General features: G+C 44.2%; 2 protein-coding genes across 2 annotated transcripts; both read right to left on the minus strand.

Moving 5' to 3' along the window:
• Window positions 1-4202: 4202 nt before the first annotated feature.
• LOC311136181 (dolichyl-diphosphooligosaccharide--protein glycosyltransferase subunit STT3A) lies at window positions 4203-17575 on the minus strand. The gene is made up of 17 exons (XM_084170281.1): window positions 17483-17575; window positions 16313-16432; window positions 16104-16164; window positions 15848-15969; window positions 15341-15486; window positions 15098-15188; window positions 14898-15004; window positions 14491-14655; window positions 14042-14222; window positions 12956-13111; window positions 9489-9580; window positions 6756-6911; window positions 6009-6314; window positions 5772-5874; window positions 5328-5516; window positions 4921-5036; window positions 4203-4496 (listed from the first exon to the last, which is right to left on the minus strand). Exons 2-17 carry the CDS (start codon window positions 16398-16400, stop codon window positions 4458-4460), a joined length of 2118 nt encoding a protein of 705 aa, XP_084026407.1. The 5' UTR covers window positions 16401-16432; window positions 17483-17575; the 3' UTR covers window positions 4203-4457.
• A 1069-nt stretch (window positions 17576-18644) lies between these two features.
• On the minus strand, window positions 18645-31995 carry LOC311135998 (etoposide-induced protein 2.4 homolog). Its single transcript, XM_084170048.1, has 11 exons — window positions 31916-31995; window positions 25512-25645; window positions 24700-24845; window positions 24294-24354; window positions 24084-24150; window positions 23847-23971; window positions 21743-21862; window positions 21415-21526; window positions 21194-21305; window positions 20990-21064; window positions 18645-20858 (listed from the first exon to the last, which is right to left on the minus strand). Exons 2-11 carry the CDS (start codon window positions 25551-25553, stop codon window positions 20693-20695), a joined length of 1026 nt encoding a protein of 341 aa, XP_084026174.1. The 5' UTR covers window positions 25554-25645; window positions 31916-31995; the 3' UTR covers window positions 18645-20692.
• Window positions 31996-72089: the final 40094 nt, after the last annotated feature.

Raw genomic sequence — 72089 nt, forward strand, 5'->3', positions numbered from 1 at the left:
AGTATTTGGTCAATAACAAAAGTTTCTCAATACTTTGTTATATACCCTTTGTTGGCAATGACACAGGTCAAACGTTTTATGTAAGTTCACAAGGTTTTCACACACTGTTGCTGGTATTTTGGCCCATTCCTCCATGCAGATCTCCTCTAGAGCAGTGATGTTTTGGGGCTGTCACTGGGCAACACGGACTTTCAACTCCCTCCAAAGATTTTCTATGGGGTTGAGATCTGGAGACTGGCTAGGCCACTCCAGGACCTTGAAATGCTTCTTACGAAGCCACTCCTTCGTTGCCCGGGCGGTGTGTTTGAGATCATTGTCATGCTGAAAGACCCAGCCACGTTTCATCTTCAATGCCCTTGCTGATGGAAGGAGGTTTTCACTCAAAATCTCACGATACATGGCCCCATTCATTCTTTTCTTTACACGGATCAGTCGTCCTGGTCCCTTTGCAGAAAAACAGCCCCAAAGCATGATGTTTCCACCCCCATGCTTCACAGTAGGTATGGTGTTCTTTGGATGCAACTCAGCATTCTTTGTCCTCCAAACACGACGAGTTGAGTTTTTACCAAAAAGTTCTATTTTGGTTTCATCTGACATTCTCCCAATCCTCTTCTGGATCATCCAAATGCACTCTAGCAAACTTCAGACGGGCCTGGACATGTACTGGCTTAAGCAGGGGGACACGTCTGGCACTGCAGGATTTGAGTCCCTGGCGGCGTAGTGTGTTACTGATGGTAGGCTTTGTTACTTTGGTCCCAGCTCTCTGCAGGTCATTCACTAGGTCCCCCCGTGTGGTTCTGGGATTTTTGCTCACCGTTCTTGTGATCATTTTGACCCCACGGGGTGAGATCTTGCGTGGAGCCCCAGATCGAGGGAGATTATCAGTGGTCTTGTATGTCTTCGATTTCTTCAAACCAAGCTGCTTACCTATTGCAGATTCAGTCTTCCCAGCCTGGTGCAGGTCTACAATTTTGTTTCTGGTGTCCTTTGACAGCTCTTTGGTCTTGGCCATAGTGGAGTTTGGAGTGTGACTGTTTGAGGTTGTGGACAGGTGTCTTTTATACTGATAACAAGTTCAAACAGGTGCCATTAATACAGGTAACGAGTGGAGGACAGAGGAGCCTCTTAAAGAAGAAGTTACAGGTCTGTGAGAGCCAGAAATCTTGCTTGTTTGTAGGTGACCAAATACTTATTTTCCACCATAATTTGCAAATAAATTCATAGAAAATCCTACAATGTGATTTTCTGAAGAAAAAAAATCTCAATTTGTCTGTCATAGTTGACGTGTACCTATGATGAAAATTACAGGCCTCTCATATTTTTAAGTGGGAGAACTTGCACAATTGGTGACTGACTAAATACTTTTTTCCCCCACTGTATGCGTTTGGAAAATTCTGATGTTTTTTTTTTGTTGGGGGGGTGGGGTGTGTGTACCACATCAAGTGTCATTATTGAAAGATCATGTCATCTAACTTCTCTCTTTCAATTATACTTGCTATTTCTTTTCCATACTTTTTATAATGATTCATGAAGTCAACATGTGGTTTGACAAAGTGTTCAAGAGACTGCATATGTAACAGGGTTGGTTATGTTTTCACTTGACACTGCAATATGTATTCATATTGGTTGGTTGAAGTTAGATATCATTAAGGTGTTATGACATTGGTCATGCTTGCAGATAGGGGGACATTGCAAACGTAAATTCTTCCCAGTCTGATATTGATATGCAAGCGACGAATTACAAATCTACAGCCATCAACATACTGTTGTCCTGCACATGTAATGTGCTTCCTTGTGTCTATCGTTAGCTTAAACACAAATCAACTGGGATCGCTGGCTGGACAGTGCTTTTGTTAAAAACATAACCCAAGAGAGTTACGAAGTCCGATCACATCTGTTACACTGGTGCCAAGACCAGTCTTCTTGTCTTCGCTGGACAGCTGTTACACATACACAGATAGAACAATGAGCCAGATGTTTCACCAGATGTATAGATCTGAAGCATCCGGGTGGAATTCCCACTCACCACCAAATATGGTGATGAGAGGAAGCCCAGTGGCCGGCAGTGGGAGAAGATGGAGCGAGATTTTGGCTGACTGGAGTATCTGTTCATAGAACCACTTTAAGCCGTACACTCCACAGAGCTGGGTTTTACGGAAAAGTGGCCAGAAAAAAGCCATTGCTTTAAAAAAATAAATAAGCAGACACGTTTGGTGTTTGCCAAAAGGCATGTGGGAGACTCCCCAAACATATGGAAGAAGGTACTCTGGTCAGATTAGACAAAAATTTAGCTTTTTGGCCATCAAGGAAAACACTATGTCTGGCGCAAACCCAACACCTCTCATCACCCCGAGAACACCATCCCCACAGTGAAGCATGGTGGTGGCAGCATCATGCTGTGGGGATGTTTTTCCATTGGCAGGGACTGGGAAACTGGTCAGAATTGAAGGAATGATGGATGGTCCTAAATACAGGAAAATTCTTGAGGGAAACCGGTTTCAGTCTTCCAGAGATTTGAGACTGGGACAGAGGTTCACCTTCCAGCAGGACAATGACCCTAAGCATACTGCTAAAGCAACACTCGAGTGGTTTATGGGGAAATATTTAAATGTCTTGGAATGGCCTAATCAAAGCCCAGACCTCAATCCAATTGAGAATCTGTGGTATGACTTAAAGATTGCTGTACACCAGCGGAACCCATCCAACTTGAAGGAGACGGAGCAGTTTTGCCTTGAAGAATGGGCAAAAATCCCAGTGGCTAGATGTGCCAAGCTTATAGAGACATACCCCAAGAGACTTGGAGCTGTAATTGCTGCAAAAGGTGGCTCTACAAAGTATTGACTTGGGGGGGGGGGGGGGGGGGGGGGTGAATAGTTATGCACGCTCAAGTATTCTGTTTTCTTGTCTTATTTCTTGTTTCACAATGAAAAATATTTTGCATCTTCAAAGTGGTAGGCATGTTGTGTAAATCAAATTATACAACACCTCGAATAATCCATTTTAATTCCAGGTTGTAAGGCAACAAAATAGGAAAAATGGGGTGAATACTTTCACAAGCCACTGTACATGATAGAAAGCACCAGTAGGCTCTCGCTAGCTTGTGCTTTGCTCTGCCCACCTCCTTGCTTTTTCTGCCCAATTTGATTCATTTGCTCCCATTGGAAATGACAGGCTGTGGTCTATCTTGGGTTAGTTATAAAAATATTTGCTTCATATGTGCAACTTGCAAGAGCAAGCAGAGGAAAAATGTGATGCTCATGACTAGAGCCTAATACATTTCCCGATCTAGCAAAATTAGATTAGAAATTAGATGGCTTTTTTTATACCTTCCATGCATATTCAGATTTTTTATTATTATTTGTTTACAAATAGTGCCTTACAAGACAACAGACCGGTCTTGAACATCTTCTGTTACTTAAGCCTTGTTCACACTGCAGGCCTTAATGCTCAAATCAGTTTTGTTTTTGCTCGTGCTTACCATCACTCAGAAGTTATCTAGCAAGCTAAGGTGCCAACAATGCCTGCCATGGAAGTTTCCCAGTTGCTTTGAATGTTAAAAATCATAGTTTAAGAATACCTAAAGCCTCAAAAGATAAGATGATCCACCTTTCAAAACAAGTCATTTTTGGCTAGCCACAGCAGTCAACTAGCTAGCTAGGCATCTGTTAAGCTTTCTAGCACAGTCACTAATTTGTTTGTAAACAATTAACAAGCTAGTTAGCTACCGCATGTTCTTGTCAAACTTTCAACAGAGTAGCTAGCAAGCAACAAGATATGCCAAATAAACAGTCTATGCTAAATAACCATCTGTGGCTTGAAATATCCGATTTCATGTGCTTTTTGGCTGATCAGACTGCAGGAAAAATAACAGATTAGAATCGGATATGCATTTTGTTTTTGTCACTTCAAACTGCAAATGTGAACAAGGCTTTTGAACCTTGAGAAATGAGTGTAGGTGTCCCATTTAGAAAAACCTTTGTGTTCCTTTTCTGTGAAATGTGACCACAATTACCACTGCCTATATAGTACTTTTTTTCCCCACAGTTCAAATCATACCATCGTCTTGGTATTCAGTAATCAAAAATTATTCTGAGTTGAAAAGGTTGCCAAATATTGACTCCTATAAAGCTCTTGGGAAAAACGAATCTGCCAAAGATTGCATGGTATTGTACAAAGCAAAAACAGAAAGACAGACAACATGCCACTGTCACATTTATGCCTCTTTAATTGACCACATTGTAAAAATTCAAAGCTCACTGACAGACAATATTATTTTGGCCATTGATTGCAGAAATCACTTCTTGACATTTGATTGGACATTATGAAAACACACAAAAAAAAATGTCTACAAACAAAATGAAAAAGTTTAATTTCACACTCATCTGTAGACAACAGGGGAACGCTTTTCAGTGCTGTGTGCTAAAAGAGGTGCATGAACGCTGATGGGTTGGAGGGCTTTACGTCCGTGAGAGCCCTCGGTTATCCAGGTCTTTCACCTCAAAGGGGTAAACACAGGACAGTGTTAATAATGTGTTGTTTAAAAATAAGTGTACATCAGGGGGTATTCAACTCTTACCCTAAGAGGTCTGTAGCCTGCTGATTTTCTGTTCTACCTGATAATTAATTAGGTCTAAATCAGTCCCTGATTGGGGGGGACAATGAAAAAAATGCTGTGGGATTCGCTTCGAGGTCCAGACTGGAGTTTGAGGGGTTTACATGTAATGGCAGGTAGCCTATCGGTTAGTGTTGGGCCAGTAACCGAAAGATATCTGGTTCGAATACCCAAGCCGACAAGGTGAAAACAACACATTCACCTAGAGACATTTTATATAAATAACTTGCCTGGTACTCTACAGGCGTGACTGAATAAATACAGAGGAGAGTAAGACAGTAGTCACAGAAAGAAAGGGGGTTGTTTACCTTGTATATCCTGACCAGCCAGTGCTCTGTAGTGTAGGCCTCCTCCAGCACGTCCAGCTCAAAGTCCTTGTTGCCGATCTCAGCGTTTCTCACTCTGTCATAGCCAGGGGGGCGCTCTGGAACAAGGGTTAGAACATCAGGACAAGGGCCAAGATGATGAAGAGGAATATCATATTTTGACACCCACAGTCCTCTGTGGAAACTTGTTATGAGGTATAATACCACTCTGATACTTCAGGAAATCATTGAAAATCAGGAGAAATAGGATATTATTTTCAAGGGATAGAGGAAGATGTCAGACAAGCAGGAATTCCTGATTAATTAGGAAAAATCCCACCCCTTACTGTATACTAGATGGTTTCAGAGTAGACCTGCCATATGGATTATAATCATGCAGGGTTACTCACTGGCCTCTGTGTAGACCTGGCCGAAGCGGTAGTAGCACATCTTGTACATGAGGCAGTTGAGCAGGACGGGGGAGCCCTCACGGTCCACACGGAACTCTCCAGTGGGGGTGTAGTAGTCGTGCTCCTTGATGTGCTTCCCTGTGTCTGTGCTGCCCCCTATACGCACCATCCACAGGAACTTGTTAATGTCTGCACAGAGGACAGAGGAGTGTTAGCAGACCTAAAGCATGAGTAACATTCTCAAGTTTATTTACGGACATGCAAAAAGTGCTCCATCTAATGTATGTATTAGGCATTGACAACTCTAATGATCATGAGTTAAATAACTTAATCTGAAATATATATGTTAAGAAGCTGTAGTAATAAGAAGATGTAATAATTCAACAAAGTGATTATCCATAGAGTGATGGGCATTGATAGTTTCCACTGGCTTTGTAGACATACCGTCTGAGGAGTATCCCGTCAGTCCACCAAAGATGACCAGGACGTAGCTGACATCCAGCTCCCGCATGATCTCATAGGCCTTCTCCTCGGTGGACGCCATGGCCTAACGGTCAACAGAAACAGTTTAATTGAAGTTCAGCAGTTACTGGTACCAACCAGCAATTAACAGATGATAGAATCTTCCCACTTATCAGTCCCATGTCAAGTCATCAATACAAAAATAAATTAGCACCTCACCTGGCCCACTCTGGAGATGTGCGTGTTGTTCCACGTGTTGTTGTCCACTAGAATTGTTCGATTGGCCATGGCTGTTATCTGATAGCCATAATCCCACCATGACATCACTTTAGCATCCTCTGGGGTGTTGTGGCGGAGCCAGTAGTAGGCCTCTCTGAAGTCGTCAAATATGATGCGGCTGCCGTCTCCACCGCGGGCTGACAGGACGATGGAGGGGGAGGAGTAGGCCTCGCTGGTCACCCAGGTGGAGTGAAAGGTGTAGGTGATGAGGAAGAAGGTCATGACAAGAATCATCCCACTGGCCACCTGGTGGACAAAATGGTACAGGATATTAGTGGAACGAATAATAGAAAGACTTTCAGATCTACACAAATGCCTAGGGGTTAGGGGTTGTTACTGGACCGGGCCTAGATCTCACTAGATCACTGCACCCTTATTAAATGTGTCCCCTGACTTCATCAGTTGGAATGACACCCAGTATCAATGGATACATTCTCAGCGCTGCATTTCAGTGTTATGAACAAACATTTATTGTACAGTGCCATCTGGGGGCCAATTCTTTCACACACGCTGCTGGTACTCTTTATTATCAATGCATAGTCAAATACCCCTACCTACATGTACATATTACCTCGACTACCCCATATCCCTGCACATTGACTTGGTACCGGTACCCCTTGTAGATAGCCTCGTTATTATATTTGGCGCATGTGACAAATAAAATGTGAAGTATCCTTCCTCTCTTACCTCGTTCTTGATGGGGTAGGTGGCGTCCTGCTGCTTCTTGCTCTTCTTGTCTGGTCGGCTGATGTCCAGGTTCTTCATGTAAGTTGTGAGGACCTGGGACACACCAATGCCTGACAGGATGCACATGACTGGGGCCAGGACCAGCATCAGACGCACCTGAGGAGAGAAGCAGCCGGATCAGTTAAACACACCCACTCCGTAGTCTCTTTCTGGGAGCTCATCTGCTTGCACAAAAGGCAATAGGGTAACACTAATCTCGCATTGCAATTGATATCTATAGGCTACATTGAGGTTTTTCTTACATTATTTTAGGCTATCTGGCATTAGTGTGTAAACTTTAGGGCCTAACTGTACACGCACCCAATAGCTTACACGCCAATCGCCAAATGCTTTTGGGAACAGGCAGAAAAAGTTAACGTCGATCCACGGAGGCAAAAAAGACAATGTTGGAGTTCAATTCAATAAGAAACTGCGAAATGGAGAGTTGAAAATAAAGAGAAGGGAGGGCCAGAAAAGTAATGTTTGGGAAAATATTTGTTGAAGTGGTAAAATAGGATGATAGCAGTATCTGTACTTTACTAATTATATTTGACAACTTTTACTTCACTACATTCCTAAAGATAATAATGTACTTTTTATTCCATACATTTACCCTGACACCCAAAAGTTACATGTCGAATGCGTCGGAGGACAGAAAAACGGTCCAATTCACGCACTTATCAAGAGAACATCCCTGGTCATCCCTACTGCCTCTGATCTGGCGGATTTATGAAACACAAATGCTTCGTTTGTAAATTGTCTGAGTGTTGGAGTGTGCCCCTGGCTATCCGTAATTATTTTAAATTTTAAATCATGCCGTCTGGTTTGCTTAATATAAGGAATTTTTAAATTATTTATGTAATTGTTAAAATATACTTAAGTATATTTAAAGCCAAATACTTTTACTCAAGTAGTATTTTCCTGGGTGACTCACTTTTACTTGAGTCATTTTCTGTTAAGGTAGCTTTATGTATGACAAATTGGGTATGTTTTCCAAGTACAGATCCTAAAAAACCCAGACTTAAGTAGTACCTTAAAGTATTTTTACTTAAGTACTTTACACCACTGGGTACCAGTCTTTTTACCTAATCCACTCCCTGTACTCCATGTCGTGCCAAAGAAAAATCACCACCTGCTGGAGAAGACAGATTTTGGGCCCAGTTATCCCTCTCGCGTCGCCTCTTCCTCTCTGGTGTGACTCACAAATTTCAGTTAATTACTATAGCTCCCGCCTTGGGCCAATCGGTGTAATTTTGTAAATCCGGATCTCTATGGCAAGACATTTCATTCACCCAAGTTTAATCAAAATCAGGCCAGTGCTGTCTGTGATATCGCGCGTGACGAACGAACTGAGAACGATCCACAGTCCCCTCCCAGATTTCATCGTGGGGGACAACTGAGAATATTTTGCTTCCAGAGCAGAGGAGGGCCAGCCCACCGAACCCAATATGCAAAAGGTGTTACAAAGCAGTGCAAGGGAGGTTTAGTGGCAAAACGACAAACAATTTTACAAATGACATTTTGCATTGTAATGTTATTCTACTAGCAACTAAAATCTAATTATTTTTGAGTGGCAATGACATTAACATACAGTATATTCAGCATGACATTCATGTGAAATGCACTCATCATTTAACTATGACAGCAATATATTTAGACTACTTCATGTTTGTCTGGGCTTGCTAGCAGTAGCCACTAGCCAGCCAGCAGCCCTGGGCGTAGCAATGCACCCTGGGAGTTGAAATGCACTCGGAATCGTAGTATGCTGTATAAAATCCATTGTGTGTAAACTTAACAAAATGAGTTTCAAAGTGTTTGTCGTTTTGGAACTAAACTATTCAAATAATACATACAATTATTTAGCTGTATTGAAATCATAGGTCAAATTAATGTAAACCCTGATATGTATCAAATTACATTTAAAAACAGTTTAGATGCAATTGTAAAATTATTTTGTATGCTGTGTCTCATATGGTTTTCCATAAGGACATTTAAGATATTCTTCTGTTCTCACAAGTGGCGCAGTGGTCTAAGGCACTGCGGCGCAGTGGTCTAAGGCTGTGCCACTAGAGATCCTGGTTCGAATCCAGGCTCTGCCGTAGCCGGCCGCGACCGGGAGAATGGCCCACAGGGATGTAGCTCAGTTGTTAAAGCATGGCGTTTGCAACGCCAGGGTTGTGGGTTCGATTCCCACAGGGGGCCAGTATTTAAAAAATAAAAATAATAATGTATGCACTCACTAACTGTAAGTCGCTCTAGATAAGAGCGTCTGCTAAATGACTAAAATGTAAATGTTACTTAATATGGTGTTTTATTTTTAAAAGAAATTGAATATAAGATATTCTATTTCTAACAGTTATCAACATATTGTTCAACGTTGAAAAATAAAAAGGCCAGTGATTATTCTGTGACTTTAGCTAATACACTTTATTTTTCTTGCTGTGGACTTACAGTTAGTGAGTGCATACATTATTATTTTTATTTATTCGTTTCGGCATCGAGTATAATTTTGGTTGAGTATTTTGATACTAAACCTGGTATCGTATTGAATTCTGGTATCATGACAACACTAGACCTCTGACAGTTAGGTACCATGTGCAATTACTACTCACAACAGCAGAAAGATTGGAATATTTGACACCATACATTTAAAATATTCCTCTCATTCAAGAGCTAATCTGCTAGCTGACTTACCATGACAGCTGAGAAGTACATGCTGGTGACTCCATACATGATGATGAAGATCCTTGCATCAGACAGGTTGTTGAAGCAGTAATACAGACCCACTGTCAGGAGGAAGCAAAGCAGGTTCATTAAAGCAGCAGTGCAATGTTTTTCTTCACAAGTGATTTTTGTACCTTTGTCCCAAAGGTATTCTGATCAATCCATTAATCTAAACATAATTTCACCAGCAAGATTGACGAATATTCAAGGCTGATTGAGAATAATCTACAGTGAGGGAAAAAAGTATTTGATCCCCTGCTGATTTTGTACATTTGCCCACTGACAAATAAATGATCAGTCTATAATTTTAATGGTACGTTTATTTGAACAGTGAGAGACAGAATAACAACAAAAAAATCCAGAAAAACGCATGTCAAAAATGTTATAAATTGATTTGCATTTTAATGAGGGAAATAAGTATTTGACCCCCTTCTCAATCAGAAAGATTTCTGGCTCCCAGGTGTCTTTTATACAGGTAACAAGCTGAGATTAGGAGCACACTCTTAAAGGGAGTGCTCCTAATCTCAGTTTGTTACCTGTATAAAAGACACCTGTCCACAGAAGCAATCAATCAATCAGATTCCAAACTCTCCACCATGGCCAAGACCAAAGAGCTCTCCAAGGATGTCAGGGACAAGATTGTAGACCTACACAAGGCTGGAATGGGCTACAAGACCATCGCCAAGCAGCTTGGTGAGAAGGTGACAACAGTTGGTGCGATTACTCGCAAAAGGAAGAAACACAAAATAACTGTCAATCTCCCTCGGCCTGGGGCTCCATGCAAGATCTCACCTTGTGGAGTTGCAATGATCATGAGAACAGTGAGGAATCAGCCCAGAACTACACGGGAGGATCTTGTCAATGATCTCAAAGCAGCTGGGACCATAGTCACCAAGAAAACAATTGGTAACACCCTACGCCGTGAAGGACTGAAATCCTGCAGCGCCCGCAAGGTCCCCATGCTCAAGAAAGCACATATACAGGGCCGTCTGAAGTTTGCCAATGAACATCTGAATGATTCAGAGGAGAACTGGGTGAAAGTGTTGTGGTCAGATGAGACCAAAATCGAGCTCTTTAGCATCAACTCAACTCGCCGTGTTTGGACGAGGAGGAATGCTGCCTATGACCCCAAGAACACCATCAAACATGGAGGTGGAAACATTATGCTTTGGGGGTGTTTTTCTGCTAAGGGGACAGGACAACATCACCGCATCAAAGGGACGATGGACAGGGCCATGTACCGTCAAATGGGTGAGAACCTCCTTCCCTCAGCCAGGGCATTGAAAATGGGTCGTGGATGGGTATTCCAGCATGACAATGACCCAAAACACACGGCCAAGGCAACAAAGGAGTGGCTCAAGAAGAAGCACATTAAGGTCCTGGAGTGGCCTAGCCAGTCTCCAGGACCTTAATCCCATAGAAAATCTGTGGAGGGACCTGAAGGTTCGAGTTGCCAAACGTCAGGCTCGAAACCTTAATGACTTGGAGAAGATCTGCAAAGAGGAGTGGGACAAAATCCCTCCTGAGATGTGTGCAAACCTGGTGGCCATCTACAAGAAACGTCTGACATCTGTGATAGCCAACAAGGGTTTTGCCACCAAGTATTAAGTCATGTTTTGCAGAGGGGTCAAATACTTATTTCCCTCATTGAAATGCAAATCAATTCATAACATTTTTGACATGCGTTTTTCTGGATGTTTTTGTTGTTATTCTGTCTCTCACTGTTCAAATAAACCTACCATTAAAATTATAGACTGATCATGTCTTTGTCAGTGGGCAAACGTACAAAATCAGCAGGGGATCAAATACAGTGGGGGAAAAAAAGTATTTAGTCAGCCACCAATTGTGCAAGTTCTCCCACTTAAAAAGATGAGAGAGGCCTGTAATTTTCATCATAGGTACACGTCAACTATGACAGACAAATTGAGATTTTTTTCCCCAGAAAATCACATTGTAGGATTTTTTATGAATTTATTTGCAAATTATGGTGGAAAATAAGTATTTGGTCACCTACAAACAAGCAAGATTTCTGGCTCTCACAGACCTGTAACTTCTTCTTTAAGAGGCTCCTCTGTCCTCCACTCGTTACCTGTATTAATGGCACCTGTTTGAACTTGTTATCAGTATAAAAGACACCTGTCCACAACCTCAAACAGTCACACTCCAAACTCCACTATGGCCAAGACCAAAGAGCTGTCAAAGGACACCAAAAACAAAATTGTAGACCTGCACCAGGCTGGGAAGACTGAATCTGCAATAGGTAAGCAGCTTGGTTTGAAGAAATCAACTGTGGGAGCAATTATTAGGAAATGGAAGACATACAAGACCACTGATAATCTCCCTCGATCTGGGGCTCCACGCAAGATCTCACCCCGTGGGGTCAAAATGATCACAAGAACGGTGAGCAAAAATCTCAGAATCACACGGGGGGACCTAGTGAATGACCTGCAGAGAGCTGGGACCAAAGTAACAAAGCCTACCATCAGTAACACACTACGCCGCCAGGGACTCAAATCCTGCAGTGCTAGACGTGTCCCCCTGCTTAAGCCAGTACATGTCCAGGCCCGTCTGAAGTTTGCTAGAGTGCATTTGGATGATCCAGAAGAGGATTGGGAGAATGTCATATGGTCAGATGAAACCAAAATAGAACTTTTTGGTAAAAACTCAACTCGTCGTGTTTGGAGGACAAAGAATGCTGAGTTGCATCCAAAGAACACCATACCTACTGTGAAGCATGGGGGTGGAAACATCATGCTTTGGGGCTGTTTTTCTGCAAAGGGACCAGGACGACTGATCCGTGTAAAGGAAAGAATGAATGGGGCCATGTATCGTGAGATGTTGAGTGAAAACCTCCTTCCATCAGCAAGGGCATTGAAGATGAAACGTGGCTGGGTCTTTCAGCATGACAATGATCCCCAACACACCGCCCGGGCAATGAAGGAGTGGCTTCGTAAGAAGCATTTCAAGGTCCTGGAGTGGCCTAGCCAGTCTCCAGATCTCAACCCCATAGAAAATCTTTGGAGGGAGTTGAAAGTCTGTGTTGCCCAGCGACAGCCCCAAAACATCACTGCTCTAGAGGAGATCTGCATGGAGGAATGGGCCAAAATACCAGCAACAGTGTGTGAAAACCTTGTGAAGACTTACAGAAAACTTTTGACCTGTGTCATTGCCAACAAAGGGTATATAACAAAGTATTGAGAAACTTTTGTTTTTTGACCAAATACTTATTTTCCACCATAATTTGCAAATAAATTCATTAAAAATCCTACAATGATTTTCTGGATTTTTTTCTTCTCATTTTGTCTGTCATAGTTGACATGTACCTATGATGAAAATTACAGGCCTCTCTCATCTTTTTAAGTGGGAGAACTTGCACAATTGGTGGCTGACTAAATACTTTTTTTCCCCACTGTACTTTTTTCTCTCACTGTATGTACCTGGGAACATGAAGACGAGCAGCTGCAGGTCAAAGTAGTAGGAGGACCAGGTGGTGGGCTGGTGCTCAGACACAGAGGCGATGATGGGGATGTTGTTCTTGGCGTAAGATGGGTCCAGCAGCGAGTAGAAACGACCCGTCCAGGGGGAGATCTTCCCTGAGAAACGCAACAATCACAACAAAGTCATGTCGAATAAAAAGGCACTACCAAACCACTTACTGTAGGTCTGATACTTAACGGGTATACTGTTTTGCATTTTCTTAAATCATATCGATATGTTCCTAAAAAAAAGGCATTTTAAAAATCAGGAGAATCTCAAATGTATAGGGCAAATGTGTTGACAGAGAAATGTAACGAGCTTTGAACGACCATACAGGCAGTGGTGTAAAGTACTTAAGTAAAAATACTTAAAAGTACTAAAGTAGTTTTTTGGGGTATCTGTACTTTACTACATTCCTAAAGAAAATAATGTTACTTTTTACTCCATACATTTTCCCTGACACCCAAAAGTACTCGGAAAATGGTCCAATTCACACACTTATCAAGAGAACATCCCTGGTCATCCCTACTGCCTCTGATCTGGCGGACACACTAAACACAAATGCTTAGTTTGTCAATTATGTTGGAGTGTTGGAGCGTGCCCCTGGCTAGCCGTCAATAAAAAAAAATAAAAAAATGGTGCCGTCTGGTTTGCTTAATATAAGGAATTTGAAATGGTTTATACTTTTACTTTTGATACTTAAGTACATTTGAGCAATTCAATTTACTTTTGATACTTAAGTATATTTAAAACCAAATACTTTTACTCAACTAGTATTTTACTGGGTGACTTTCACTTTTACTTGAGTCATTTTCTATTAAGGTATCTTTACTTTCACTCAAGTATGACAATTGAGTACTTTTTCCACCACTGCATACAGGCCTGTAAATAGAAGCCTACATTACTGAGTAGAGTAGAGGCATCGCCCAGGCCTGTCCGAGTGGCAGACCTGAATTAAAATACAGCAGTATTGGTTTTCGTTCAAATACTTGAACTGTACTTGATTGAGTGTATTTTCATGAGTGGATCCTTGGCGAGCCTCTTACCAGTTAGCATGAGCACGGTGCCCACAGAGAGCAGTACGAAGCCCACCAGGGATAAGATGCTCTTGAATAGGACCTCAAACTGCTGGGCGTTTAGCTTGCTGCGCAGGTAGTCCACAAAGGCATGAATCTGACACAGGCCAAACACCCCGAATGCTGCCATGTGCTCAGACGACTGCACTGGCTTCAATGGCCATGAGAGGGAGACAAGCAGGTGAATGAACTGTGTGTGTGTTCCCAATATCTCTCCACCAGCAAAAATGACTGATCATACAATATATAATGGCTTAATCATTGTAAATAATCATATTGGGCCAACATATTCATGGACCCATGCGGTCTTCACAAGATAACATGCAATGGACATGCAGTCTAACAACTGACTGCTCCAGTCGGAGCAACATCTGGGCAGCTGCTGTGTCTATGCGAAGGAAGGGAGAAGGGTTTTTTACCTGGAAGCCGACGAAAGAGATCTGCATGGAGAGGATGGTTCCCAGGCAGTAGACGGTGCAATAGGCCACGTAAATACGGTGGGAGAAGCGGCCGGTGAGCATGAGGACCAGCACGTGGAGGGGGATGAGGTTGATCAGGAACACATAGCCACCCCAGGAGGACACCTACAGACACAAAGACAAAGGGTGTGTCCAGTTGGTTTAACGTTTTTGCTACGTATTATAACGATGCAAACCGTTTTATATTTTTTCTTCATCTTGAACGCAGCCAAGGAAAGCCTCCTTCAGATGAGCACCATGAGAGGAGCGTCACAACCTTTAGCAGGGACTAAGTTACTGTAACATTCAGTTTCTAAGTACTCTCGATTGTTAAAGTTCCTCATCATTTATTTATTCGTTAGTCTCACCATGTAGAAGTAGGCCAGGGCACACATGGAGGACCAGTAGATGGAGCCTGTATTGACTGCCTTGATCCACATGTAGTACGTCAGCAGCATGCAAAAGATGGCAATACCTGGACAGAAAAACAATACATTATATTAAAGACCACAACAAGGGCCAAGTCCTTTAGAGGGGCATGTCCATGGGGATGAGGCTATTTCTGTACCTTCATTGTCATAGGAGCCTGCGACAGAACGGGAAATGTAGCCAGGTACCACCGCTATCATGGCAGCAGCCAAGAGCCCAGCTCCTGCATCCTACAAGAAGTAGACAGTAGATATGAAAGCCATGGAAACAAGTACATTTCAGAGCTCTTGAGCATTTTCACGTTGTAGGCTACCTCCCTGTTTCCCACAATTTCTTTATGTTTTCTACCTCCTGAACAGGACCCAGGTGTGCTGCAACCTACCTTGAGCTCCTTGGTGAAGTGGTAGGTGACTATGGCAGTGAATGAGGAGAAGAGGGGAGCCAGGAAGACACAGACATTACGGATGTCGATGGTGATGTGGAAGAAGTTCAGGACGTGGTACAGGGCAGCAGAGGTGATCATCAGGCCTGGGGGAACAGGGCAGGACACAAATAGTGAACACAGGACAAGTCCACACCTGCCAACCTGCCTACTGCAATGAGGTACGGAAAATGGCCTGGAGGAACAGGACAGAAAGAGTTAACAAAGGGCAAGTACTGTAGCTACTAGCAGTGTCAGCTTGCTGTTGCCAAAGAATGTGTGGGATAGGCCAAAACAATCACAGAAAGGATCTATATGACAGAGGAGGAAAAAAAAGGGTGACAGAAGGACTTGATTACCCAAAGCCACCTAAACACAGGACATTTTTTTTTTTTTTAGAGAGAACATTTTAATGTCTAGATAATCACCCTATAATGTAAAGTACAGTCTTGTGTTGAACATTCCTACCTGGGTAAATAGTGCCACCGATGATCCTCCCCAGAGGGTACCATGCCCTGTCATCAAACCAGTTATGAAAGTTGTAGAACCCCTCTTCTACCAAGAAGCGGGTTGTTCGGTAGTTAAAGTACCTGAGGATGAAGCAGAAAAGCATGCAAATCATGCACCATTTCTGGTTTTAAACACCATTTTGCTAAAAAAAACAAAAAAAAACACCATGAATCTGAGGATTAAGGAACCATCATACAACAGGTAGTGGACTTACGGATCAAACTCATGGATGACACTCTCGAACCTCAACACAGAGAAAAGCCTGGTGGAAAACGCTGACGAGAAAGGGGGAGAAAGAACAAGTCTAAACCATGTCTACTCGTTGTACCATCAAAGTCAAGCGACAATGGCCCTCATAGTAATAATAGTATGGAATACAAGTGTAGAGTAACGGAAAGGGATGTAAAGTGTATGTGTTCTTACAGAGGATTGCAGCCATAGACAGGATGAGCAGCTTCAGCAGCGTGTCCTGTTTTTCATAGGACAGCCGCAGGAAGCCCAACTTTGTCATCTTCGCACAGGGAGTGATAACTTGGTTTATCTCTGTTGGGAAGATAATCTACATTAGCAGTGTAGGTACGAGGCAGCAAGCTCCATTCCAAACTTCCAGACTTGCATTGCTTGTGCATGAATCAGAGCAGCACAAAAATGAGACTCCCAACCAGTCAGTTTTTACTAGCTTGGCCATGAGGCAAATCTATTCCATAAAAGTTATTTTCATAGTATTTCAGGGTTTAAAACATGGAGCTTCAGTCTACAAAAACTAAACCCCAATTATGTTGGAAAACTAACTTGAACAATGTTAAACACGTCACACGATCTATTAACCAGTTATCTTACACCAACATTATTTGCCTAATGAAATCACTGACTGGGTTTAAAAGACGTGCCCCAGTCTGTTCCAACCAGGGGTGTAAGCATTAGTCCAAGCATTGCAACTAAAACGAGAGTTTATATTGGACAATTCAGGTATGTCCCTCCCCGTTTGCTTCCGTTTAAGAGACGTTTTGCAACAGAATCGGCGTAATGAGTACGCTCCAGATAAGGACATGAGCACTGCCAGGTTGATGTGGCGAAGAATCAAACCAGGAAATGGATGCAACTCCGTGTAGACTGCAAACGTTCCTGATCATTCATACAGTTCTTTCCAACACATCATTGGTTCTTTCTCTGCCTTGACCAACTCACGACCTACCAAATATTAAGACATTCGTGTTGTATGTAGAAATGACCAAGAAATAGCAACACAAGTGACAAATCTGGCACCCAGCCTTTGCTAGCTAGTTAATGTAGCTTAATTTGTTAGCAAATAGTCTGCATGTATGTATTGATCTAGTTAAACGCAATATGTAGTAATCTGATGGGTTTTCCGTTCCTGTAATAGACAGAGCAGATTCCATTCAAGGAGGGCTGAGCCTTCTTTTTACATGCTAACTTTAGCTGTATGAATGAACAGAAGATCTGCTTTCACTTATTCTCAAAGTTACATCTTGTGATTCATTTCAGAATATTCATACAAACAGAGCCATAGCGCAGTTCAATTATCTTTCTCGTTGAATAGCTAGCTACCTATGTTGAGTAAGCGGCACTTACCACTCCGTTCCTGTTACACATATACTCACAACCGTGTGTTCCCGCCCAACCACACTATGCAACGTGTTTATTGGCCTTGCACCGGCCCTTAGTAAACTCTCATTCCTGATTCGTTTATCAGCTATCTTTCATACAGGCCGCGCAGTCGCTCTTCATTCCAGTGACGTGTCCTTACTGCTGAGAATAAAAGAAGAACTTGCATTAATGTGCAGTGATTTTTATTTCTTGTTTCTGTTTACTTTTTTACTTTAATGTTATTTTATGTTTCTTTAGAGAAAATATACGTGTAGTGATGTCCTGTTTTTTTGTTATTGTAATTTGTAATAAAACTAAAAATGTTTAAAAAAAGAGCTTGATTAAAAAAAGGTCTGGAAGTATGAACAGCGACGCTCATAGTCGGTTTTCAACACTGATAAATATCTCTAATAATTTCCAACCAGCTATGCATTACATTATCACCCACATTGGGACATTAATAAAAGGCCAGAATATTTTGTGAATTCTCTTACATATGTTGAGATTTTTTAATTAAATATCCAGGTGGGAAAGTTAATTTCCTGTAATTCTACACGTTTTGCCATGGGGCACAGAGAAAACGTTGCAATTTTATAACACATTTCATTCAATTGTACTCATTTTACCATGGGGTGGAGATAAATGTTTGCAGTTTTATAGCTAATTTCCTGCAATTCTACACATTTTGTAATGACTTTTTACATGTTAATATGATATCTGAGTGAGAATGACTAACAAAATCAATGGGGAACCCCTGGAGGTCAGGGCCTCTTGGCATGTGCCCTGCATGCCCAGTTGGTATTTGGACATGATTACTAAGTTTAGATGGCTGGCTAGACTAACTACCAATCTAAAAATGGTTAGCTGACATGGCTAATTGAGTGACTGACATGAGAAAAACTGCTGATGCCCAAACACAATTCTAAATTGCAACTGGTGTATTCTACTATTTTTACTCTCAATAGTAATTTGAGACCCTGACTGAGTTCCTAAAAAATACAAATTAAACTTTTTTGTTTCGTTGGTTGGGGCCCCCTAAGCGACCGCTTTTGTCGCTTATGACTGGAACCGGCCCTGGGTGGGAAACATTTAGCAACAAAGCAGCTAACCATAGAATACCATTTCAGACAAAGAAAATTGGGTCAATCAAGATTACTTCCAAGTAGATGTTTTTATTTAGGCAATACTTTTAGAAAACCTAACTCACAAATATCAATCTGCATACATAAACACTATGCACTTCATACAATTATTACATACCGTTTCAAAAACGCTTCCCCCGCAACCCATGAGATAAGATGACTAGGTGAAAGCTAGATGATGGTAATCCCCATGGTGAGGATTTGGTTGAACATTAGAGCCAAGTGACATCACGTAAAACAAGAAGCCCCCACATTTTTTTTGCCACTGCTCAAGGGGGAACATAACAAGCACAGAGGGCTTCTCCCTTGTCTGTTACTTGAAGAGAAAATCTGTCAGAAGTTCAGCTCAGTGACGTCTTCCTAGTTCCTACACTACAGTGCTTGGTGTCCAATTGATTCGAAGCAGAAGTTAGTCAAACAGAGTAGTAGATAAAGCAGTTTGGCAGTGTCATCTGATCTGACCCAGCAGCAGTCATACAGCTTCACCTGTCCGTCTAATGCTGCGGTTACACAGGCAGCCCAATTCTGATATTTTTTCCACTAATTGGTCTTTTGACCAATCACATCAGCTCTTTTTCAGAGCTGGTCAAAAGACCAATTAGTGAAAAACATATCTGAATTGGGCTGCCTGTGAAACGCAGTCTATTACACCCCTATAGAAAACTGCTTCCTCAAAATAGCTAGCTTCACCACACAACAACCAGTGATTTAATATTTGGATTTGTTAAGTAAGGATGCTCTTCCTTTGTTGTGTGATGTTTAGATCAGGCCCTGTATTCACAAAGTGTCTCAGGAGTAGGAGTGCTGATCTAGCATCAGTTTGGACTAATAATATATATAAGATTGTATGGACAGATCCTAGATCAGCGACGCTTTGGCTGCGTTTACATATGCATCCCAATTCTGATATTTTTCCCACTAATTGGTATTTTGCAGCCTACGTGGATACAGTCCCAGCTCCATGCTGAAAGCGTAAAAATTAAGATCCTCTAAAAAAAGCACAAAAAATTAGTGTCCCTTTGTTTTCACCGCACAAGATTATTCCTTGGCCAGAGGAGTAGCAGTGCCGCCCTGGCTTTACAGCGAAACAGCTATTCATGAACAAGACAGCATCCTATCAGGGTGAACGGAATGTCACTTGCAACACAGAAAAATTACTCTTGTGCTTTACTTTTGAACATCGCAAACATGTCACCCCCTTCACTGAAAAAGGAGAACAGACTCATTTTATTCACACAAACTTGGATGAATGTCTAGTCACTGGCTGCGTCTCTGTGCTAATTCCTCAAACAAAGGAATACCAAGGATCATGTGACCAGTGTCTAAGGCTCCGTCTGTCATTCAGAACATATAGTAACATAACATGCAGTGCTTGACTTGGGCAGGAGCTCACCGGAGCCTTCAGCTCCTGTTTCTCTTATAAAATATTATCTCATAAGTATTGTGGAGCTCCTGCACCTAAACAGTACTGGTACCCAAAATGAATACCGGCACGGCATGTACTTCAGTCCAAGTCAAGCACTGATAACATCAGTCCTGTAAAAAATTTAACCTTTTCCTTTTCCACATCAAGTGTTTTATACAAAGCAGTCTGGGATCAGTCACTGGGTGATTAACAGATTAAACAAACAATAGGTAGCAAACATTGTAGTTGGAATTGAAAAGAGCAGAACAAAAAAACTGAAGAAAACAATGTATATGACTGCTTGTGCTGTATTTAAAGCACTCAAATGGCACATCATACATAAAAAACAATTAAAACAAATTATGAGAAAGATATATAATATTCATGTGTGTTTGAGCGTGAGGCACAGGGCAGTCAAATCTCCATATTCGTCATTCACATTAAAAACACACCTGGCAGGTGCTCCAAAAGAATATGAAGGGCTGTAGTAGAATCATTAAAATCACATAAAACCCCCCTTTAACTAAAACAAACATAATTCCTCTTCCTGTCCAGATGAGAGAGATCCTTCCACAGAAAGAATCAACTGCTCCTCCATTGGTTTACTAAGCAGTTGCTAAGCTGCTCCTTTGTCACCCCCGGTGGTCATTACTGGGAGGGTATTGGTCTCTGGCGGGCAGGCGAGGCGTGGGGAGAGGGGGGCAGCTTCTCGGTGGAGGTGGACGAAGTCAGGGACGACTGTAGGTGGACCGTCTTGTGGAACAGCTTGTTGCTAATCAGCACAACCAGAGAGAATAGGCGCAGCTGGAAGTGGCTGTGTGTGGAAAAGACACAGGGGGAGAAGAGAGTGAGTGAGCAGGGAAGAGGATTTCACTGGCTCTTTTCACACAAGTGAATCTGTTTGATCACTGGTCATTGTTAGGGCTTGCAGTGCACCAAACTCACTATAGCTTTGTTGGGGTCTTGGCCTCGTTAGCGCTGATGATGAACAGCGGGAAGAGGATGGAGAACAGACAGCCACTAAAGCAGAAAAAATATATAATTTGAATGGATCATTCAAATGATTTACGGATATCAGTAGGACTGAAAGTCTGCATATTGGAAGAGTCCTCATGCTTGGATTGAACGAGGGGACACTAGTGGCGTTACCTTATAATATATGAAGAGGGGAGGGCAGTCAACAGAGCCATGGGAAGACCAAACCCAAAGTAGTAGGGCCAGTTCCTCTCAATGTTGGACAGCCGTTGGTGCATCTCAATGCCTTGGATGAAACGGTTACAAATGGGTTGAGATTTTGTTCAGTTCCTATTACCTAAAATGAGTAGAATACTTCGAGAATAAATACATATTTGAGTACATAGGAAGCACACCATGGTTGAACCAGCGATACTCAAAGCAGTAGAGGGAGTAGAGCAGAGACATGTGAAGAAGGCTGACCATCTGTCCAATGGCATCGATGGGGAAGAGACTCACAACCATACCCTAGAGGACCACAACAAAGACAAGATGATGAGCTAATACATTGACTACTAACTTCCACCATTGGGTGTAATGAATTACAGCTCTCAGTGTTGATCCCAAAGACCCCTGTATGTTTTCATTCCAACACAACCTTTGTGAACCCTCGACAGGTCATGATTGATAGTGAGTCTTCTTTGTGAAATTGAAGACACATGGGAACGTCTATTGCAGTACTACCTGAATGAGGAAGAGAGCCTGGAGGAGGAGGTTGAAGAGCATGTCAGCGATGATCTTACTGACGCTGGGGAAAGGCTGGGCTTTCCGACCAGACACCTCAAACGCCAGGTCAGCTATGTCCTACAGCAGACAACCAGAGGGCGTGTTATCCTCCCGTTTCACTGTGTGACACATGTTAACATCTCACAAGATCCTCAGGCAATAACATTTAAAATACTGGAAGGGAATATAGACAGCATAGCAATAAGACATGGGAAATTTGTAACTACTGTGAGACAAAAGGAAAACATAGCCAAGCATTCATTCAACTGTATTAAATCCAATACTCCATCCCCTGAACATTGCTGGAAAGTTATACATATCATCAATAGAAACCGTAATTGGTTTATGATAAAAGTATATACGACTAGTGCTCTCCGGTGCCAACTGTGCAACAGTTCTCCTTGACCAGCTACAGTGGGGAAAAAAAGTATTTAGTCAGCCACCAATTGTGCAAGTTCTCCCACTTAAAAAGATGAGAGGCCTGTAATTTTAATCATAGGTACACGTCAACTATGACAGACAAAATGAAAAAAAAAAATCCAGAAAATCACATTGTAGGATTTTTAATGAATTTATTTGCAAATTATGGTGGAAAATAAGTATTTGGTCAATAACAAAAGTTTCTCAATACTTTGTTATATACCCTTTGTTGGCAATGACACAGGTCAAACGTTTTCTGTAAGTTCACAAGGTTTCCACACACTGTTGCTGGTATTTTGGCTCCTCTAGAGCAGTGATGTTTTGGGGCTGTCGCTGGGCAACACGGACATTCAACTCCCTCCAAAGATTTTCTATGGGGTTGAGATCTGGAGACTGGCTAGGCCACTCCAGGACCTTGAAATGCTTCTTACGAAGCCACTCCTTCGTTGCCCGGGCGGTGTGTTTGGGATCATTGCCATGCTGAAAGACCCAGCCACGTTTCATCTTCAATGCCCTTGCTGATGGAAGGAGGTTTTCACTCAAAATCTCACGATACATGGCCCCATTCATTCTTTCCTTTACACGGATCAGTCGTCCTGGTCCCTTTGCAGAAAAACAGCCCCAAAGCATGATGTTTCCACCCCCATGCTTCACAGTAGGTATGGTGTTCTTTGGATGCAACTCAGCATTCTTTGTCCTCCAAACACGACGAGTTGAGTTTTTACCAAAAAGTTCTATTTTGGTTTCATCTGACCATATGACATTCTCCCAATCCTCTTCTGGATCATCCAAATGCACTCTAGCAAACTTCAGACGGGCCTGGACATGTACTGGCTTAAGCAGGGGGACACGTCTAGCACTGCAGGATTTGAGTCCCTGGCGGCGTAGTGTGTTACTGATGGTAGGCTTTGTTACTTTGGTCCCAGCTCTCTGCAGGTCATTCACTAGGTCCCCCCGTGTGGTTCTGGGATTTTTGCTCACCGTTCTTGTGATCATTTTGACCCCACGGGGTGAGATCTTGCGTGGAGCCCCAGATCGAGGGAGATTATCAGTGGTCTTGTATGTCTTCCATTTCCTAATAATTGCTCCCACAGTTGATTTCTTCAAACCAAGCTGCTTACCTATTGCAGATTCAGTCTTCCCAGCCTGGTGCAGGTCTACAATTTTGTTTCTGGTGTCCTTTGACAGCTCTTTGGTATTGGCCATAGTGGAGTTTGGAGTGTGACTGTTTGAGGTTGTGGACAGGTGTCTTTTATACTGATAACAAGTTCAAAAAGGTGCCATTAATACAGGTAACGAGTGGAGGACAGAGGAGCCTCTTAAAGAAGAAGTTACAGGTCTGTGAGAGCCAGAAATCTTGCTTGTTTGTAGGTGACCAAATACTTATTTTCCACCATAATTTGCAAATAAATTCATTAAAAATCCTACAATGTGATTTTCTGGAAAAAAAATTCTCAATTTGTCTGTCATAGTTGACGTGTACCTATGATGAAAATTACAGGCCTCTCATCTTTTTAAGTGGGAGAACTTGCACAATTGGTGGCTGACTAAATACTTTTCCCCACTGTATATCCCACCCTTGTTACAACGACAACCACAAAACATCTGTCATCACCTGTGTACTAACTAACAGAGGCCTCACCTGGAACCAGATGGCGTTGACTATCTTGCTGAGCACAAACAGTGGGAGCACCCAGAGAGCACTGAACACTGAGGTCAATATGAACTCCAGCCAGGACCACACATTGCCATGGAGAGAGGGGTCACCTGGCAGGAAATGTCTCTTTGAGTGACAGGTTTTACCAGTTTTTAACAAATCACTATGAAGCATGTGATAATAGAGTGAACCCGCCCCACAGTTCCAGGCATGCATACATACCGATGATTCTTGCTGTCAGAGTCTGCAGCAGTGGAATAAACACCCGATAGAAGAGGAACAGACTGAGCTGCAAAAATAATTGGAGGAGGGATTACTAACATGAACAATGTCTTTGTATTATTACTTCTTTGCCCCGCTCAAAGAAATTCAGTATTTGCATGATATGCATTTTTCAAACAGTTTTAAAATATAGAAAAGTATGTTTCTTACCCAGAACACTCCCCCATTCCACGCACAGCACTGAAAAATCCTACTGGCTAATTTGGGTTCACTGAAAGAGAGAGTATGACAACACATTGTCACCCACCATCGTCATTAATAAGCACAAAAAGGTATAGGTCTAAGCCTACCGTGAACACTGGACAGCATACAAGGATCCATATGAAAGGTCTTTACTCATAACTCTTAATATGAACCTTTCACAACTAGAACGAGCATAATAAGTTGCCTTTTATGATGTGTATCAAGTAGCTCCTCAGGCTGAGGGAGATACCAAAACAGAATTGTGCTGGCTCTGACATTTTTTTTCTTCCATATCACCCTTTCCAGCATGGTTCAGTCCAGCTTGGCTCGGCAGTGTGAATAGGGTATTAAACTCCTACGTGCCAGTGTCTACCTCTCCTGTTTGCGTTCCTCACTCTGGGCCCGTCTCTGAGCCAGGGCGCCGCTGGCTCTCCTCTTTCGCTGCTCCTCCCTTTTCTGCTGGATGCGGGCATCCAGCTTGGAGATAGTTCCGATCCCCAAAATGGAGTCCTTAATCCCCTGTAGGACACACAGAAAATTCACACTAAGACTGGGGTAAATGCCTTATAAAAGGAAATCAACACAGCACATTATTCTAATGTTGTACGCTAGACTTGGTATGTGTATACATACATGGGTGGAAAAGTTCCTTTTAAATCATTGCAGTCAGGTAACTTGTGCTTAAATTCACTTGGTTACCTAGTAGCACAGTTTAAATAAAAAATACATTAACTATACAAAAAAAAACAAGGCTAATCTTTGCACTGCTTTTGTGGAGGGGATCACCATCTGGAAGTAAGGTGATGAGGTTCAAGGTAAACAACACAAGATAACGGTAAACATTTGGTTAAGACATTAAATGTAGGCTACTATGGTTTTACCCCAAAGCAACGTTTGCTCTAGAGCAAACAAGAAAAAACACAAAATAAAAAGTTTAAACTTTATTAAAACATTTAATTTGTCTTATGTAAAAACATACTAACTTACTAGACTAAATGTTAAAATGGGCCAAGTGGATGGCATCAACTAGAAAACATAATTCCCAATGGATCTAAACAGAGCTTGGTAGTTGGTTCACCATCTCATGGTTCAGACAGATAGCTGTACCCTCCTTTAACCCCATGTGTAGGCCTATCACTTGTGCTTGTATGTGGACAGACAGGGTTTGTTGTGTTGCTGTCTGACCGTCGCAACATTGCGGAGGAAGGCCCTGACACTGTCTGTCATCTCCAGACCAGCTGCAGATCCATCAACTGCAGAAGGAGGAGGGGCTGGGGACCTGGTCAGCTCTCATGGCAGGGAGGGGCACACCTAGCAACCTGTGACACCACACATGAAAAAAGTTAGAGCAGCAGGTTCACTTTGCTCCAAGTCTCAGATGAAAGCAGGTTCACACTGAGGAGCACACCAAGCAACCTGTGACATCATGGCAAGGAGGAGCACACCAAGCAACCCGTGACATCATCAGTCACATCACGCAGTCAAATATTTAGAGCAGGGCTCTCCAACCCTTATGCTGCGTTCAAAACAACTGGGAACTCGGAAATCTCAGACTTCAGTGCGTTCAAGACAACCTAGGAATATACAGAGATGTATGTTCCTAGAAGACAACTTGGAAAAATCGTTTTGAACGGCCATTCAACTAAAGAAACTCTGGCATCTTTCTAGAGCTCCGACTTTCCGACCTGAAAATCACTGCGGTCATGATTTGACCTATTTTTTTAAGTTCCAAGATCTCTTGAAAGTAGGGCTGACCCCAATTAGTCGACTGGTCGATTGTTTAGTCGTTAGGCTGTTCGTCAACCGAGACGGTTTTAGTCGAGCAGTAACATACATATACAATGCGGAGGGCTCTGTATAGCTCCGCATTGACATGATTAGTTGACGGTAGGTGGGGGCGGTACATCCTGTAGAAAACACAAACTCACTTCCTTGACAACAGCTCTGCACTGCTCCGTGAAGCGCAAGAAGTATGAATGCCCTGACTTCTGCTGAGGCTGTATCACCATAAATGCTGCATGGCCAATGCAGACGTTGGATTGACCATGCGCCCAGATGCAGAATGCACTCTCTCCCGCCAATTTGTGCACATTCATTGTTTTATAACTTCATTGTGTGCATTTGATTGTTAGTGAATATAAATTCCCCATTACATATATCACCAGTAGTACATTTACTGTTAATTCCTATCATTTCTAATATACACTACCGGTCAAAAGTTTTAGAACACCTACTCATTCAAGGGTTTTTCTTTATTTTACCATTTTCTACATTGTAGAATAATAGTGAAGACATCAAAACTATGAAATAACACATATGGAATCATGTAGTAACCAAAAAAGGGTTAAACAAATCAAAATATATTTTATATTTGAGATTCTTCAAATACCCACCCTTTGCCTTGATGACAGCTTTGCACACTCTTGGCATTCTCTCAACCAGCTTCATGAGGTAGTCACCTGGAATGCATTTCAATTAACAGGTGTGCCTTTTTAAAAGTTAATTTGTGGAATTTCTTTCCTTCTTAATGCGTTTGAGCCAATCAGTTGTGTTGTGACAAGGTAGGGGTGGTATACAGAAGATAGCCCTAATTGGTAAAAGACCAACTCAATATTATGGCAAGAACAGCTCAAATAAGCAAAGAGAAAGGACAGTCCATCATTACTTTAAGACCTGAAGGTCAGTCAATACGGAACATTTCAAGAACTTTGAAAGTTTCTTCAAGTGCAGTGGCAAAAAACATCAAGCGCTATGATGAAACTGGCTCTCATGAGGACCGCCACAGGAATGGACGACCCAGAGTTACCTCTGCTGCAGAGGATAAGTTAATTCGAGTTACCAGCCTCAGAAATTGCAGCCCAAATAAATGCTTCACAGAGTTCAAGTAACAGACACATCTCAACATCAACTGTTCAGAGGAGACTGCGTGAATCAGGCCTTCATGGTCGAATTGCTGCAAAGAAACCACTACTAATTGACACCAATAATAAGAAGAGACTTGCTTGGGCGAAGAAACACGAGCAATGGACATTAGACCGGTGGAAATGTGTCCTTTGGTCTGGAGTCCAAATTTGAGATTTTTGGTTCCAACCGCCGTTTCTTTGTGAGATGCGGTGTGGGTGAACGGATGATCTCCGCATGTGTATTTCCCACCGTAAAGCATGGAGGAGGAGGTGTTATGGTGTGGGGACACTGTCTGTGATTTATTTAGAATTCAAGGCATACTTAACCAGCATGGCTACCACAGCATTCTGCAGCGATACGCCATCTCATCTGGTTTGGGCTTAGTGGGACTATCATTTGTTTTTCAACAGGACAATGACCCAACACACCTCCAGGCTGTAAAAGGGCTATTTTACCAAGAAGAAGAGTGATGGAGTGCTGCATCAAATGACCTGGCCTCCACAATCCCACGACCTCAACCAAATTGAGATGGTTTGGGATGAGTCGGACCGCAGAGTGAAGGAAAAGCAGCCAACAAGTGCTCAGCATATGTGGTAACTCCTTCAAGACTGTTGGAAAAGCATTCCAGGTGAAGATGGTTGAGAGAATGCCAAGAGTGTGCAAAGCTGTCATCAAGGCAAAGGGTGGCTATTTGAAGAATCTCAAAATGTAAAATATATTTGGATTTGTTTAACACTTTTTTGGTTACTACATGATTCCATATGTATTATTTCATCATTTTGATGTCTTCACTATTATTCTACAATGTAGAAAATCGTAAAAATAAAATAAAAACCCTTGAATGAGTAGGTGTTCTAAAACTTTTGAGCGGTAGTGTGTTTGTTACTTTGGTTATGGTAATTTCTGTTAATCCATTCAATATTATTATTCCAGTCTTCAGTTATCATTGTCGGAGTGGACACATTGTTTGCAGAGTGCACAACCTATGCTACACTTGAGAGAAACAAGTTTTGGTTTATTTAATTCAATTTACGAGTTTTGTCAATTTAGTCATTGTCTTTTGATTGGAGCACTCCTGTCAATGTTGAGAAAGGACGTGCACGCATTGAAGTAGGCCTATAGACTACCTGGCCTGCGCGCAAATGTAGGCATATAAATGAGCCCATTTGAGGATCTGATAGTATTTCTGATTGGCTTAACGCACCACCTGTGGAGCTTCTCAAAGGAACGTTTCTTCACCTCAAACAGCAACCAAACAAAGTATTTTTACAATAGTTCCTCAATGTATTTGAAAAATCTTTCCAGCTCTCTCCCTTTCATTAACCACTCAGCTTGAAAGGGAAAAATGTCATGCTCTGATCCAGTGGAAACTACCAGATTACTTCTTATCAGTGCTTGACTTGGACTGAAATAGGTTCTGGTACTCATTTTGGGTGCTGGTACTGTTTATATACTGCTCAAAAAAATAAAGGGAACACTAAAATAACACATCCTAGATCTGAATGAATGAAATAATCTTATTAAATCCTTTTTTCTTTACATAGTTGAATGTGCTGACAACAAAAACACACAACAATTATCAATGGAAATCAAATGTATCAACCCATGGAGGTCTGGATTTGGAGTCACCCTCAAAATTAAAGTGGAAAACCACACTACAGGCTGATCCAACTTTGATGTAATGTCCTTAAAACAAGTCAAAATGAGGCTCAGTAGTGTGTGTGGCCTCCACGTGCCTGTATGACCTCCCTACAACGCCTGGGCATGCTCCTGATGAGGTGGCGGATGGTCTCCTGAGGGATCTCCTCCCAGACCTGGACTAAAGCATCCGCCAACTCCTGGACAGTCTGTGGTGCAACGTGGCGTTGGTGGATGGAGTGAGACATGATGTCCCAGATGTGCTCAATTGGATTCAGGTCTGGGGAACGGGCGGGCCAGTCCATAGCATCAATGCCTTCCTCTTGCAGGAACTGCTGACACACTCCAGCCACATGAGGTCTAGCATTGTCTTGCATTAGGAGGAACCCAGGGCCAACCGCATCAGCATATGGTCTCACAAGGGGTCTGAGGATCTCATCTCGGTACCTAATGGCAGTCAGGCTACCTCTGGCGAGCACATGGAGGGCTGTGCGGCCCCCCAAAGAAATGCCACCCCACACCATGACTGACCCACCGCCAAACCGGTCATGCTGGAGGATGTTGCAGGCAGCAGAACGTTCTCCACGGCGTCTCCAGACTCTGTCACGTCTGTCACGTGCTCAGTGTGAACCTGCTTTCATCTGTGAAGAGCACAGGGCGCCAGTGGCGAATTTGCCAATCTTGGTGTTCTCTGGCAAATGCCAAACGTCCTGCACGGTGTTGGGCTGTAAGCACAACCCCCACCTGTGGACGTCGGTCCCTCATACCACCCTCATGGAGTCTGTTTCTGACCGTTTGAGCAGACACATGCACATTTGTGGCCTGCTGGAGGTAATTTTGCAGGGCTCTGGCAGTGCTCCTCCTGCTCCTCCTTGCACAAAGGCGGAGGTAGCAGTCCTGCTGCTGGGTTGTTGCCCTCCTACGGCCTCCTCCACGTCTCCTGATGTACTGGCCTGTCTCCTGGTAGCGCCTCCATGCTCTGGACACTACGCTGACAGACACAGCAAACCTTCTTGCCACAGCTCGCATTGATGTGCCATCCTGGATGAGCTGCACTACCTGAGCCACTTGTGTGGGTTGTAGACTCCGTCTCATGCTAGCACTAGAGTGAAAGCACCGCCAGCATTCAAAAGTGACCAAAACATCAGCCAGGAAGCATAGGAACTGAGAAGTGGTCTGTGGTCACCACCTGCAGAACCACTTCTTTATTGGGGGTGTCTTGCTAATTGCCTATAATGTCCACATGTTGTCTATTCCATTTGCACAACAGCATGTGAAATGTATTGTCAATCAGTGTTGCTTCCTAAGTGGACAGTTTGATTTCACAGAAGTGTGATTGACTTGGAGTTACATTGTGTTGTTTAAGTGTTCCCTTTATTTTTTTGAGGAGTGTATATACACACATACAGTATCTCACAAAAGTGAGTACACCCCTCACATTTTTGTAAATATTTGAGTATATCTTTTCATGTGACAACACTGAAGAAATGACACTTTGCTACAATGTAAAGTAGTTAGTGTACAGCTTGTATAATAGTGTAAATTTGCTGTCCCTTCAAAATAACACAACACACAGCCATTAATGTCTAAACCGCTGGCAACAAAAGTGAGTACACCCCTAAGTGAAAATGTCCAAATTGGGCCCAAAGTGTCAATATTTTGTGTGGCCACCATCATTTTCCAGCACTGCCTTAACCCTCTTGGGCATGGAGTTCATGTTTGAACTCCACGTATGGTCTGAGCACTGACAGGCTGACCCCCGACCCCTTCAACCTCTGCAGCAATGCTGGCAGCACTCATATGTCTATTTCCCAAAGACAACCTCTGGATATGACGCTGAGCACGTGCACTCAACTTCTTTGGTCGACCATGGCGAGGCCTGTTCTGAGTGGAACCTGTCCTGTTAAACCACTGTATGGTCTTGGCCACCGTGCTGCAGCTCAGTTTCAGAGTCTTGGCAATCTTCTTATAGCCCAGGCCATCTTTATGTAAAGCAACATTTTTTTTTCTTCAGATCCTCAGAGAGTTCTTTGCCATGAGGTGCCATGTTGAACTTCCAGTGACCAGTATGAGGGAGTGTGACAGCGATGACACCAAATTTAACACACCTGCTCCCCATTGACACCTGAGACCTTGTAACACTAACGAGTCACATGACACCAGGGAGGGAAAATGGCTAATTGGGCCCAATTTTGACATTTTCACTTAGGGGTGCACTCACTTTTGTTGCCAGCGGTTTAGACATTAATGGCTATGTGTTGAGTTGTTTTGAGGGGACAGCAAATGTACACTGTTATACAAGCTGTACACTCGCTACTTTACATTGTAGCAAAGTGTCATTTCTTCAGTGTTGTCACATGAAAATATATACAAAAATATTTACAAATATGTGAGGGGTGTACTCACTTTTGTGAGATACTGTATATATTTTTTTGTTGTTGTTGGTATTCTTTCTTAAAACTGCATTGTTGGTTAAGGGCTTGTAAATAAGCATTCACCTGTTGTATTCGGCGCATGTGACATAACATTTGATTTGAATGTGAGTGGGTGTGTGTAGAGTCAATATACATGTGCATTTGTGTGTGACATTGTTATGTTGAATATCCAGTTACCTTATCAAGTGATGTTAGAGACACTTCTAAATTAATTGTATCTAGCTAACTAGCCATCTGTTGTTAGACAGTTATGATTGAAACGTTGTTTTGCCACAATTCTAGGAACGCTGCTGCGTCTTGAGGCAGACAACACTGAAACGTTAGCTAGTTACGAGAACACATACAACCAACTGTAGTTAACTACATACCTAGTTACTTGAAAAAAAGTTAGTACACAGACGTTCAGTAGTAACATTGGCTAGCTAGGTGTCAAACAAACATAGAATTATAGCTAGCTAGATGGTTAGCTACCCAGGCAAATCGTCCAAATGCAAACGGTGCAAGCAAGCTAACTTGCCCAACTGGCTCGTTAGCTAACAACGAATTTAGATGATTTAGCTAATTGGATCAAAGACAGGCCAGATAATCGAGAATTTAGTCACCATGACCTACCTCATACAGCTTCACAGAAATAATCTCTTCACCTCTTTTTTTCTGCAACAACAACCCAAACCCTGCCCCGTAACTTGTGTATTGCGCAAACTCCAACCTAAGGGATTGTGGGAGGTGTAGTGTGGTGTCTGGGACGGCAAAAAGTTGTGTCCTCTGCTTGCTCTTTTGGGGGTAGGCCCTCCGGAAGCACTTGTGACAACCATTGGTGTAAAGGGTTTTGTAAAGACAATTTTCCAGTGAATTATCACTCATGGATTTCATACAATTAAACACTGTAGTAGGCCAACATATACTGAACAAAAATATAAACGCAACATGTAAAGTGTTGGTCCCATGTTTCATGATTTGAAATAAAAGATCAGACATTTTCCATACGCACAAAAAGCTTTTTCTTTCAAATTCTGTCCACAAACAGTTTGGGGAAGGCCCTTTCCTGTTTCAGCATGACAATTCTCCTGTCCACAAAGCGAGGTCCATACAGACATGGTTTGTCGAGATCCGTGTGGAAGAACTTGACTGGCCTGCACAGAGCCCTGACCTCAACCCCATCGAACACCTTTGGGATGAATTGGAACGCTGACTGCGAGCCAGGCCTAATCGCCCAACATCAATGCCCGACCTCACTAATGCTCTTGTGGATGAATGGAAGCAAGTCACCGCAGCAATGTTCCAACATCTAGTGGAAAGCCTTCCCAGAAGAGTGGAGGCTGTTATAGCAGCAAAGGCGGGACCAACTCCATATTAATGCCTATGATTTTGGAATGAGATGTTCGACGAGCAGGTGTCCACATACCTTTGGTCATGTAGTGTATTTGAAATCTAGTTTGAGAGCAAAATCAGGAAAATTACACTAATTACATGCTTGTAACTCTTTTGTACTGAAGGACAGTTAGTGCCGTGTGAACATGCAGTGTTAATATTCTCCATGAACCAAAGCCTCTTTCTGCCAACTCAACCAGCTTCTCTCCTCTTACAGCCAACTCTGCACAAATACTGGTTAGAGATCAGTTACAACAATCTAACTTTAGAGGTTGACCAACTACCGACCAGTTTCAAAGTCATTGCCAATGAGAGACCAGCTACAGAGCAGTTTCAATGCCATGACTAAAGAGAGAGACCAGTTTCAGGGTTATCTCTGTGTGCTAGGTGAGTTGTACTGTACTTGAGAAATGAGACGGCGAGAGAGTAAACAGTCATTTTGAAATACCATCTTGTAATCCTTAAAAAACATAATTGTTCATTTTGATATGACTGGATAATTCACCAACAGGTTTGTGTCACTAGCCTCATTTATACCTGGTGCTAATGTCACAAGTGACACTGACTTTTATTAAACTAGAGACTACCATTCTCTTTATATTACATATCACCATGTTTTATTATTTGATATCAACGATTCCTTACATTCCCACGTGTGAAATCGAATTGAATTGCATGGACAATTTTGCTTGCTTGCTTGCATGGTATGCTGTGATTCTTCAGATTGACATGGGCTTAAGTGACATTGAGACAGCTGTTGTCAATTCCCTAGCACCTCCTCCCTCCCCAAACTAATTCCTAAACACACCCCAGAACTCGAGTTAAAAGGAACTTACCTTCAGGGCACCATTTGGACCGGGCACTTCTTGACTGACGTCCACCTCGTTGCTGCTGTGTCTCGCCGCTGGTCAACTGCTGTGGGAAAAAGACAAATCACAACACTCTCTATAGCAATACTAAAAGAAAGTGCTTGTTTCAAATGCATGAGTGTGACTCCAACTGTTCGCCAGTACATGCTCTATTTGTATGTTGTATCCCCTCATAGTTAGCCTGTAGCCCTAAATCCTAGCCCTTTTATGTTTGATTGGGCTGTAGTGATTCTGTGTTGTCATTGTGGTAAAAGCTGAATTCATAATAAAATAACCTTTACTTTGGCTTGCCTCTGTTTGCTGTGGGATCTTAGAACTCTGCTTTTGAAACTAACGTGTCCGTTGTCCTGATCTTATCCACATCCTGATTGTGCCCACATTGTTGCCGTTGCATCTACACATGGTAGTAAAATATGTCCACATTGTGACCAGATATCCTGGTCCCTCCCTGTATGAACATTATTTGACAGCTATTCTTAAAAAATGTATATGTATTTTAAGACTATTGATGCCATAAGTCAAGTGTCATCTGTCAATGATTTTAGAGGGCGAATTAATGGTTTCACTGTAGATCCAACTCCACTTGTAAGATAACCAGACACAACGCGTGTCGTACTACCTCTGGAGGTGGTCAGGAAGATCGGATCACAATGAGTATTTCAATTGTCTACACCTGTCAAATGTGGGCACAATCCAAATTTATGTTGGAACCAGGTATAAACGGGGCTAGTGTGGACGTGAGTGCTACGTTTCCAGTGTTCTGCTTTGCTCTTCAACAGGGAATGAGCATTCAACAGGGTCAACACATGGTTTTTCAGCTCCAGTTGGTATTAAATCTCTACTGAGACTAAATCCTGGGAGGACAAAACACTGCAAGGGAAGAGAAGCAGACCTAGTGATCATAAACAGCAAAGAGGAGCAGGAGAATGAAAGAAAAGAAACTAAGGGGGAGATGGGATCTGGAACTAGTGTGGTACTGTTGATGCCCACTATTTTCTTGCCAGTATATTTTTCTGCCAATATGCTAAGAATTTATCCATGGATTTGAAAATAAGATACTGGATTTGTCTGTCTGACCATTATAAGAAAATGACCATGTGGTAAGAACATTATTATACAGTGCATTCGGAAAGTATTCAATATGCACACAATACCCCATAATGACAAAGCAAAAGTTTTATAGACATTTTTGCAAAAAAAAACAAAAAAACATTTACATAAGTAGTTAGACCCTTTACTCAGTACTTTGTTGAAAAACCTTTGGCAGCAATTACTGCCTCGAGTCTTCTTGGGTATGACGCTACAAGCTTGACACGCCTGTATTTGGGGAGTTTCTCCCCATTCTTCTCTGCAGATCCTCTCAAGCTCTGTCAGGTTGGATGGGGAGCGTCGCTGCACATCTATTTTCAGGTCTCTCCAGAGATGTTCGATCGGGCTCTGGCTGGGCCACTCAAGGACATTCAGAGACTTGTCCCGAAGCCACTCCTGCGTTGTCTTGGCTGTGTGCTTAGGGTCATTGTCCTGTTGGAAGGTAAACCTTCTCCCCAGTTTGAGGTCCTGAGCGCTCTGAAGCAGGTTTTCATCAAGGATCTCTCTGTACTTTGCTCTGTAAATCTTACCCTCGATCCTGACTAGTCTCCCAGTCCCTGCCGCTGAAAAACATCCCCACAGCATGATGCTGCCACGACCATGCTTCACCGTAGGCTGGTACCAGGTTTCCTCTAGACGTGACGCTTGGCATTCAGGCCAAAGAGTTCAATCTTGGTTTCATCAGACCAGAGAACCTTGTTTCTCATGGTCAGAGTCCTAGGTGTCTGATTGGTGGAGTGCTGAGGAGATGGTTGTCCTTCTGGAAGGGTATCCCATCTCCACAGGAACTCTGGAGCTCTGTCAGAGTGACCTCAGGTTCTGGTCACCTCCCTGATCAAGGCCCTTCTCCCCCGATTGCTCAGTTTGACCGGGCGGCCAGCTCTAGGAAGAGTCTTGGTGGTTCCAAACTTCTTCCATTTAAGAATGATGGAGGCCAGTGTGTTCTTGGGGACCTTCAATGCTGCAGACATTTTTTGGTACCCTTCCCCAAATCTGTGCCTTCGACACAATCCTGTCTCTGAGCTCTACAGACAATTCCTTCGACCTCATGGCTTGGTTTTTGCTCTGACATGCACTGTCAACTGTGGGACCTTATATAGACAGGTGTGTGCCTTTCCAAATCATGTTTAATCAATTGAATTTACCACAGGTGGACTCCAATCAAGTTGTAGAAACATTTAAAGGATGATCAATGGAAACAGAATGCACCTGAGCTCAATTTTGAGTCTCATAGCAAAGGGTCTGAATACTTATGTAAATAAGGTACAGTGAGGGAAAAAAGTATTTGATCCCCTGCTGATTTTGTACGTTTGCCCACTGACAAATACATGATCAGTCTATAATTTTAATGGTAGGTTTATTTGAACAGTGAGAGACAGAATAACAACAAAAAATCCAGAACAACGCATGTCAAAAGTGTTATGAATGATTTGCATTTTAATGAGGGAAATAAGTATTTGACCCCTCTGCAAAACATGACTTAGTACTTGGTGGCAAAACCCTTGTTGGCAATCACAGAGGTCAGACATTTCTTGTAGTTGGCCACCAGGTTTGCACACATCTCAGGAGGGATTTTGTCCCACTCCTCTTTGCAGATCTTCTCCAAGTCATTAAGGTTTCGAGACTGACGTTTGGCAACTCGAACCTTCAGCTCCCTCCACAGATTTTCTATGGGATTAAGGTCTGGAGACTGGCTAGGCCACTCGAGGACCTTAATGTGCTTCTTCTTGAGCCACTCCTTTGTTGCCTTGGCCGTGTGTTTTGGGTCATTGTCATGCTGGAATACCCATCCACGACCCATTTTCAACGCCCTGGCTGAGGGAAGAAGGTTCTCACCCAAGATTTGACGGTACATGGCCCCGTCCATCGTCCCTTTGATGCGGTGAAGTTGTCCTGTCCCCTTAGCAGAAAAACACCCCCAAAGCATAATGTTTCCACTTCCATGTTCAACGGTGGGGATGGTGTTCTTGGGGTCATAGGCAGCATTCCTCCTCCAAACACGGCGAGTTGAGTTGAGTTGATGGTGGTCCCCTGTAGCTCAGATGGTAGAGCATGGCGCTTGCAACGCCAGGGTTGTAGGTTCGTTTCCCATGGGGGCCAGTATGAAAAATGTATGCACTCACTAACTGTAAGTCGCTCTGGATAAGAGCATCTGCTAAATGACTAAAATGTAAAAAAAATGCCAAAGAGCTCGATTTTGGTCTCATCTGACCACAACACTTTCACCCAGTTCTCCTCTGAATCATTCAGATGTTAATTGGCAAACTTCAGACGGGCCTGCATATGTGCTTTCTTGAGCAGGGGGACCTTGCGGGCGCTGCAGGATTTCAGTCCTTCACGGCATAGTGTGTTACCAATTGTTTTCTTGGTGACTATGGTCCCAGCTGCCTTGAGATCATTGACAAGATCCTCCCGTGTAGTTCTGGGCTGATTCCTCACCGTTCTCATGATCATTGCAACTCCACGAGGTGAGATCTTGCATGGAGCCCCAGGCCGAGGGAGATTGACAGTTCTTTTGTGTTTCTTCCATTTGCGAATAATCGCAAACTGTTGTCACCTTCTCACCAAGCTGCTTGGCGATGGTCTTGTAGCGCATTCCAGCCTTGTGTAGGTCTACAATCTTGTCCCTGACATCCTTGGAGAGCTCTTTGGTCTTGGCCATGGTGGAGAGTTTGTAATCTGATTGATTGATTGCTTCTGTGGACAGGTGTCTTTTATACAGGTAACAAGCTGAGATTAGGTGCACTCCCTTTAAGAGTGTGCTCCTAATCTCAGCCCATTACCTGTATAAAAGACACCTGGGAGCCAGAAACCTTTCTGATTGAGAGGGGGTCAAATACTTATTTCCCTCATTAAAATGCAAATCAATATATAACATTTTTGACATGCGTTTTTCTGGATTTTGTTGTTGTTATTCTGTCTCTCACTGTTCAAATAAACCTACCATTACAATTATAGACTGATCATTTCTTTGTCAGTGGGCAAACGTACATGTCAAGTGTCAATGTGCAGCGGTAGGACGGAACTGAGTAAACAACGTACTTTACTCGAAAAATAAACAACACTAATTTCCACGCAGGGAAAACACACCAGCTCACATAAGTCTCAGACACAAAACAAAGAACAAACACGCACAAAACCATGTGGGAACCAGAGGGTTAAATAGGGAAATAATATAATGTAATGGGAGCCAGGTGTACAATCAAGACAAAAAAAAGAAACGTAGATCGGTGGCAGCTAGAAAGCCGGTGACGACGACCGCCAAACGCCGCCCGAACAAGGAGAGGACCAACTTCGGCGGAAGTCGTGACAGTACCCCCCCCCCCCCTTGACGCGCAGCTCCAGCTGTGCGCCGACACTGGCCTCGGGGACGACCCGGAGGACGAGGCGCAGGACGATCCGGGTGGAGACGGTGAAATTCCTGCAGTAAGGAAGGGTCCAGGATGTCCTCCACCGGCACCCAGCATCTCTCCTCCGGACCGTACCCCTCCCACTCCACGAGGTACTTAAGGCCCCTCGCCCGAGGCCTTGAGTCCATGATGGCTCGTACAGTATACGCCGGGACCCCCTTGATGTCCAGAGGGGGCGGAGGAACCTCCCGCACCTCAGACTGCTGGAGCGGACCTGCCACCACCGGCCTGAGGAGAGACACATGGAACGAGGGGTTAATATGGTAATCATGGGGGAGCTGTAACCTATAGCATACCTTGTTCAGTCTCCTCAGGACTTTAAATGGCCCCACAAACCGCGGGCCAGGCTTCCGGCAGGGCAGGCGAAGGGGCAGGTTTCGGGTCGAGAGCCAGACCCGGTCCCCCGGTGCATACACCGGGGCCTCACTGCGGTGGCGGTCGGTGCTCGCCTTCTGTCGCCTGATGGCCCATTGCAGGCGCACATGGGCAGCATCTCATGTCTCCTCCGAGTGCCGAAACCATTCATCCACCGCAGATGCCTCGATCTGGCTCTGATGCCACGGTGCCAGGACCGGCTGATAACCTAATACACACTGAAACGGAGACATGTTAGTGGAGGAGTGGCGGAGGGAGTTTTGGGCCATCTCTGCCCAGGGGATGAAAGCCGCCCACTCCCCCGGCCCATCCTGGCAATAGGACCGCAGAAACCTACCCACATCCTGGTTAACTCTCTCCACCTGCCCATTACTCTCGGGGTAAAAACCTGAGGTCAGGCTGACCGAGACCCCCAGACGTTCCATGAACGCACTCCAGACCCTCGATGTGAACTGGGGACCCCGATCAGACACTATATCCTCAGGCACCCCGTAGTGCCGGAAGACGTGGGTAAACAGGGCCTCCGCAGTCTGTAGGGCCGTAGGGAGACCGGGCAAAGGAAGGAGACGGCAGGACTTAGAAAACAGATCCACAACGACCAGGATCGTGGTGTTACCTTGTGATGGAGGAAGATCCATCACGAAGTGCACCGATAGGTGTGACCACGGCCGTTGTGGAACGGGTAGGGGTTGTAATTTCCCTCTGGGCAGGTGTCTAGGTGCCCTGCACTGGGCGCACACCGAGCAGGAGGAAACATAAACCCTCACGTCCTTAGCTAAAGTGGGCCACTAGTACTTACCACTAAGACCGCACACTGTCAGACCGATGCCAGGATGACCAGAGGAGGGTGACGTGTGGGCCCAACAGATCAATCGATCGCGGACATCAGACGGAACGTACAGACGCCCAACTGGACACTGGGTGGGAGTGGGCTCCGTACGTAACACCCGCTCGATGTCCGCGTCAACCTCCCATACCACCGGTGCCCGCAGGCAAGAAGCCGGAAGTATGGGAGTGGGATCTGTGGACCGCTCCTCTGTGTCATACATCCGGGACAGTGCGTCTACCTTAGTGTTCTGGGAACCTGGTCTGTAGGATAGGGTGAAAACAAAACGGGTGAAAAACATGGCCCACCTTGCCTGGCGAGGGTTCAGTCTCCTCGCCGCCTGGATGTACTCCAGATTGCGGTGGTCAGTCCAAATGAGGAAAGGGTGTTTAGCCCCCTCAAGCCAATGCCTCCACGCCTTCAGAGCCCTGACAACAGCTAACAGCTCCCGGTCCCCCACATCATAGTTTCGCTCTGCCGGGCTGAGCTTCTTCGAAAAGAAAGCACAGGGGCGGAGCTTTGGTGGTGTACCCGAGCGCTGAGACAGCACAGCTCCTATCCCAGCCTTGGACGCGTCCCCCTCTACTATGAATGCCAAGGAGGGATCAGGATGAGCCAGCACGGGAGCCGAGGTAAACAGAGCCTTCAGGTGACCAAAAGCCCTGTCCGCCCCAGCTGACCACTGCAGTCGCACCGGTTCCACCTTCAGCAAGGAGGTAATGGGAGCCGCTACCTGACCAAAGCCCCGGATAAACCTCCGGTAGTAGGTGGCAAACCCTAAGAACCGCTGCACCTCCTTTACCGTGGTTGGAGTTGGCCAATTACGCACGGCTGAAATGCGGTCATTCTCCATTTCCACCCCTGACGCGGACAGGCAGTACCCTAGAAAGGAGACGGACTGTTGGAAGAACAGACATTTCTCAGCCTTGACGTACAGGTCATGCTCCAACAGTCGACCAAGCACCTTGCGCACCAGGGAGACATGCTCAGCGCGTGTAGCAGAGTATATTAGAATGTCATCTATATACACCACTACACTCTGCCCGTGCAGGTCCCTGAAAATCGCATATCGATCCTGACCTCTGACATGACCTTTGACACTGGACGGCAGTTACTGCCTTCTTGCTTGGTACATCCACTGGAATACGTTTCCATTACAATTTTTATAAAACACAAACTTGTGTTAATATATTTATTTGTATGTAGTTGGTAGTGTCATATAGTTTGATACTTGTAACAGTGAAGAACAATAAATAATTCCAAGGTAAACCGTAGACACTGCAGCCCAAAGCTCAGTGAAACAAAGGCAGTAACTAATGTGAGCGATGTCAGTTATTGCCTTTTTCCTTGGTTTCACTGTAACTTTTAGCAGTTTCTGCAAACATGACCCCCAATTTTCTCCATAACACAACACAATGGAGGCAGGATATTTTTCCACATGATAAAGCATGCTCAAAAAAATAAAGGGAACACTAAAATAACACATCCTAGATTGTGTGAATGAATGAAATAATCGTATTAAATACTTTTTTCTTTACATAGTTGAATGTGCTGACAACAAAATCACACAAAAATTATCAATGGAAATCAAATGTATCAACCCATGGAGGTCTGGATTTGGAGTCACCCTCAAAATTAAAGTGAAAAACCACACTACAGGCTGATCCAACTTTGATGTAATGTCCTTAAAACAAGTCAAAATGAGGCTCAGTAGTGTGTGTGGCCTCCACGTGCCTGTATGACCTCCCTACAACGCCTGGGCATGCTCCTGATGAGGTGGTGGATGGTCTCCTGAGGGATCTCCTCCCAGACCTGGACTAAAGCATCCGCCAACTCCTGGACAGTCTGTGGTGCTGTTGGTGGATGGAGCGAGACATGATGTCCCAGATGTGCTCAATTGGATTCAGGTCTGGGGAACGGGCGGGCCAGTCCATAGCATCAATGCCTTCCTCTTGCAGGAACTGCTGACACACTCCAGCCACATGAGGTCTAGCATTGTCTTGCATTAGGAGGAACCCAGGGCCAACCGCACCAGCATATGGTCTCACAAGGGGTCTGAGGATCTCATCTTGGTACCTAATGGCAGTCAGGCTACCTCTGGCGAGCACATGGAGGGCTGTGCGGCCCCCCAAAGAAATGCCACCCCACACCATGACTGACCCACCGCCAAACCGGTCATGCTGGAGGATGTTGCAGGCAGCAGAACGTTCTCCACGGCATCTCCAGACTCTGTCACGTCTGTCACGTGCTCAGTGTGAACCTGCTTTCATCTGTGAAGAGCACAGGGCGTCAGTGGCGAATTTGCCAATCTTGGTGTTCTCTGGCAAATGCCAAACGTCCTGCACGGTGTTGGGCTGTAAGCACAACCCCCACCTGTGGACGTCGGGCCCTCATACCACCCTCATGGAGTCTGTTTCTGACCGTTTGAGCAGACACATGCACATTTGTGGCCTGCTGGAGGTCATTTTGCAGGGTTCTGGCAGTGCTCCTCCTGCTCCTCCTTGCACAAAGGCGGAGGTAGCAGTCCTGCTGCTGGGTTGTTGCTCTCCTACGGCCTCCTCCACGTCTCCTGATGTACTGGCCTGTCTCCTGGTAGCGCCTCCATGCTCTGGACACTACGCTGACAGACACAGCAACCTTCTTGCCACAGCTCGCATTGATGTGCCATCCTGGATGAGCTGCACTACCTGAGCCACTTGTGTGGGTTGTAGACTCCGTCTCATGCTACCACTAGAGTGAAAGCACCGCCAGCATTCAAAAGTGACCAAAACATCAGCCAGGAAGCATAGGAACTGAGAAGTGGTCTGTGGTCACCACCTGCAAAAACCAGTCCTTTATTGGGGGTGTCTTGCTAATTGCCTATAATTTCCACCTGTTGTCTATTCCATTTGCACAACAGCATGTGAAATTTATTGTCAATCAGTGTTGCTTCCTAAGTGGACAGTTTGATTACACAGAAGTGTGATTGACTTGGAGTTACATTGTGTTGTTTAAGTGTTCCCTTTATTTTTTTGAGCAGTGTATTTAATGTATAAAAAATTGAAATAACTAATTTCTGACCAAATGTGCAGTTACTGCTCTTTTGCTTGGTAGGGCAATATACATAACGGGCAAAGTAGAGCCTCTATCTCTTTCCACAGAGGACAATAAAAGAAACAGCTACTAGTGTTTAACTAACACATATGTATTGCAATAAAAGGCTCAATTCCAATGGAGTAAGTTACAATAAAAACAATTGGCTATAGGACTACAAATAAATGACAATTTTAGGTACCACTAGTTTTTAAAGCCTATAATATAGAATGGTGTGGTGCCTATAATAACCACCTACAATAGACAGTTTGTTGTTGTACTCTAATTGACAGTTTCTCAACAGTTTCTTGTCCACATTGTGACAGAGGACATAACACATATATTGTGAAATATTCAAGTGTTACCAATAAGTTAACTGCGTCTATTCAACAAGCTGCAGTTAGACTCCTGACTGTTGCATGTGTCATAATACTTTAATGCCAAAGTCAACAAGCGCCAGTATTTGCATCCTAAGTCAAATCGAACAGTGTGTATTGTGTCTTTTGTGAAATTAATTCATTTTCAAAATACTGGTTTCCATTGTTTTGGGGATAAGGCTTAATAAGGTTAAATTTGTTATAGATTTGATAGATTTGGTTACAACTAATACAACATTACACACAGACCAGTTTAAGCAGTAATGTTTGATTTGGCAGGTACATGACATTGGGCATTTGGGAATCGGATAAAACATAACTGTAAACATAATAAAAAGTGGCCCATTTGAAAATTGAATTTTAGAGTGACATAAATAAACACAGCTGACCAAGTTTCTAACTATACTGACTATTGAAATTCATGAGTTGTACAGTACTAACTAAACGTACATTTTCTTTGTGTTCATAAATGTTCTTATCAATATGTTTATAATTAATCATCCAATATCATCACAGCTAAAACATGTGTAGCCTGTATACCAGTCTGATCAGCTCCAGAGTTGCCAAAAAACTACAGTAGCATTCAGGCTACCAGGTTCTTTGTTATCATTCAAGCCATTTAACCAGTTCAAGTAAATGGTCTGTAGGCCAATCACTCGCAACAGGACTGTTCTTATAATATTTAAGTTGACTGACCGGATTCAGCTACTAATAGAAAAAACTGTCAGTATCAAGTCCGTATGATCAACTAAATGAAATACACACATTTATAAATACACAACAAATGTACCTATGTCCAGCACTCTTTTCCCTTGTAAAATGTAACTAGATATTGGTATATATATATCCTTTGAAAGTGACGCCTAATTTGCATATTTTTAATTTAAATGGAATAAACAGTAATATCATAATTAATAATGTTTTTTCCCCATTTAATTTGTGTAGAGTTAAGAGAAATGTTTTAATCTTAACCGATTTCAGTCCTTAGAAGGGTGGCAGCATAGAATGTATTAGAACAGCATAGAATGTATTGGAATACATACAACGATACACTATATAGCCAAAGGTATGTGGACACTGGACACCCCTTGAAAATTAGTGGATTCGGCTATTTCAGCAACACTCGTTGCTGACAGGTGTATAAAATCGAGCACACAGCTAAGCAATCTCCATAGACAAACATTGGCAGTAGAATGACCTTACTGAAGAGCTCAGTGACTTTCAACGTGGCACCGTCATAGGATGCCACCTTTCCAACAAGTCAGTTCGTAAAATGTTTGCCCTGCTATAGTTGCCCCAGTAAACTGTAAGTGCTGTTATTGTGAAGTGGAAACGTCTAGGAGCAACAACGGCTCAGACGCGAAGTGGTAGGCCACACAAGCTCACAGAATGGGACTGTCGAATGCTGAAGCGTGTAAAGATCGTCTGTCCTCGGTTGCAACACTTCCAAACTGCGTCTGGAAGCAACGTCAGCACAAGAACTGTTCGTCAGGAGCTTCATTAAATGGGTTTCCATAGCCGAGCAGCCGAGCAGCTGCACACAAGCCTAAGATCACCATACGCAATACCAAGCGTCAGCTGGAGTGGTGTAAAGTTCGCCGCCATTGGATTCTGGAGCAGTGGAAACTCGTTCTCTGGAGTGACCATCTGGCAGTCCGACGGACGAATCTGGGTTTGGCGGATGTCAGGAGAACGCTACCTGTCCCAATGCATAGTGCCAACTGTAAAGTTTGGTGGAGGAGGAATAACGGTCTGGGGCTGTTTTTCATGGTTCGGGATAGGCCTCTTAGTTCTAGTGAAGGGAAATCTTAACGCTACAGCGTACAATGACATTCAAGATGATTCTGTGCTTCCAACTTTGTGGCAATTGTTTGGGGAAGGCCCTTTCCTATTTCAGCATGATAATGCCCCCGTGCACAAAGCAAGGTCCATACAGAAATTGTTTGTCAATATCGGTGTGGAAGAACTTGACTGGCCTGCACAGAGCCCTGACCTCAATCCCATCAAACACATTTGGGATGAATTGGAACTCTGACTGCGAGCCAGGCCTAATCGCCCAACATCAGTGCCCGACCTCACAAATGCTCTTGTAGCTGAAAGGAAGCAAGTCCCTGCAGCAATGTTCCAACATCTAGTTAAAAGCTTTCTCAGAAGAGCGGAGGCTGTTATAGCAGCAAAGGGGGGACCAACTCCATATAAATGCTCATGATTTTGGAATGAGATGTTCGACGAGCAGTTGTCCACATAGTTTTGGCCATGTAGCATATATACAATTTTATGACTAGATAAATCCCCTCTGACTGACAATAATTTTATATTGGTTTCAACTCAGTGAAAGAAAACAGGGAGGGAGAAGTAGTTAATAATATATTCTGGGGTTCATCTAATATTGATGTTACTATTGTATTTTCACTAGTGAAACAATTACAATCCTTATCAAATATATTGCAGTAGTACAATAAAAACAGCAATGAGGTTATAATGCTTCCAGTCTCAGATCAAATAGCATTCGTAAGAAGCATGAAGGATGTCTGGCTTGGGCTTGTAATGTGGAGAACTTTCTCTGCTCTGTCATTAAAACATATCTTCCTATCACCATACTTCATGTGGGGATAGTTTAAGATCCGTGAAAAGAATCCTTTGAACTTTCCTCAGGATTCCAGAAGTATACCATGATGTTAGCGTTTTACACAGTACTTCCCTTCAGATGGAATTATTGCACAGCCAAATTCATTTCAGAACTGGTCAACTTCAAGACCATGAAGAACATTACTTTTCATTCAAGTAAAAGGTGCACTATACTATGTCATGCCATGGATGGTTAGATTTAATAAGTGACATGTAGACACAGGCCAGGCACTACAAGTGGGCTATGTTTGGCATTGCCTCCTCAAATAGACTCTTGGGGGTGATTGAGTTTTGCTCAAGTTGGCAACCCTAGTTCACCTTTACTCCTGGCATGCCATGGGCCTGTACACGATTAATCCAAAAGTTCAGAAGAGAAACACGTGTGTTGATCAATTCCATTATTAACACACATCGGTAATACCAGCATTCCATAATGGCAACATTACTCAGATATAGAGATGAGGTGGGTTTAAAATGTCAATATGCTGAGTATACACAGTTATGTTGAAAGTGTTTAAGGTGCTGCTGACCTGCTAGAAACAAGCTGATGATGAATGTGACCAATTATTGAATTAATAATAAGTAACTGTTTCTAGTCTCCTTTCCCTCTCTCTCAAAGAAAGAGAAGAAATAAAAAAGTATATTGCTTCAGAAAAAAAGATTTTTCAAACTATTGTGAGACATTTCACCACTGCTTGGGTTGTTCTAGAGCATTACATAGTCAGTCATAGGTATATTATATACATACTGAGAGATGCTGTGAATCCAAGAGATAAATGATCAATGAGGAGTGGGGCTCTGGCGATATTTGCATTTTTCAAACACTGAAACAGCCTTTTCCTGCAATCTAGAGCCATAATCATTATGCTTAATTCTATGTAGTTTTCTACATACACTATATATACAAAAGTATGTGGACACCCCTTCAAATTGGTGGATTCGGCTATTTCAGCCACACCCGTTGCTGACAGGTGTATAAAATCGAGTACACAGCAATGCAATCTCCATAGACAAATATTTGGCAGTAGAATGGCCTTACTGAAGAGCTCAATACCTTTCAACGTGGCACCGTCATAGGATGCCACCCTTCCAACAAGTCAGTTTGTTACATTTCTGCCCTGCTAGAGCTGCCACGGTCAACTGTAAGTGCTGTTATTGTGAAGTGGAAACAGAACAGAACGGGACCACCGAGTGCTGAAGCGTATACACCTCGTCTGTCCTCAGTTGCAACACTCACTACCGAGTTCCAAACTGCCTCTGGAAGCAACGTCAGCACAATAACTGTTCGTCGGGACCTTCATGAAATGGGTTTCCATGGCCGAGCAGCCGCACACAAGCCTAAGATCACCACGCACAATGCCAAGCGTCGGCTGGAGTGGTGTAAAGCTCGCTGCCATTGAACTCTAGAGCTGTGGAAACGTGTTCTCTGGAGTGATGAATCACACTTCACCATCTGGCAGTCCGACGGACTAATCTGGGTTTGGCGGATGCCATGAGAAGGCTTCCTGCCCCAATGCATAGTGCCAATTGTAAAGTTTGGTGGAGGAGGAATAACGGTCTGGGGCTGTTTTTCATGGTTTGGGCTTGGCCCCTTAGTTCCAGTGAGGGGGAATCTTAACGGAGCAGTATATGATGACATTCTAGACGATTCTGTGCTTCCAACTTTGTGGAAACAGTGTGGGGAAGGCCCTTTCCTGTTTCAGCATGACAATTCCCCGTCCACAAAGCGAGGTCCATATAGAAATGGTTTGTCGAGACCTGTGTGGAAGAACTTGACTGGCTTGCACAGAGCCCTGACCTCAACCCCATCGAACACCTTTAGGATGAATTGGAACTCTGACTGTGAGCCAGGCCTAATCGCCCAACATCAGTGCCCAACCTCACTAATGCTCTTGTGGATGAATGGAAGCAAGTCTCCGCAGCAATGTTCCAACATCTAGTGGAAAGCCTTCCCAGAAGAGTGGAGGCTGTTATAGCAGCAAACGGGGGACCAACTGCATAATAATGCTCATGATAGGATATGCTGGGATAGGATAAAGTAATCATTCTACCCCCCCTTACCCCACCCCCCCAAAAAAATAAAAAAATAAATAACATATTGTAAAGTGGTTATCCCACTGGCTATAAGGTGAATGCACCAATTTGTAAGTTGCTCTGGATAAGAGCGTCTGCTAAATGACGTAAACGTAAATGTAATGATTTTGGAATGAGATGTTAGACAAGCAGTTGTCCATATATTTTTGGTCATGTAGTGTATTTGAAATATAGTTAGAGCAATTACACTAATTACATGCTTGTAACTCTTTCGCACTGAAGGACAGTTAGTGCCGTGTGAACATGCAGTGTTAATATTTTCCATGAATCAAAGCTTCTTTCTGCCAACTCAACCAGCTTCTCTCCTCTTACAGCCAACTCTGCATAGATACTGGTTAGAGAACCAGTTACAACAATCTAACTTCAGAGGCTGACCAGCTACAGACCATTTTCAATGTCATTGCTAAAGAGAGACCAGCTACAGATCAGTTTCAATGTTGTGACTAACGGTAGACCACCTACAGAGCAGTTTCAGTGACATGACTAAAGAGAGAGACCAGTTAACTAACAAGAGCGACCAGTTGAAGACCAGTTTCAATGCCATGACTAAAGAGAGAGACCAGTTTCAGGGTTATCTCTGTGTGCTACGTGAGTTGTACTGTACTTGAGAAATGAGACGGCGAAAAAGTAAACAGTCATTTTGAAATACCATCTTGTAATCCTTAAAAAACATAATTGTTCATTTAGATATGACTGGATAATTCACTAACAGGTTTGTGTCACTAGCCTCATTTATACCTGGTTCTACTTTTATTAAACTAGAGACTACCATTCTCTTTATATTACATATCACCATGTTTTATTATTTGATATCATGCCTATTTATGAATGCCTTTTAATCACGTGTGCGGTTTACAACGATTGCCTTTCACTACATCCTTACATTCCCACGTGTGAAATCGAATTGAATTGCATGGACTATTTTGCTTGCTTGCATGGTATGCTGTGATTCCACAGATTGACATGGACTTAAGTGACATTGAGACAGCTGTTGCCAAATCCCTAGCACCTTCTCCCGCCCCAGAACCCGAGTTAAAAGGTTAAAAGGAACTTACCTTCAGGGCACCATTTGGACCGGGGACTTCTCGACTGACGGACGTCCACCTCATTGCTGCTGCTTCTCGCCGCTGTTCACCTGCTGTGGGAAAAAGACAAATCACAACACTCTCTATAGCACTACTAAAAGAAAGTGCTTGTTTCGAATGTGTGAGTGTGACTCCAACTGTTCGCCAATACATGCTCTAATTGTATGTTGTGTCCCCCGCGACTACAGAAACTGGGGACACGTCTGACGCAGCTGCGAGAGACTACACCCAACGCTACCACATAGCCGGGCCTGTGCGGAGTTAGGGACAGCCGGCGACCTGCCATTGACAACCGAACCAGCCATCGACTAACGACCCCTGTTCGGAGGAAGAGCCGAACCCTCCTCAGGTTGAGCCGAATGAACGAACCCTGCTCGGGTAGAGCCGAACGAAGAAACCCTGCTCGGGTAGAGCTGAACGAACTAAGAAACCCTGCTTGGGTAGAGCCGAACGAAGAAACCCTGCTCGGGAAGAGCTAAACGAACGAAGAAACCCTACTCGGGTAGAACTAAACGAACTAAGAAACCCTGCTTGGGTAGAACTAAACGAACTAAGAAACCCTGCTTGGGTAGAGCCGAACGAACATTGGCCACCGCTACGTGAGTGAATGAACTGCTGTGTTAGTTTGCTCCGGAGCTCATAGTTGGCCTATATCCCTAAATCCTAGCCCTTTTATGTTTCTGATCGGGCCGTGGTGATACTGTGTTGTCATTATGGTAAAAGCTCAATTTATAATAAAGAACCTTTACTCTGGCCTGCCTCTGATTGTGTTTGCTGTGGGATCTTAGAACTCTGCTCGACACTAACATGTGTCCTTTGTCCTGATCTTATCCACATCCTGATTGTGCCCACATTGTTGCCGTTGCATCTACACGTGGTAGTAAAATATGTCTGCACTGTGACCAGATATCCTGGTCCCTCCCTGTATGAATATTATTTGACAGCTATTCTTTCAAAATGTATATTTATTTTAAGACTATTGATACCATAAGTCAATGGCATCATCTGTCAATTAATGATTTAAATGGTTTCACTGTAGATCCGTCTACACTATCCAGACACAATGCGTGTCGGACTACCTCCGGAGGTGGTCAGAAAGATCGGATCACAATGAGTCTTTTAATTGTCTACACCTGTCTAAAAATATGGGCACAATCAGAATGTGGACAAGATCAGGACAAAGAATGTATGTTGGAACCAGGTATAAACGGGGCTACTGTGGACGTGAGTGCTACGTTTCCAGTGTTCTGCTGTGCTCTTCAACAGGGAATGAGCATTCAACAGGGTCAACACATGGAGGTTTTTCAGCTCCAGTTGGTATTACATCTCTACTGAGACTGCAAGGGAAGAGAAGCAGACCTAGTGATCATAAACTGCAAAGAGGAGCAGGAGAGTGAAAGAAAATAAACGAAGGGGGGAGATGGGATCTGGAACTAGTGTGGTACTGTTGATGGGCCCTATTTTCTTGCCAGTATATTTTTCTGCCAATATGCTGAGAATTTATCCATGGAATTGAAAATAAGAGATACTGGATTGGTCTGTCTGACCATGATAAGAAAATGACCATGAAATGGGTGGACGGCAAACCACTGACCATGTGGTAAGGAAATGATTATAGAGTACATTCGGAAAGTATTCAGACCCCTTCACTTTTTCCACATTTTGTTACGTTATAGCCTTATTCTAAGATGGATTACATTTTTCCCCTCATCAATCTATACACAATACCCCATAATGACAAAAAAACAGGTTTTTAGAAATGTTTGCAAATATATATTTATATAAAAAAAGGGATAACATTTACATAAGTATTCAGACACTTTACTTACTACTTTGCTGAAGCACATTTGGCAGCGAATACAGCCTCGGGTCTTCTTGGGTATGTCGCTACAAGCTTGACACACCTTTATTTGGGGAGTTTCTCCCATTCTTCTCTGCAGATCCTCTCAAGCTCTGTCAGGTTGGATGGGGAGCGTCGCTGTACAGCTATTTTAAGTTCTCTCCAGAGATGTTCGATCATGTTCAAGTCCGGGCTCTGGCTGGGCCACTCAAGGACATTCAGAGACTTGTCCCGAAGGCACTCCTGCGTTGTCTTGGCTGTGTGCTTAGGGTCGTTGTCCTGTTGGAAGGTAAACCTTTACCCCAGTCTGAGGTCCTGAGCTCTCTGGAGCAGGTTTTCATCAAGGATCTCTGTACTTTGCTCCGTTCATCTTTCCCTCGATCCTGACTAGTCTCCCAGTCCCTGCCGCTGAAAAACATCCCCACAGCATGATGCTGCCACCACCATGCTTCACCGTAGGGATGGTGCCAGGTTTCCTCCAGACGTGACGCTTGGCATTCAGGCCAAAGAGTTCAATCTTGGTTTCATCAGACCAGAGAATCTTGTTTCTCATGGTCTGAGAGTCCTTTAGGTGCCTTTTGGCAAACTCCAAGCGGGCTGTCATGTGCCTTTTACTGAGGAGTAGCTTTCGTCTGGCCACTCTACCATAAAGGCCTGATTGGTGGAGTGCTGCAGAGATTGTTGTCCTTCTGGAAGGTTCTCCCATCTCCACAGAGGAACTCTGGAGCTCTGAGTGACCATCGGGTTCTTGGTCACCTTCCTGACCATGGCCCTTCTCCCCTGATTGCTCAGTTTGGGCGGACGGCCAGCTCTAGGAAGAGTCTTGGTGGTTCCAAACTTCTTCCATTTAAGAATGATGGAGGCCACTGTGTTCTTGGGGACCTTCAATGCTGCAGAAATGTTTTGGTGCCCTTCCTCAGATCTGTGCCTCGACACAATCCTGTCTCGGAGCTCTACGGACAATTCCTTCGACCTCATGGCTTGGTTTTTGCTCTGACATGCACTGTCAACTGTGGGACCTTATATAGACAGGTCTGTGCCTTTCCAAATAATGTCAAATCAGCCTGTGGTTATGTCTAATATGGCATCCTTTACAGAGATACAGTGATAACATAGAGAAAGAAATCTGGAGGTTGGTGCAGCACAAAGATCAACATAGACCTACAGTATTATAGCAGAGAATACCTCTCAGTAAAGTATGACATCAATGGAGAATCAACCACTTTTCCAGGATATGAATGAATAGCAATAAGTCTGTCTATATTTTCCTCTGAAAACGAAGGTTCTGGGAGATTGGTGAGCCAAATGACATTCATGGATATGAGGACATTACTGAGATGATGCACCCTGATTTTGATGATGATCCATTACAGATCTGGAATGATGGAACATGTGACTTCTGGATCTGTGAGAAAGTAGCCTGCCCCTAGGCCTAACTCAAACAACAAACCCACACAAAGTTAAATGCATGTAAATTACTAATCTGAGACTACTAATCTGTGAACTCAAATAGAAAGGAATCTTCTGAAACTGGCACAGCATGAAACATAGACCTACAGTATAGAAGAGAACACCGCTCAGTAAATAATGATACAGTATCATATCATATAGAAGCTATATAGAATTGGTCTGCTCATATTATTGCAAATGGACAAATGATCAAAGTCAATAATTAGATTTGAGGTTAAAACAACACAATACAGATGAAGTTCTTGTGCATTGTATAATAAATAATGTGATTTTCATGTAAATGGGGGCCAGTCAAACAATATAGAGTAATAAAAGTGACAGTGCCAAGATTAAGGGATGAACAGAGTTTGAGATTACATATTTCATATTTCAACAGACAGATATTGGCAAATGTTACTCCAGTCTATTTAATAAACAAATCAGAATTAAAATGTACATTCTTAAAAGACAGCTACATTGAGTTGTGCACACTTTGTGCAATACTGTATACATGTAGGCTATATTTCTTATAGACCATAAGTCATCACTAGTGTTTTAGATCAGGATTCAATCAAATTGGTGGTAACAACGGTAACAAACGCATACTTATCATTGCTTTTGTTTAGGCGGTGTCAGAGATGTAACTTCATTGGAGCTGTCAAATCCACAAGCTCCTCCCAGCGTTATACCTATCGCAGACATTGGATGCACCAAGTTGCATTAGTAGAAATCCAATGCAGCCGCATTACAAGTTTGAACACTGGAATGTGTGATGTAATCTACAACTTGATTAGTGGCTCGATTCAATCCGTAGCGTTGAAGAACTGCTCTTTAGCATTATTTAATTTGAAAGGTAAATTCCGATTGAGCCAACATATGCAGTGTTTAGCCTACTGTAAATGCAGTCTCTACCAGCGGGAACATTGACTTTAAATTTAAATCGCGTTATAGTGTGGATCTTCAGTGTTTAGCCTAATTATTTTCAATTTGAGTATCATTATTTATATACTGAACAAAAATAAACACATAAAATATTTTCCTGAGTTACAGTTCATATAAGGAAATCAGTCATTTGAAATAAATTAATTAGGCCCTAATCTATGGATTTCACATGACTGGGCAGGGGCGCAGCCATGGGTGGACATAGGTCCATTCACTTGGGAGCCAGAAAGGGGCTTAATTACAGACAGAAATACTCCTCAGCACCACATCATCAATTATTCATGTTTCCACTTGCGCCATGGGATTGTGGGAGGTGGAATGTGGTGTGGAATGGCTAAAAGTTGTGTCCGCTGAAGTTAAACTTCGTCAGAGTGACTTCACTTCACTTCCACTATTCATGCGAAATAAAGACGATAATCAAAAACATTAAGAACACCTTCCTAATATTGAGTTGCCCTCAGAACAGCCTCAATTCGTCTGGACATGGACTCTACAAGGTTTCGAAAGCGTTTCATAGGGATGTTGGCCCATGTTGACCAATGCTTCCCACTGTCGGCAGGATGTGCTTTGAGTGGTGGCCCATTCTTCATACACACGTGAAACTGTTGAGCGTGAAAAACCCAGCATCGTTGTAGTTCTTGACACAAACCGATGCGCCTGGCACCTACTAACATACCCCGTTCAAAGGCACTTAAATATTTTGTCTTGCCAATGGCATACATACACAATCCATATCTCAATTATCTCAAGGCTTAAAAATCCTTCTTTAACCTGTCTCCTCCCTTTCATATACACCAGTTTGAAGTGGATTTAACAAGCAACGTCAATAAGGGATCATAGCTTTCACCTGGATTCACCTGATAAGTCTGTGTCATGGAAAGAGCAGGTGTCCTTAATGTTTTGTACACTCATTCGCAAAGTATTCAGACCCCTTGACTTTTTCCACATTCTGTTACGTTACAGCCTTATTCTAAATTAATAAGTTGTTTTAAGAATTATGGCCACTGTGTTCTTGGGGACCTTCAATGCTGCAGAAATGTTTTGGTACCCTTCCCCAGATCTATGCCTCGACACAATCCTGTCTCGGAGCTCTACGGACAACTCCTTCGACCTCATGGCTTGGTTTTTGCTCTGACATGCACTGTCAACTGTGGGACCTTATATAGATAGGTGTGTGCCTTTCCAAATCATGTCCAATCAATTGAATCTACCACAGGTGGACTCCAATCAAGTTGTAGAAACAGCTCAAGGATGATCAATGGAAGCAAGATGCACCAGAGCTCAATTTCGAGTCTAATAGCAAAGGGTCTGAATAATTATGTAAATAAGGTATTTCTGTTTTTAATTTTTTATTAACTTACCAAAGATTCTAAAAACCTGTTTTCATCACTTGTGACAACTATTGGTGTAAATGGATTAGTTTTGTAAATACCATCTTCCAATGAATCACCACTCATGGATTTAAAACAATTTAACACTGTAGTAGGCCAACATAATTTCCCCATTCCTATCTACCACTACTTTGAATGACGGGTTTATTGACACTTTTATAATTATCATGCTGGGAAGCAATGGTACCAATAAAGTATAACATCAATAGAGAGTCCACCACTTTTCCAGGATATGAATGAAGAAAATTTGAACAAAGTCACTGTCTATCTTTTCCTCTGTGCCAAAACCACATGAAAACTTTGACAGAAGTTGAGACCTGAAAGCTAGGGCAATATATAGAAGGAGGAAGAAGCTGAATAATGATAAGAAAAAAGATACAATTTAAATGTTGTCCCTGATATACCAGCTTCCCATCTTCAAGTGGATTAAAAAGGTTCCTCTGTCACAGAGCTTGTCCATTGTGGAGAACCACACTGTCACCACGCATACTTCATCACAAGAGATGGCAGACATTGTCACTGAAATCAATGTGAATCATGGAAACCTTTCTGAGGATACAACAAAGGATATACACATGAATACTATCACTGCAGCAAATTATTCAGAGGAGGCAGCAAAAACGGGTAAGCTTATCCAAATTACATTGTATTCTGTTAAATGCAGAGGATGCAATTGGATTCAAACCAACATCCTAACATCCTGTAAGGATAAATTCCTCTTCCACCTGTTGGACAAATGGATGTTATAACCTGTTATAATGTGTCATCATGAGGATGCGTTGTATTTTTAGGGACCACACAAATATCAATTAGGTTACTTCCTTGCTAGTTGTGCAGTCAATGTCATTGTCAAGAAATAGACAGGCGTTATTCAGTGCCTTCCTCTGCTGTTTCCTGACCTTCTCAGGAGCTGAGAATACCGGGCCAGGGAGAAGAGTCTACAGACTGGTCGCTGTGAGCTTTGGTCTGCTGTGCATTGTACAAGTAACACTCAATGTCTCCCTACGCCTCTTTTTCTGTGAGTGAAATTATTTCTGACAAAATCTTTGAAATCTAGTTAGAGAGCAAAATCTGGAAAATTATACAAACTACAGTAATGGCATGCTTGTAACTGTGAAAAACATGCAGTTTAAGATTCTCCACAGATAAAGGAGTACATATAATGCTGAGAATAACAAACAGCTCATGAATCATAGCCTCTTTCTGCAATCTAAACCATAGCTTATCTCTTCTTACAGCCAACTCTGCACAGATGCACTGGTTACAGATCAGTTACAATAACCTAACTGAAGAGGCTGAACATCTACGGACCCTTTTCAATGTCACTTTAAAAGAGAGAAACCAACTACAGACCAGTTTCACTGCCGTGACTAACGAGAGAGACCAGGCACAGACCAGTTTCATTGTTGTGACTAAAGAGAGAGTCCAGCTACAGACCCGTTTCAATGTTGTGACTAAAGAGAGTGTCACGATCGTTGGAGGAAGTGGACCAATGCGCAGCGTGATGAGTGAACATACTTTTAATTTGATTCACCACACGAAACAAAACAACAAAACGATACGTGAAGTCCTAGGTAACAGACACAAACCATACACGGAATAAGATCCCACAAAACACTGTGGAAAACAGGCTGCCTAAGTATGGTTCCCAATCAGAGACAACAAGCAACAGCTGACACTCGTTGCCTCTGATTGAGAACCACCCCGGCCAAAACAGAAACACATGAGCTAGATAAAGAACCTAGAACACAAATACATAGAAACTACACACCCTGGCTCAACATAACAGAGTCCCAGAGCCAGGGCGTGACAGTACCCCCCCCCCCCCCAAAGGCGCGGACTGCGACCGAACATAAACCGAACAGGGGAGGGCCGGGTGGGCATTCCTCCTCGGAGGCGGTTCCGGCTCCGGGCTTGACCATCACCCTCCAACAATCCCCCCGTAGCACCCCTGGTCCGGTCTGGCCCCGCTGGCTGGAGCTGGACTGGACATCGGTGGAGCGGATTGCTTAGGCTCCGATGTGGAGCAGCTGACCGGTACCTGACCAGGCACCGGTGACCCAGGCACGGGCTGTGCCGGACTGACGACGCGCACCACAGGCTTGGTGCGGGGAGTAGGAACGAGCCGGACCGGGCTGACGACGCGCACCACAGGCTTGGTGCGGGGAGCAGGGACGGGCCGAACCGGGCTGACGAAGCGCACCACAGGCTTGGTGCGGGGAGCAGGAACGGGCCGGACCAGGCTGACGACGCGCACCCTTGGCTTGGTGCGGGGAGCAGGAACGAGCCGGACCGGGCTGATGATGCGCACCACAGGCTTGGTGCGGGGAGCAGGAACAGGCCGGGCCGGGCTGGCGACGCGCACCACTGGCTTGGTGCGGGGAGCAGGAACAGGCCGGGCCGGGCTGGCGACGCGCACCATTGGCTTGGTGCGGGGAGCAGGAACAGGCCGGGCCGGGCTGGCGACGCGCACCATTGGCTTGGTGCGGGGAGCAGGAACAGGCCGGGCTGGGCTGGCGACGCGCACCATTGGCTTGGTGCGGGGAGCAGGAACAGGCCGGGCTGGGCTGGCGACGCGCACCATTGGCTTGGTGCGGGAAGCAGGAACAGGCCGGGCCGGGCTGGCGACGCGCACCATTGGCTTGGTGCGGGGAGCAGGAACAGGCCGGGCCGGGCCGGCGACGCGCACCGTAGGCTTGGTGCGAGAGGCAGGAACAGGCCGGACCGGGCTGGCGACGCGCATCACAGGCTTGGTGCGAGGGACAGGAACAGGCCAGACCGCACTGGGAACACACACCACTGGCCTTACCCGGGGATCAGGAACGGGCCGGACCGGACTGGCAACACACCTCAGTACCTCTCGCCGTGCCTCTACATTTTCCTTCCCTCTACTCGCCAATGGCTCCCGTAACCCGGTGGCCTTCTCTCCTCGTCCACTAACTCGCCCCTTATCTGCCTCCAGCAGCCCCGTCGTCCACGGTGTGAGCCCCCCCCTAAAAATGTATTGGGCTTGTCTCTCCCCCGTGGATATGGCCTCCATGGCTCTCGCCAGACTCTCCATCCTCTGCCCCCAAATCCAACCTATCTCCTCCTCACGCTGCTTGACCCAGTCGAGGTGTACATCCGCTAAAGTTACCTCCGGCGTGTACTCCTGGACACGCTGCTTGGTCCAGTATTGGTGGGATCTTCTGTCACGATCGTTGGAGGAAGTGGACCAATGCGCAGCGTGATGAGTGAACATACTTTTAATTTGATTCACCACACGAAACAAAACAACAAAACGATACGTGAAGTCCTAGGTAACAGACACAAACCATACACGGAACAAGATCCCACAAAACACTGTGGAAAACAGGCTGCCTAAGTATTGTTCCCAATCAGAGACAACAAGCAACAGCTGACACTCGTTGCCTCTGATTGAGAACCACCCCGGCCAACACAGAAACACATGAGCTAGATAAAGAACCTAGAACACAAATACATAGAAACTACACACCCTGGCTCAACATAACAGAGTCCCAGAGCCAGGGCGTGACAGAGAGAGACCAGCTACAGACCAGTTTCAATGCCATGACTAAAGAGAGAGACCAGTTAACTAATGAGAGAGACCAGTTAATTAAAGCTATAGACCAGTTGAAGACAAATAATGATGCCATGATTAAAGAGAGACCAGGTTTAACTCTGTGCTCTAGTTGAGTTGTACTGTATCTGAAAAATGAGAGCGAGAGAGTAAACAGTCATGGATTCACCATCTTGGAATCCTTAAAAAACTACCATTATGTTCTTTTTGATATATAAATGGATAATTCACTAAGAGATTATTGTGTCAATATGGACATGAGTGCTACTTTTCCAATGGTCTGTTATGCTGCTCTTCAACAGAGATGTCAAGACAGGGATGGATGTATTTCAGCTTCAGATGGTATTACATCTCAACTGAGACTAAATCCTGGGAGGAGAGTAGAAAGGACTGCAAGGGGAGAGGAGTAGACCTAGTGATCATAAACAGCAAAGAGGAACAGGTGAGAGTGAAAGAAGAGAAAGAAAAGGGGGAAACTAGTGTGGTACTGTTGATGCCAGTATGCCAATATATTTTTCTGCTAATATGCTAGGAATATATCCATGGATTCAAAAAGATGAGGTACTGGATTGGTCTGGCTGACATAGAAATTGAATCGACCGTGACATGGGTGGACGGCACACCACTGACCATAACGTAAGAAAATTATTTTAGTGTCACATTTGCCTATTACAGAACTGGTGCAACATTGACAATCTGATTGTATTGTGTGTTTTTAGGTTCTGGATAGCATAGTAACATGCATGGAACTAAGGATTATATTGCACCCTGCTACCTTCAATGATCCCTTACAGAGCTGGAATTATGAAACATGTAGCAATTTGTTCTTCTGGATCTGTGAGAAAGTAGCCTCCCTGTAGGCCTAACTCAAACACCAGACCCACACAAAGTTAAATGTATTTCAATTGCTTCGCCATAGATAATAACTTACTTTAGAATGATTTGCTAGTTAATTGGAAATTAATGGTATGCCCTCACAACGTTAAATGCATGTCATTTACACCCCCTCCCCTCCCCCAATTGCTGAGAACTTAATTGCTTACTTACACGCTATGGCGTGACACATTTATTAACAGTACAACATGCTAATAATATTTCCCCCTCTAACTATCATGTAGACATTTCTTTAAAATGCCATTTCATGTTGTTGAATGAGCCATTATTACTTCATTTTATCTCTTACAGATTTTAACAAACCTTTCTGTAGTGCTCTCATCATGAACCATATTTACAGTATACACTACCAGTCAAAAGTTTGGACACACCTACTCATTCAAGGGTTTTTCTTTACTTGTGCTATTTTTTACATTGTAGAAGACATCAAAACTATGAAATAACACATATGGAATCATGTAGTAAACAAAAAAGTGTTAAACAAATAAAGGTATATTTTATATTTGAGAATCTTCAAATAGCCACCCTTTGCCTTGATGACAGATTTGCACACATGCAGGGGCAGTGATTCAGATGAAAAAATAATTGATACAATGGAGTTAAACACAGTGACTTCTCCCAGCAGTAGCATAATATGGGTGACACCAGAAATCGACAGCAAACCCCTCAAAATGGAGCTGGACATAGGATCTGCAGTGTCTATAATTTCCACGACTTTCTACAATAAGCACTACAAGGCTATCAAGCTGAAGAAAACAAATGTGTTGCTGAAGACATACTCAGGAGAAAGATTGAGCCCAATGGGGGTGTTGCAGGTCAGAGTGAGTTATGGGGAGCAAACACAGCCGTTACAGCTGTATGTGGTGCCGGGAACTGCCCCTCCCCCCTGTCCAAAATAAAGCTGAACTGGTGTGACTTGAAAATGCTCCACACGTCCCAGCCTAAAGAGAAAGGCACAGACCAAACATTGGAACACTTGCTGAAGAAATACGACACCGTTTTCAATGATAATAATAATAATAATAATCAGATGGCAACCCCAAATTTCTGCAAAAGCAGATCTATTCCATGCTCCCTGAGACCAAAGGTGGAAGCGGAAATCGATCGCTTGCAGGATACAGGGATCCTGACGAAAGTGGACAGAAGGGAATGGGCCACACCCATTGTTCCTATTGTAAAGAAAGACGGGTCTGTTCGAATGTGTGGGGACTTCAAGGTAACTGTGAATTCAATGTTGCAAGTGGCCCTGCCACGTCTGGATGACATCTTTGCTGCACTAGCTGGTGGTGAACACTTCAGTAAAATCGACCTGAAACAGGCTTACCTGCAGCTACCGGTTGAAGAGAGCTCCAAACAGTACCTGACAATAAACACACACAAAGGTCTATACAGGTATAACCGCCTGGTTTTTGTCATTGCATCTGCCCCAGCCATTTGGCAACGAACTATTGACCATATTTTGCAAGGAATCCCAGGAACCCAGTGTATCCTGGATGACATGATCATAACAGGACGCACAGACAAAGAGCACCTGGCTAACCTGGAAGAGGTCCTGAGAAGACTGAAAGAGTATGGACTACAGGCAAACTTAAGGAAGTGTGAGTTCTTCAAAGACAAGATTGTCTTCTGTGGACATGAAATCGACCGCAATGGATTGCACAAAACTCAGGACAAAATCGATGCAGTGGTACAGGCACCACGACTGCAAAATGTGACAGAAGTGAGATCTTTCACGGGACTGATCAATTACTACAGAAGATTCCTCCCAAACCTTTCAGCAGTACTCCAGCCTCTCAATCAGCTCCTGGAAAATAATAGGACATGGCAGTGGACATTACAGTGTGAAAATGCATTTCTTGAGGCAAAATGGCTCATCACATCTGAACAGGTCCTGATGCATTACAACCCCAAACTGCCAGTGAAGTTTGCTTGTGATGCGTCCCCTTATGGCTTGTGATGTGTCCCTTCACACACACTGAAAGATGGGTCAGAGAGGCCAGAGGCCTTTGTGTCACGAACTTGAATGATGCAGAGAAGAACTACTTACAAATCGACAAAGAAGCACTGGCGCTAGTGTTGGGCATCAAGACATTCCACGCATACCTATATGGCAAGCGTTTCACACTGGTTACGGATCATCAGCCATTGCTTTCCATTTTCAGTCCAAAGAAAGGCATTCTGGCAATGACAGCGGCCAGGTTACAGCGATATGCCTTATTCCTTGCCGGTCATATGTATGACATTGAGTTTAAGCCGTCGTCCCTCCACACAAATGCAGAAGGATTATCCAGACTGCCCTGTACAAGAGAAAGACAAAGGAGTGTGGATGCAGTGGACATTTTCCATACCTCTCAGATCGAGGCATTACCTGTCACATGCACAGTTATCAAAAGGGAGACAAGGAAAGATGTGACATTGTCAAAAGTATACACCTACACCATGTCAGGATGGCCAGCTACAGGCAGAAAGGAGCTGACACCGTATTTCCAGCAGAGAAACTAAATTACAATGTACCAAGGATGTTTGATGTGGGAAATTAGAGTCACGATACCCCAGAAATGCCAACATCAGGTTTTGGAGCAACTACATGAAGGGCATGTTGGAATTGTCAACATGGATGATGGCGCCGGAGAAGATGGCTGCCATTTACAGCCCTCTAACCAATTGTAATATTATGTGTGTTTTTTCGTGTTATTTGTAATTTATTCTGAACATAATATTTCTGCCATCGTCTCTTATAACCAAAAATAGCTTCTGGATATCAGGACAGCGATTACTCACCTCGTACTGGACAAAGATTTTTTCTTCAATGAGGCGGCCGCGAAGGATATCCTACAGACACACGACAAGGCCCAAATCCCCGTCATTCGCAGGAGAAAGAGACAGAGATATCGTGGACGTAGGTCGGGGTGCCTCGTAAGGATCCGACGGTGATCTCTTCCATCAATCCTATTAGCCAATCTTCAATCATTGGAAAATACATTAGATTACCTACGATTACGCTTATCCTACCAACGGCACATTAAAAACTGTAATATCTTTTGTTTCACCGAGTCATGGCTGAACGACGACATGGACAACATACAGCTAGCGGGCTACACGCTACCTCGGCAGGATAGAACGGCTGACTCCGGTAAGACAAGGGGTGGCGGTCTGTGTATATTTGTAAACAACAGCTGGTGCACAAAATCAAATACTAAGGAAGTCTCGAGGTTCTGCTCACCTGAGGTAGAGTACCTTATGATAAGCTGTAGACCACACTATTTACCAAGAGAGTTTTCATCTATATTTTTCATAGCTGTCTATTTACCACCCCAAACCAATGCTGGCATTAAGATTGCACAATCAGCTGTATAAGGCCATAACTAAAAAGTGCTCCTAGTGGCCGGGGACTTTAATGCAGGGAAACTTAAATCCGTTCTACCTCATTTCTACCAGCATGTAAAATGTGCAACCAGAGGAAAAAAAACTCTAGATCAACTTTACTCCACACACAGAGACGCATACAAAGCTCTCCCTCGCCCTCCATTTGGCAAATCTGACCATAACTCTATCCTCCTGACTCCTGCTTATAAGCAAAAACTAAAGCAGGAAGCACCAGTGACTCGGTTAATAAAAAAGTGGTCAGATGACGCAGATGCTAAGCTACAGGACTGTTTTGCTAGCACAGACTGGAACATTTTCCGGGATTCTTCAGATAGCATTGAGGAGTACACCACATCAGTCACTGGCTCTATCAATAATTGCATCGATGACGTCGTCCCCACAGTGACTGTACGTACATACCCCAACCAGAAGCCATGGATTACAGGCAACATCCACACTGAGCTAAAGGGTAGAGCTGCCGCTTTCAAGGAGCGGGACTCTAACCCAGATGCTTATAAGAAATCCCGCTATGCCCTCCGACGAACCATCAAACAGGCAAAGATTGAATCGTACTACACCGGCTCTGACGCTCGTCGGATGTGGCAGGGCTTGAAAACTATTACAGACTACAAAGGGAAGCGAGCTGCCCAGTGACACAAGCCTACCAGACAAGCTAAACCACTTCTATATTCGCTTCGAGGCAAGCAACACTGAAGCATGCATGAGAGCACCAGCTGTTTCGGATGACTATGTGATCACGCTCTCCGTAGCCGATGTGAGTAAGACTTTTAAGCAGGTCAACATTCACAAAGCCGCAGGGCCAGACGGATTACCAGGACGTGTACTCCGAGCATGTGCTGACCAACTGGCAAGTGTCTTCACCGACATTTTCAATATGTCCCTGACTGAGTCTGTAATACAAACATGTTTCAAGCAGACCACCATAGTCCCTGTGCCCAAGGACACTAAGATAACCTGCCTAAATGACTACCGACCCGTAGCACTGATGTCTGTAGCCATGAAGTGCTTTGAAAGGCTGGTGGTGGCTCACATCAACACCATTATCCCAGAAACCCTAGACCCACTCCAATTTGCATACCGCCCCAACAGATCCACAGATGATGCAATCTCTATTGCACTCCACACTGCCCTTTCCCACCTGAACAAGAGGAACACCTACGTGAGAATGCTATTCATTGACTACAGCTCAGCGTCATAGTGCCCTCAAAGCTCATCACTAAGCTAAGGATCCTGGGACTAAACACCTCCCTCTGCAACTGGATCCTGGACTTCCTGACGGACCGCCCCCAGGTGGTAAGGGTAGGTAACAACACATCTGCCACGCTAATCCTCAACACGGGGGCCCCTCAGGGGTGCGTGCTCAGTCCCCTCCTGTACTCCCTGTTCACCCATGACTGCATGGCCAGGCACGACTCCAACACCATCATTAAGTTTGCAGACGACACAACAGTGGTAGGCCTGATCACCGACAACGATGAGACAGCCTATAGGGAGGAGGTCAGAGACCTGGCCGTGTGGTGCCAGGATAACAACCTCTCCCTCAACGTGACCAAGACAAAGGAGATGATTGTGGACTACAGGAAAAAAAAGAGGACTGAGCACGCCCCCATTCTCATCGATGGGGCTGAAGTGGAACAGGTTGAGAGCTTCAAGTTCCTTGGTGTCCACATCACCAACGAACTATCATGGTCCAAACATACCAAGACAGTCGTGAAGAGGGCATGACAAAGCCTATTCCCCCTCAGGAGACGAAAAGATTTGGCATGGGTCCTCAGATCCTCAAAAAGTTATACAGCTGCACCATCAAGAGCATCCTGACTGGTTGCATCACCGCCTGGTATGGCAACTGATTGGCCTCTGACCGCAAGGCACTACAGAGGGTAGTGCGTACAGCCCAGTACATCACTGGGGCCAAGCTTCCTGCCATCCAGGACCTCTATACCAGGCGGTGTCAGAGGAAGGCCCTCAAAAGACTCCAGCCACCCTAGTCATAGACTGTTCTCTCTGCTACCGCACGGCAAGCGGTACCGGAGCGCCAAGTCTAGGTCCAAAAGGCTTCTCAACAGCTTCTACCCCCAAACCATAAGACTCCTGAACAGCTAATCATGGCTACCCGGACTATTTGCACCCCCACCCCATCTTTTTACGCTGCTGCTACTCTGTTAATTATTTATGCATAGTCACTTTAACTCTACCCACATGTACATATTACCTCAACTAGCCGGTGCCCCCGCACATTGACTCTGCACCGGTACCCCCCTGTATATAGCCTCCCTACTGTTATTTTATTTTACTTCTGCTCTTTTTTTCTCAACACTTTTTGTTGTTGTTGTTTTATTTTACTTTTTTATTAAGAAATAAATGCATTGTTGGTTAAGGGCAGTAAGTAAGCATTTCACGGTAATGTCTACAACTGTTGTATTCGGCGCATGTGGCAAATAAAATTTGATTTGATTTGATTTGAAAATGAAGTTACTCACGAGGAGCCACTTCTGGTGGCCAGGTCTGGATCAAGATAGAAAACATGGCAAAATCTGTAGCGGATGTTTGGAAACCCTTCACATGCCTGCTTCTGCCCCAGTCCACCTATGGGAATGGCCCACAGAGCCATGGCAGAGAATTCATGTGGACTACGCCGGCCCCTTTGAAAAGCACATGTTTCTGGTTATAGTTGATGTCAATTCCAAATGGACAGAGGTGTTTTGCACTGACTCCTCCACCTCAGCACAGATTATAGAGCGTCTCAGAACAACGTTTGCACGCTTCGGATTGCCTCTGCAGCTGGTAAGCGACAACGCGCAAGCTTTTGTAAGTGACGAGTTTACAAGATTCATGTCAGTAAACGGAATCAAACACTCAACCTCAGCTCCGTACCACCATGCCACCAATGAACTGGCAGAACGCTTTGTGCAAATCGTAAAGTAAGGACTCCGTGCAGCAAAATGAGGCAAAGGGACTTTGCAAACAAAACTGGCCAAGTTCCTGGCCTCCTACCGAAACACCCCACATGCCATGACAAATAAAAGCCCAGCAGCACTGATGTTCAGGCGGCCTTTCCGCACACAGCTGGACATCATGAAGCCAAACAGGCGTAATGAAGTGCTGAACAAACAAGCCAAGATGCTCTCCTGTGGCCGGGAGCGCCATCTCCGAACAGGATAGGAAGTAATGGTGCGAGACTACAGAAGGGGAGGGAAATGGACAAGAGGGACCGTACACGCACAAACGGGACCCAGAACTTACCAGGTTCAAGTGAGCCCAGACATAATGTGGCGGCGTCACATTAACCAAATGCATTCCACGGAAAACAGCACAACAATCGAGAGAGAACAGGCACAGAGAGCTCCTGTGAGTGACACACAGGGAACTGTAGAGGACAGTGGGGCCGTACAGAGACCCCAGGCTGAAACAAGGGAACGTGTGGATGAAGGTGCTGTTATAGCAGAAGCGATAATGGAGCAAGCACACACTGAGGATGTGCAGGAGCCTCCAGACAATCCAAGGCGCTACCCGGAACGAAGGCACCGTCCACCAGACAGACTAAACAAACAAATACAACCAAAAACTAAGACTGTTCAAGTTCAAATCAAAGATGCAACTACAACAAGTTCTGAGAAAGATTTGGTTAAAGAGAAGGAATATTATGTTATTTTAATTACTGAGGTCCCCTTTAAGAATGGAACGCCCTTGGTCATGTGCAGTGTTGCTCTATGTTATTCTTGTACTAACTTGCTTTAGTAAATGTGAAGCTCCAGTTCACTTCCTTGTATTCGGAGTCTTTCTTATTATATAAATTAGTAATAAGAGCTAAGACACTACAGAAATCATGCACAAAGTAGCCTACACAATCGCAAAGCATGTTAAATATATTCACATGAGCGCCGCCCACATAGCCTAGTTTCAGCAGAATATTATCTGCAGGCAGCAAGAGCACACAGCTCTCAACGGGTTTTGGCATGGAGCAGCTCACAGAAGAGCCGGTAAGGTATGTAGGAAAGGCGTTTCAACTTATGATATCTACCAGTAAATGCTACCTAAGGCAACAATGGGTATGCAAACCAGGTATTTAAAATGTTTCGTCCGAAGTCTTGGTTAGTACGTTATTTGTGATGCACAATTCAATAATCATGCCCCATTTGCATCAAGGGAGTAAGAATGGGTGGGCCTGGGTGGACACAGGCCCACCCAATAATTTTTTTTATACAATAATATTACAAAAATACTCAGCACCCCCCACCCCCCAAAAAATATATTTTGGCGATTTTTCCCAGACCTCCAAAATGGTCTCCTGATGTGGTTTAAGCATTGTTGTGGACTTGGTACATTACATTTTTGTTGTTTTTCTATTTTAAAAAAAGTTTGATTTTGAGAGTACAAATCTGAAAAAGATATAGGACAACTAATATGAAAAACATAGAAAAAATAGGATTTTTCACACAGGGTTCCTTCGCTGGGCAGGCTGTTTGGGAAATCTTTGGCAAAATCTGAGTATACCAGTGGCGGTCAGTGCCGTTTAAGATGAGGGAGGACCATTTCTTTTTTCATGAGCATGGCCTTATTTCTATTACAGCATATTGGTTGACTCTCATTCATATTCCATTCACCCAGTTCAATGTAACAGCGATAGGTTTAGGCTACTACATGATACTCAAATTTTCCCTATACCCATCATGAGGTTGCTACAACCTAGCCTATGAATGAAAGTTTACAACGTAGGTGCACACAGGTCGAGAGACAAATTTGAGGCGACAGACAGTGACACATGGACAGACAGTGACATTCAGTACCGCCTTGCACACACTTGCCTGCATCTAGCTGATATAGGGTGTAATCAATAGTCCAACAGTTGCAAACGAGAATTTCTATTGGAAAAATCAGGCATGTTTATCCCCGTTTTGTTCCGTTTGCTTCCGTTTAAGAAGAAGCGGAATGAATACACCCCTGGTCACGCGTAAACACAGTTCACTTTCATAGCAGCCACGTTGTATTCCTTCTCGCATCCATGCACTCTCCTCCTCTCACCTCTTCCCTTCGCTTGTGGACTTCAATGCACAACACATCAGCTGTATGCGACCAGCGAAATAACCTTTCCAAACCAAACCGCTACACACAGCCTACATTGTTGTCACCATATTAGCTAAAGTAACGTCATAGTCAGCATTACTTACGCGTTAGTAAACCCGCTATAATCATGCATTAACGTTAGTGTACAGTCAGTAAGCAGTTACACCGGCGGGCCCCAGTGGCAATAAATTAGTAATGCCAAACGCTTACCTTGACTTGGAAATAGTTCCAGTGTTGTGTTGGAAAGTCATAGCCAGCTAGCTAACATAGCATCCCTCTGTTTGAGCAGGGTGTTTCAGTAGGCTAAACTAGCTTGCTGTATTTGCTAGCTAAGTAAGTGAAACTGAAAGTAAAAAGAATGAGGAAATGTCTCTATTTCTCTCTAGCTTCTCCTTCATTTTGGAAGAAATTAATTTGTTCAAACTGTTCAACTATTGTCTTTCTCTCTCTTTGAGACAACTACTCACCACATTTTATACAATGCAGTGCTAGCTAGCTGTAGCTTATGCTTTAAGTACTAGATTAATCCTTTGATTGGGTGGACAACATGTCAGTTCATGCTGCAAGAGCTCTGATAGGCTGGAGGACGTCCTCAGGAAATTGTCATAACTACTGTGTAAGTCTATGGAAGGGGGTGAGAACCATGAGCCTCCTAGGTTTTATATTAAAGTCAATGTGCCCAGAGTAGCACGGAAGCTAGCTGTCCTCCAGTTACATCAATGTGCTACCCTACAGAGTGCTGTTGAGGCTACTGTAGACCTTCTTTGCATAATAGTGTGTTTTTATCAGTTATTTGGTGACGTGATTATATTTAGTATAGTTTTATCTAAAAAGGATAACTTTCTAAATGTTTTACAATTACATTTTTTATGAAATTCACTGAGGAGGATGGTCTTCCCCTTCCTACTCTGAGGAGCTTCTACTGAAGTATACCCACTTCTACAGGCACCACTACACCGCTGCATAGGGCCGATGGAAAGAAAGCAGTTACACACAGCATGATGTTAAAGATAAGCAGTCCATTCACTCTGACATAATAAGCCAGTAGGTCCCAATCATAAGAATACAAAAACATTAGGCTAAGCATTTCCTAATCAAAATGTACAACTATTACTTCCCGTTGCAATTCAGTGGCTAGCTTTGCACTTGGCTAGCTAACAGTAGCTGCTAGGGGTAAGTCATAACCTACATTTGTGTTTTATTTTTACATATTGGTAGCTAGAGTCGTTCAAGGAATTCGGGACATGGGTGACTAGTTAACGTTAGTTTTGCTCTCTCTGTGTGTTCGTGCCGTGAAAGGAGGGGTTTCTTCTTTGTCTGAAAGCAATGGCTAGCTAGTATGCTAACTATTCTAGCTAACTAACTGGCTGAATAAGTTGACGGCGGACTCGCTCAAGCTGTCGGGACTAACACACAACGTTAGACACGGACACGAACGATCTGCTTGGCGTGTTGACACACTGGTGGTTTATTGTGGCCGAGTATTGGTGCTAAACCGTGTTGTTGGAGTCTGGCATGCTAGCTGGCTGTGGCATCTTATGACTAGGTTCCCTGGACGATTTTCACGGAAGAATACTGTACCTAGTTAGCTAGCTGAATAAACTAAGTTAGTCTATTCCTAGAAAACATTGAACCGCTGTAGTTTACAACAATTATAGTTTCTGAGGTGGAAGTTGGGAGAGTTATATTTGGGTGTTGTGGTGAGGGAGGCCCCGCTCTCTCCTTTCCCAGATGTTTAGTTCATTTCATTCCGATCTCCTTTGCATTATTGTAGCCATTTTCTGCAGCCTGTCAACTATGCCTCTGTCTATCCCTGTTCTCTCCTCTCCGCACAGGCTATACAAACGCCTCACACCGCGTGGCTGCTGCCTCTCTAACCTGGTGGTCCCTGCACGCACCACCCACGTGGAGTTCCAGGTCTCAGGCAGCCTCTGCACTGCCGTTCTGCTGCCAACAAGGCAGAGTTCATCTCAGCCTATGCTACCCTCCAGTCCCTCGACTTCTTGGCGCTGACGGAAACATGGATTACCACTGAAAACACTGCTACTCCTACTGCTCTCTCCTCGTCTGACCATGTGTTCTCGCATACCCCGAGAGCATCTGGTCAGCGGGGTGGTGGCACAGGAATCCTCATCTCTCCCAAATGGACATTCTCTATTTTTCCCCTGACCCATCTGTCTATCTCCTCATTTGAATTCCATGCTGTCACAGTCACTAGCCCATTTAAGCTTAATATCCTTGTCATCTATCGCCCTCCAGGTTCCCTTGGAGAGTTCATCAATGAGCTTGACGCCTTGATAAGTTCCTTTCCTGAGGATGGCTCACCCCTCACAGTTCTGGGGGACTTCAACCTCCCTACGTCTACCTTTGACTCATTTCTCTCTGCCTCCTTCTTTCCACTCCTCTCCTCTTTTGACCTCACCCTCTCACCATCCCCCCCTACTCACAAGGCAGGCAATACGCTTGACCTCATCTTTACTAGATGCTGTTCTTCTACTAATCTCACTGCAACTCCCCTCCATGTCTCCGACCACTACTTTGTATCCTTTTCTCTCTCGCTCTCCTCCAACACTACTCACTCTGCCCCTACTCAGATGGTAATGCGCCGTCGCAACCTTCGCTCTCTCTCTCCCGCTACTCTCTCCTCTTCCATCCTATCATCTCTTCCCTCTGCTCAATCCTTCTCCCTCCAATCTCCTGATTCTGCCTCCTCAACCCTCCTCTCCTCCCTTTCTGCATCCTTTGACTCTCTATGTCCCCTATCCTCCCGGCCGGCTCGGTCCTCCCCTCCAGCTCCGTGGCTTGATGACTCATTGCGAGCTCACAGAACAGGGCTCCGGGCAGCCGAGCGGAAATGGAGGAAAACTAGACTCCCTGCGGACCTGGCATCTTTTCACTCCCTCCTCTCTACATTTTATTAATCTGTTTCTGCTGCTAAGGCCACTTTCTACCACTCTAAATTCCAAGCATCTGCCTCTAACCCTAGGAAGCTCTTTGCCACCTCCTCCCTGCTGAATCATCCTCCCCCTCCCCCCCCTCCTCCCTCTCTGTGGATGACTTCGTCAACCATTTTGAAAAGAAGGTTGACGACATCCGATCCTCGTTTGTTAAGTCAAATGACACTGCTGGTCCTGCTCACACTGCCCTACCCTATGCTTTGACTTCTTTCTCCCCTCTCTCTCCAGATAAAATCTTGCCCGCTTGACCCTATCCCCTCCTCTCTTCTCCAGACCATCTCCGGTGACCTTCTCCCTTACCTCACCTCGCTGATCAACTCATCCTTGACCGCTGGCTATGTCCCTTCCGTCTTCAAGAGAGCGAGAGTTGCACCCCTTCTCAAAAAACCAACACTCGATCCTTCTGATGTCAACAACTACAGACCAGTATCCCTTCTTTCTTTTCTCTCCAAAACCATTGAGCGTGCCGTCTTTAGCCAACTCTCTTGCTATCTCTCTCAGAATGACCTTCTTGATCCAAACCAGTCAGGTTTCAAGACTGGTCATTCAACTGAGACTGCTCTTCTCTGTGTCACGGAGGCTCTCCGCACTGCTAAAGCTAACTCTCTCTCCTCTGCTCTTGTCCTTCTAGACCTGTCTGCTGCCTTTGATACTGTGAACCATCAGATCCTCCTCTCCACCCTCTCCGAGCTGGGCATCTCCGGCGCAGCTCACTCTTGGATTGCGTCCTACCTGACCGGTCGCTCCTACCAAGTGGCGTGGCGAGAAGCTGTCTCCGCACCACGTGCTCTCACCACTGGTGTCCCCCAGGGCTCAGTTCTAGGCCCTCTCCTATTCTCGCTATACACCAAGTCACTTGGCTCTGTCATATCCTCACATGGCCTCTCCTATCATTGCTACGCAGACGACACACAACTAATCTTCTCCTTTCCCCCTTCTGATAACCAGGTGGCGAATCGCATCTCTGCATGTCTGGCAGACATATCAGTATGGATGACGGATCACCACCTCAAGCTGAACCTTGGCAAGACGGAGCTGCTCTTCCTCCCGGGGAAGGACTGCCCGTTCCATGATCTCGCCATCACGGTTGACAACTCCGTTGTGTCCTCCTCCCAGAGTGCGAAGAGCCTTGGCGTGACCCTGGACAACACCCTGTCGTTCTCCGCTAACATCAAGGTGGTGACCCGATCCTGTAGGTTCATGCTCTACAACATTCGGAGAGTACGACCCTGCCTTACACAGGAAGCGGCACAGGTCCTAATCCAGGCACTTGTCATCTCCCGTCTGGATTACTGCAACTCGCTGTTGGCTGGGCTCCCTGCCTGTGCCATTAAACCCCTACAACTCATCCAGAATGCCGCAGCCCGTCTGGTGTTCAACCTTCCCAAGTTCTCTCACGTCACCCCGCTCCTCCGCACACTACACTGGCTTCCAGTTGAAGCTCGCATCTGCTACAAGACCATGGTGCTTGCCTACGGAGCTGTGAGGGGAACGGCACCCCCGTACCTTCAGGCTCTGATCAGTCCCTACACCCAAACGAGGGCATTGCGTTCATCCACCTCTGGCCTGCTGGCTCCCCTACCTCTGCTGAAGCACAGTTCCCGCTCAGCCTAGTCAAAACTGTTCGCTGCTCTGGCACCCCAATGGTGGAACAAGCTCCCTCACGACGCCAGGTCAGCGGAGTCACTCACCACCTTACGGAGACATTTGAAACCCCACCTCTTTAAGGAACACCTGGGATAGGATAAAGTAATCATTCTAACCCCCCCTTACCCCCCCCAAAAAAAAAAAAACATTGTAAAGTGGTTATCCCACTGGCTATAAGGTGAATGCACCAATTTGTAAGTCGCTCTGGATAAGAGCGTCTGCTAAATGACGTAAATGTAAATGTAAATGTTGCAGAAAATATTTAACGTTTAGCACAAAGTAACCTGTGACCTAAAGTTTAAATGCATCAATGTTTCACACACAAGTTATTTTCAAAGAGATGGCTAACAGCAAGTGAGCTCCAATAAAAAACACAGTTCCACTCATCAGATGATGATAATTTTAAATGTAACTTCTTGTTGAAAGATATTCTTGAAAA

The sequence above is a fragment of the Coregonus lavaretus genome, assembly GCF_964263955.1.
Source record: "Coregonus lavaretus genome assembly, chromosome: 10".
In the NCBI taxonomy this organism is placed as follows: Eukaryota; Metazoa; Chordata; class Actinopteri; order Salmoniformes; family Salmonidae; genus Coregonus; species Coregonus lavaretus.

Coding starts and splice junctions, on each gene's coding strand:
- LOC311136181 (XM_084170281.1), bottom strand. CDS start 16,400: ATGACAAAGTTGGGCTTCCTGCGGCTGTCCTATGAAAAACAGGACACG. Junction 16,165..16,312: donor GTCTATGGCTGCAATCCTCT/GTAAGAACACAT, acceptor CTTTCTCGTCAG/CGTTTTCCACCAGGCTTTTC. Junction 6,315..6,755: donor CCTACCCCATCAAGAACGAG/GTAAGAGAGGAA, acceptor TTTGTCCACCAG/GTGGCCAGTGGGATGATTCT.
- LOC311135998 (XM_084170048.1), bottom strand. CDS start 25,553: ATGACAGACAGTGTCAGGGCCTTCCTCCGCAATGTTGCGACG. Junction 21,306..21,414: donor GTATCGCTGGTTCAACCATG/GTGTGCTTCCTA, acceptor GTTTCATCCAAG/GCATTGAGATGCACCAACGG. Junction 20,859..20,989: donor AAGACCCCAACAAAGCTATA/GTGAGTTTGGTG, acceptor TTCCACACACAG/CCACTTCCAGCTGCGCCTAT.